We start from the raw sequence: 72,089 nt of genomic DNA, 5'->3' as shown, positions 1-72,089 counted from the left end.
AAAAAAGTACTTATTTAACCATATATGAGGATTTTAACTTCAAATCATAGAGCGAGGTTTCGTATTATTTAGATCCAAAAAAAGACATATGACATTGTATTGTATATGACATTTGTATTGTTTCCAATACAAATGATAAAAAACAATGTGTTTTCATTAGAATTAACTAAAATGTTCCTGATTTTTCGTTTATATTACCGATGGAAGATGCACACGAAAACATCTCTATGCCGGCTGAAACGTCGATATATGCAATAAAAACAGAACTTCTCCCCTTTCAATATCTTACTCAGTATTTTAACGAGAAACAAATAATTGATTGAAAATGAAGAATTTAAGGTTAATTTCTAATCACTTATGTGTTTGCATCATTTTTAACGTATATATAATAAATTAATAACAATAAACTGAAAATTCACAAAAACGTGGAAAAACGGCAAAATATTGCCTAATTCAATGATATTGTTTTTAAATCACATAAAGGAACAGGGGATGATAAACGTCAAAATATTGGTAAATTCGATGATTTTTCGTACGAAACAAAATGCAAGAAAAAATGCTTAAAATACAATATTATGCGAAATTATGAGATTTGAAGGCCAAATCACATATCGTGATACTACATGAAATAGTATCGAAATATTGGTAAAAATGAATATATTTACGTAATATCAAACTACATGAAAAACGTGAAAAAAGTCACTATTTTACCATATTTGAGGATTTTAACTTCAAATCATAGAGCGAGGTTTCGTATTATTTATATCCAAGAAAAGACATATGACAATGTTGTTTCCAATACAAATGATAAAAATCAATGTGTTTTCATTATAATTAACTAAAATGTTCTTGATTTTCCGTTTATATTACCGATGGAAGATGTACACGTAAAACCGCTCTAATCCGGCTGAAACGTCGATATATGCAATAAAAACCGAACTTCTCCCCTTTTCAATATCTTACTCAGTATTTTAACGAGAAACAAATAGATGATTAAAAATGAAGTATTTAAGGGTAATTTTTAACCAATTATGGGTTTGCATCATTTTTATCGTATATTTAATGAATTAATAACAATAAACTGAAAATTCACAAAAACGTGGAAAAACAGCAAAATATTGCCTAATTCGATGATATTTTGTTTATATCACATAAAGGAAAAGGGGATGATAAACGTCAAAATATTGCTAAATTCGATGATTTTTAGTACAAAAGAAAATGAAAGAAAGCTTGCTTATAAATGCAAAATTTGCGAAATTCTGAGATTTAAAGGCCAAATCACATATCGTCAGAAAACATGAAGTAGTATCGAGATATTGGGAAAAACGAATATATTTACGTAAATCACCCTACAATAAAAAACGTGAAAAAAGTCATTATTCTACCAAATATGAGGATTTTTAACTTCGAATCATAGAGCGACGTTTCGTATTTTTTAGACCCTAAAAAAGACGTATAAGATATTGTTTCTAATACAAATGATTAAAATCAATGTGTTTTCATTAAAATTAACTAAAATGTTCCAGATTTTCGGTTTATATTACCGATGGAAGATGTACACGTAATACTGTTCTAATCCGGCTTAAACGTCGATATATGCAATAAAAACAGAACTTCTCCCCTTTTCAAAATCTTACTCAGTATTTTAAGGAAAAAACAAATATATGATTGAAAATTACGTATTTAAGGTTATTTTCTGATCAATTATGTGTTTGCATCATTTTTATCGTATATTTAATGAATTAATAACAATAAACTGAAAATTCACAAAAACGTGGAAAAACAGCAAAATATTGCCTAATTCGATGATATTTTGTTTATATCACAAAAAGGAAAAGGGGATGATAAACGTCAAAATAATGCTGAATTCGATGGTTTTTAGTACGGAAGAAAATGCAAGAAATCTTGCTTGAAATGCAATATTAAGCGAAAATCTGAGATTAAAAGACCAAATCACATATCGTGATACTACATGAAATAGTATCGAAATATTGGTAAATATGATTATATTTACGTAATATCAAACTACATGTAAAACGTGAAAAAGTCATTATTATACCAAATTTGAGGATTTTAACTTCGAATCATAGAGCGACGTTTTTTATTTTTTAGACCCCAGAAAAGACGTAAAAAGAGGTTGCTTCTAATACAAATAATAAAAATTAATGTGTTTTCATTAAAATTAACTAAAATGTTCCTGATTTTCGGTTTATATTACCGATGGAAGATGTACACGTAAAACCGTTCTAATCCGGTTGAAACGTCGATATATGCAATAAAAACAGAACTTCTCCCCTTTTTAATATCTTACTCAGTATTTTAACGAGAAACAAATAGATGATTGAAAATGAAGTATTTAAGGTTATTTTCTGATGAATTATGTGTTTGCATCATTTTTATCGTATATTTAATGAATTAATAACAATAAACTGAAAATTCTCAAAAACGTGGAAAAACGGCAAAACATTGCCTTATTCGATGATATTTTGTTTAAATCACATAAAGAAAAAGGGGATGATAAAGGTCAAAATATTGCTAAATTCGATGATTTTTAGTACAAAATAAAATAAAAGAAAACTTGCATATAAATGCAAAATTTGCGAAATTCTGAGATTTAAAGGCCAAATCACATATCGTGAGAAAACATGAAGTAGTATCGAGATATTGGTAAAAACGAATATATTTACGTAAAATCACCCTACATGAATAACGTGAAAAAAGTCATTATTCTACCAAATATGAGGATTTTAACTTCGAATCATAGAGCGACGTTTCGTATTTTTTAGACCCTAGAAAAGACGTATAAGATATTGTTTCTAATACAAATGATTAAAATCAATGTGTTTTCATTAAAATTAACTAAAATGTTCCTGATTTTCGGTTTATATTACCGATGGAAGATGAACACGTAAAACTGTTCTAATCCGGCTGAAACGTCGATATATGCAATAAAAACAGAACTTCTCCCTTTTTCAATATCTTACTCAGTATTTTAATGAAAAAACAAATAGGTGATTGAAAATTACGTATTTAAGGTTATTTTCTGATCAATTATGTGTTTGCATCATTTTTATCGTATATTTAATGAATTAATAACAACAAACTGAAAATTCACAAAAACGTGGAAAAACAGCAAAATATTGCCTAATTCGATGATATTTTGTTTATATCACATAAAGGAAAAGGGGATGATAAACGTCAAAATATTGATAAATTCGATGATTTTTCCTACGAAACAAAATGCAAGAAAACTTGCTTAAAATGCAATATTATGCGAAATTCTTAGATTTGAAGGCCAAATCACATATCGTGATACTACATGAAATGGTATCGAAATATTGGTAAAAATGAATATATTTACGTAATATCAAACTACATGAAAAACGTGAAAAAAGTCACTATTTTACCATATTTGAGGATTTTAACTTCAAATCATAGAGCGAGGTTTCGTATTATTTAGATCCAAGAAAAGACATATGACAATGTTGTTTCCAATACAAATGATAAAAATCAATGTGTTTTCATTAGAATTAACTAAAATGTTCTTGATTTCCCTTTTATATTACCGATGGAAGATGTACACGTAAAACCGCTCTAATCCGGCTGAAACGTCGATATATGCAATAAAAACCGAACTTCTCCCCCTTTTCAATATCTTACTCAGTATTTTAACTAGAAACAAATAGATGATTAAAAATGAAGTATTTAAGGTTATTATCTAATCAATTATGTGTTTGCATCATTTGTATCGTATATTTAATGAATTAATAACTATAAACATAAAATTCACGAAAACGTGGAAAAAACGCCAAATATTGCCTTATTCGATGGTATTTTGTTTATATCACATAAAGGAAAAGGGAATGATAAACGTCAAAATATTGCTAAATTCGATGATTTTTAGTACAAAAAAAAAATGAAAGAAAACTTGCTTAAAAATGCAAAATTGGCGAAATTCTGAGATTTAAAGGCCAAATCACATATCGTGAGAAAACATGAAGTAGTATCGAGATATTGGTAAAAACGAATATATTTACGTAAAATCACCCTACATGAATAACGTGAAAAAAGTCATTATTCTACCAAATATGAGGATTTTAACTTCGAATGATAGAGCGACGTTTCGTATTTTTTAGACCCTAGAAAAGACGTATAAGATATTGTTTCTAATACAAATGATTAAAATCAATTTGTTTTCATTAAAATTAACTAAAATGTTCCTGATTTTCGGTTTATATTACCGATGGAAGATGAACACGTAAAACTGTTCTAATCCGGCTGAAACGTCGATATATGCAATAAAAACAGAACTTCTCCCCTTTTCAATATCTTACTCAGTATTTTAACGAGAAACAAAAAGATGATTGAAAATGAAGTATTTAAGGTTATTGTCTAATCAATTATGTGTGTGCATCATTTTTATCGTATATATAATGAACTAATACCCATAGACTGAAAATTCACAGAAACGTGGATAAACGGCAAAATATTGCCTAATTCGATGATATTTTGTTTAAATCACATAAAGGAAAAGGAGATGATAAACGTCAAAATATTGCTAAATTCGATGATTTTTCGACGAAACAAAATCCAAGAAAACTTGCTTAAAATGCAATATTATTCGAAATTCTCAGATTTGAAAGCCAAATCACATATCGTGATACTACACGAAATAGTATCGAAATATTGGTAAAAATGAATATATTTACGTAATATCAAACTACATGAAAAACGTGAAAAAAGTACCTATTTAACCATATATGAGGATTTTAACTTCAAATCATAGAGCGAGGTTTCGTATTATTTAGATCCAAAAAAAGACATATGACATTGTATTGTATATGACATTTGTATTGTTTCCAATACAAATGATAAAAAACAATGTGTTTTCATTAGAATTAACTAAAATGTTCCTGATTTTCCGTTTATATTACCGATGGAAGATGCACACGAAAACATCTCTATGCCGGCTGAAACGTCGATATATGCAATAAAAACAGAACTTCTCCCCTTTCAATATCTTACTCAGTATTTTAACGAGAAACAAATAATTGATTGAAAATGAAGTATTTAAGGTTAATTTCTAATCACTTATGTGTTTGCATCATTTTTATCGTATATATAATAAATTAATAACAATAAACTGAAAATTCACAAAAACGTGGAAAAACGGCAAAATATTGCCTAATTCAATGATATTGTTTTTAAATCACATAAAGGAACAGGGGATGATAAACGTCAAAATATTGGTAAATTCGATGATTTTTCGTACGAAACAAAATGCAAGAAAAAATGCTTAAAATACAATATTATGCGAAATTATGAGATTTGAAGGCCAAATCACATATCGTGATACTACATGAAATAGTATCGAAATATTGGTAAAAATGAATATATTTACGTAATATCAAACTACATGAAAAACGTGAAAAAAGTCACTATTTTACCATATTTGAGGATTTTAACTTCAAATCATAGAGCGAGGTTTCGTATTATTTATATCCAAGAAAAGACATATGACAATGTTGTTTCCAATACAAATGATAAAAATCAATGTGTTTTCATTAGAATTAACTAAAATGTTCTTGATTTTCCGTTTATATTACCGATGGAAGATGTACACGTAAAACCGCTCTAATCCGGCTGAAACGTCGATATATGCAATAAAAACCGAACTTCTCCCCTTTTCAATATCTTACTCAGTATTTTAACGAGAAACAAATAGATGATTAAAAATGAAGTATTTAAGGGTAATTTTTAACCAATTATGGGTTTGCATCATTTTTATCGTATATTTAATTAATTAATTACAATAAACATAAAATTCACGAAAACGTGGAAAAAACGCAAAATATTGCCTAATTCGATGGTATTTTGTTTATATCACATAAAGAAAAAGGGGATGATAAACGTCAAAATATTGCTAAATTCGATGATTTTTAGTACAAAAGAAAATGAAAGAAAACTTGCTTAAAAATGCAAAATTTGCGAAATTCTGAGATTTAAAGGCCAAATCACATATCGTGAGAAAACATGAAGTAGTATCGAGATATTGGTGAAAACGAATATATTTACGTAAAATCACCCTAAATGAATAACGTGAAAAAAGTCATTATTCTACCAAATATGAGGATTTTAACTTCGAATCATAGAGCGACGTTTCGTATTTTTTGGACCCTAGAAAAGACGTATAAGATATTGTTTCTAATACAAATGATTAAAATCAATGTGTTTTCATTAAAATTAACTAAAATGTTCCTGATTTTCTGTTTATATTACCGATGGAAGATGTACACGTAAAACTATTCTAATCCGGCTGAAACGTTGATATATGCAATAAAAACAGAACTTCTCCCCTTTTCAATATCTTACTCAGTATTTTAATGAAAAAACAAATAGATGATTGAAAATTACGTATTTAAGGTTATTTTCTGATCAATTATGTGTTTGCATCATTTTTATCGTATATTTAATGAATTAATAACAATAAACTGAAAATTCACAAAAACGTGGAAAAACAGCAAAATATTGCCTAATTCGATGATATTTTGTTTATATCACATAAAGGAAAAGGGGATGATAAACGTCAAAATATTGCTAAATTCGATGATTTTTAGTACAAAAGAAAATGAAAGAAAGCTTGCTTATAAATGCAAAATTTGCGAAATTCTGAGATTTAAAGGCCAAATCACATATCGTCAGAAAACATGAAGTAGTATCGAGATATTGGTAAAAACGAATATATTTACGTAAATCACCCTACAATAAAAAACGTGAAAAAAGTCATTATTCTACCAAATATGAGGATTTTTAACTTCGAATCATAGAGCGACGTTTCGTATTTTTTAGACCCTAGAAAAGACGTATAAGATATTGTTTCTAATACAAATGATTAAAATCAATGTGTTTTCATTAAAATTAACTAAAATGTTCCAGATTTTCGGTTTATATTACCGATGGAAGATGTACACGTAATACTGTTCTAATCCGGCTTAAACGTCGATATATGCAATAAAAACAGAACTTCTCCCCTTTTCAAAATCTTACTCAGTATTTTAAGGAAAAAACAAATAGATGATTGAAAATTACGTATTTAAGGTTATTTTCTGATCAATTATGTGTTTGCATCATTTTTATCGTATATTTAATGAATTAATAACAATAAACTGAAAATTCACAAAAACGTGGAAAAACAGCAAAATATTGCCTAATTCGATGATATTTTGTTTATATCACAAAAAGGAAAAGGGGATGATAAACGTCAAAATAATGCTGAATTCGATGGTTTTTAGTACGGAAGAAAATGCAAGAAATCTTGCTTGAAATGCAATATTAAGCGAAAATCTGAGATTAAAAGACCAAATCACATATCGTGATACTACATGAAATAGTATCGAAATATTGGTAAAAATGAATATATTTACGTAATATCAAACTACATGAAAAACGTGAAAAAGTCATTATTATACCAAATTTGAGGATTTTAACTTCGAATCATAGAGCGACGTTTTTTATTTTTTAGACCCCAGAAAAGACGTAAAAAGAGGTTGCTTCTAATACAAATAATAAAAATTATTGTGTTTTCATTAAAATTAACTAAAATGTTCCTGATTTTCGGTTTATATTACCGATGGAAGATGTACACGTAAAACCGTTCTAATCCGGTTGAAACGTCGATATATGCAATAAAAACAGAACTTCTCCCCTTTTTAATATCTTACTCAGTATTTTAACAAGAAACAAATAGATGATTGAAAATGAAGTATTTAAGGTTATTTTCTGATGAATTATGTGTTTGCATCATTTTTATCGTATATTTAATGAATTAATAACAATAAACTGAAAATTCACAAAAACGTGGAAAAACGGCAAAACATTGCCTTATTCGATGATATTTTGTTTAAATCACATAAAGAAAAAGGGGATGATAAAGGTCAAAATATTGCTAAATTCGATGATTTTTAGTACAAAAGAAAATAAAAGAAAACTTGCATAAAAATGCAAAATTTGCGAAATTCTGAGATTTAAAGGCCAAATCACATATCGTGAGAAAACATGAAGTAGTATCGAGATATTGGTAAAAACGAATATATTTACGTAAAATCACCCTACATGAATAACGTGAAAAAAGTCATTATTCTACCAAATATGAGGATTTTAACTTCGAATCATAGATCGACGTTTCGTATTTTTTAGACCCTAGAAAAGACGGATGAGGTATTGTTTCTAATACAAATGATTAAAATCAATGTGTTTTCATTAAAATTAACTAAAATGTTCCTGATTTTCGGTTTATATTACCGATGGAAGATGTACACGTAAAACTGTTCTAATCCTGCTGAAACGTCGATATATGCAATAAAAACAGAACTTCTCCCCTTTTCAATATCTTACTCAGTATTTTAATGAAAAAAACAAATAGATGATTGAAAATTACGTATTTAAGGTTATTTTCTGATCAATTATGTGTTTGCATCATTTTTATCGTATATTTAATGAATTAATAACAATAAACTAAAAATTCACAAAAACGTGGAAAAGCAGCAAAATATTGCCTAATTCGATGATATTTTGTTTATATCACATAAAGGAAAAGGGGATGATAAACGTCAAAATATTGCTGAATTCGATGATTTTTAGTACGGAACAAAATGCAAGAAATCTTGCTTAAAATGCAATATTATGCGAAAATCTGAGATTAAAAGATCAAATCACATATCGTGATACTACATGAAATAGTATCGAAATATTGGTAAAAATGATTATATTTACGTAATATCAAACTACATGAAAACGTGAAAAAGTCATTATTATATCAAGTTTGAGGATTTTAACTTCGAATCATAGAGCGACGTTTTTTATTTTTTAGACCCCAGAAAAGACGTATAAAGATGTTGCTTCTAATACAAATAATAAAAATCAATATGTTTTTATTAAAATTAACTAAAATGTTCCTGATTTTCGGTTTATATTACAGATGGAAGATGTCCACGTAAAACCGTCCTAATCCGGTTGAAACGTCGATATATGCAATAAAAACAGAACTTCTTCCCTTTTTAATATCTTACTCAGTATTTTAACGAGAAACAAATAGATGATTGAAAATGAAGTATTTAAGGTTATTTTCTGATCAATTATGTGTTTGCATCATTTTTATTGTATATTTAATGAATTAATAACAATAAACTGAAAATTCACAAAAACGTGGAAAAACGGCAAAACATTGCCTTATTCGATGATATTTTGTTTAAATCACATAAAGGAAAAGGGGATGATAAAGGTCAAAATATTGCTAAATTCGATGATTTTTAGTACAAAATAAAATAAAAGAAAACTTGCTTAAAAATGCAAAATTTGCGAAATTCTGAGATTTAAAGGCCAAATCACATATCGTGAGAAAACATGACGTATCGAGATATTGGTAAAAACGAATATATTTACGTAAAATCACCCTACATGAATAACGTGAAAAAAGTCATTATTCTACCAAAGATGAGGATTTTAACTACGAATCATAGATCGACGTTTCGTATTTTTTAGACGCTAGAAAAGACGTATAAGATATTGTTTCTAATACAAATGATTAAAATCAATTTGTTTTCATTAAAATTAACTAAAATGTTCCTGATTTTCGGTTTATATTACCGATGGAAGATGTACACGTAAAACTGTTCTAATCCAGCTGAAACGTCGATATATGCAATAAAAACAGAACTTCTCCCCTTTTCAATATCTTACTCAGTATTTTAATGAAAAAAACAAATAGATGATTGAAAATTACAAATTTAAGGTTATTTTCTGATCAATTATGTGTTTGCATCATTTTTATCGTATATTTAATGAATTAATAACAATAAACTGAAAAATCACAAAAACGTGGAAAAACATCAAAATATTGCCTAATTCGATGATATTTTGTTTATATCACATAAAGGAAAAGGGGATGATAAACGTCAAAATATTGCTGAATTCGATGATTTTTAGTACGGAACAAAATGCAAGAAATTTTGCTTAAAATGCAATATTATGCGAAAATCTGAGATTAAAAGACCAAATCACATATCGTGATACAACATGAAATAGTATCGAAATATTGGTAAAATTATTATATTTACGTAATATCAAACTACATGAAAAACGTGAAAAAAGTCATTATTATACCAAATTTGAGGATTTTAACTTCGAATCATAGAGCGACGTTTTTCATTTTTTAGACCCCAGAAAAGACGTATAAGGATGTTGCTTCTAATATAAATAATAAAAGTCAATTTTTTTCATTAAAATTAACTAAAATGTTCCTGATTTTCAGTTTATATTATCGATGGAAGAAGTACATGTAAAACCGTTCTAATCCGGTTGAAACGTCGATATATGCAATAAAAACAGAACTTCTCCCCTTTTTAATATCTTACTCAGTATTTTAACGAGAAACAAATAGATGATTGAAAATGAAGTATTTAAGGTTATTTTCTGATCAATTATGTGTTTGCATCATTTTTATCGTATATTTAATGAATTAATAACAATAAACTGAAAATTCACAAAAACGTGGAAAAACAGCAAAATATTGCCTAATTCGATGATATTTTGTATATATCACATAAAGGAAAAGGGGATGATAAACGTCAAAATATTGCTAAATTCGATGAATTTTAGTACAAAAGAAAATGAAAGAAAACTTTCTTAAAAATGCAAAATTTGCGAAATTCTGAGATTTAAAGGCCAAATCACATATCGTGAAAAAACATGAAGTAGTATCGAGATATTGGTAAAAACGAATATATTTACGTAAAATCACCCTACATGAATAACGTGAAAAAAGTCATTATTCTACCAAATATGATGATTTTAACTTCGAATCATAGAGCGACGTTTCGTATTTTTTAGACCCTAGAAAAGACGTATAAGATATTGTTTCTAATACAAATGATTAAAATCAATGTGTTTTCATTAAAATTAACTAAAATGTTCCTGATTTTCGGTTTATATTACCGATGGAAGATGTACACGTAAAACTGTTCTAATCCGGCTGAAACGTCGATATATGCAATAAAAACAGAACTTCTCCCATTTTCAATATCTTACTCAGTATTTTAATGAAAAAAACAAATAGATGATTGAAAATTACGTATTTAAGGTTATTTTCTGATCAATTATGTGTTTGCATCATTTTCAGCGTATATTTAATGAATTAATAACAATAAACTGAAAATTCACAAAAACGTGGAAAAGCAGCAAAATATTGCCTAATTCGATGATATTTTGTTTATATCACATAAAGGAAAAGGGGATGATAAACGTCAAAATATTGCTGAATTCGATGATTTTTAGTACGGAACAAAATGCAAGAAATCTTGCTTAAAATGCAATATTATGCGAAAATCTGAGATTAAAAGACCAAATCACATATCGTGATACTACATGAAATAGTATCGAAATATTGGTAAAAATGATTATATTTACGTAATATGAAACTACATGAAAACGTGAAAAAAGTCATTATTATACCAAGTTTGAGGATTTTAACTTCGAATCATAGAGCGACGTTTTTTATTTTTTAGACCCCAGAAAAGACGTATAATGATGTTGCTTCTAATACAAATAATATAAATCAATATGTTTTCATTAAAATTAACTAAAATGTTCCTGATTTTCGGTTTATATTACCGATGGAAGATGTACACGTAAAACCGTCCTAATCCGGTTGAAACGTTGATATATGCAATAAAAACAGAACTTCTCCCCTTTTTAATATCTTACTCAGTATTTTAACGAGAAACAAATAGATGATTGAAAATGAAGTATTTAAGGTTATTTTCTGATCAATTATGTGTTTGCATCATTTTTATCGTATATTTAATGAATTAATAACAATAAACTGAAAATTCACAAAAACGTGGAAAAACGGCAAAACATTGCCTTATTCGATGATATTTTGTTTAAATCACATAAAGGAAAAGGGGATGATAAAGGTCAAAATATTGCTAAATTCGATGATTTTTAGTACGAAAGAAAATAAAAGAAAACTTGCTTATAAATGCAAAATTTGCGAAATTCTGAGATTTAAAGGCCAAATCACATATCGTGAGAAAAAATGAAGTAGTATCGAGATATTGGTAAAAACGAATATATTTACGTAAAATCACCCTACATGAATAACGTGAAAAAAGTCATTATTCTACCAAATATGAGGATTTTAACGTCGAATCATAGATCGACGTTTCGTATTTTTTAGACCCCTGGAAAAGACGGATAAGGTATTGTTTCTAATACAAATGATTAAAATCAATGTGTTTTCATTAAAATTAACTAAAATGTTCCTGATTTTCGGTTTATATTACCGATGGAAGATGTACACGTAAAACTGTTCTAATCCGGCTGAAACGTCGATATATGCAATAAAAACAGAACTTCTCCCCTTTTCAATATCTTACTCAGTATTTTAATGAAAAAAACAAATAGATGATTGAAAATTACGTATTTAAGGTTATTTTCTGATCAATTATGTGTTTGCATCATTTTTATCGTATATTTAATGAATTAATAACAATAAACTAAAAATTCACAAAAACGTGGAAAAGCAGCAAAATATTGCCTAATTCGATGATATTTTGTTTATATCACATAAAGGAAAAGGGGATGATAAACGTCAAAATATTGCTGAATTAGATGATTTTTAGTACGGAACAAAATGCAAGAAATCTTGCTTAAAATGCAATATTATTCGAAAATCTGAGATTAAAAGATCAAATCACATATCGTGATACTACATGAAATAGTATCGAAATATTGGTAAAAATGATTATATTTCCGTAATATCAAACTACATGAAAACGTGAAAAAGTCATTAATATACCAAGTTTGAGGATTTTAACTTCGAATCATAGAGCGACGTTTTTTATTTTTTAGACCCCAGAAAAGACGTATAAAGATGTTGCTTCTAATACAAATAATAAAAATCAATATGTTTTCATTAAAATTAACTCAAATGTTCCTGATTTTGGGTTTATATTACCGATGGAAGATGTCCACGTAAAACCGTCCTAATCCGGTTGAAACGTCGATATATGCAATAAAAACAGAACTTCTCCCCTTTTTAATATCTTACTCAGTATTTTAATGAGAAACAAATAGATGATTGAAAATGAAGTATTTAAGGTTATTTTCTGATCAATTATGTGTTTGCATCATTTTTATTGTATATTTAATGAATTAATAACAATAAACTGAAAATTCACAAAAACGTGGAAAAACGGCAAAACATTGCCTTATTCGATGATATTTTGTTTAAATCACATAAAGGAAAAGGGGATGATAAAGGTCAAAATATTGCTAAATTCGATGATTTTTAGTACAAAATAAAATAAAAGAAAACTTGCTTAAAAATGCAAAATTTGCGAAATTCTGAGATTTAAAGGCCAAATCACATATCGTGAGAAAACATGACGTAGTATCGAGATATTGGTAAAAACTAATATATTTACGTAAAATCACCCTACATGAATAACGTGAAAAAAGTCATTATTCTACCAAAGATGAGGATTTTAACTACGAATCATAGATCGACGTTTCGTATTTTTTAGACGCTAGAAAAGACGTATAAGATATTGTTTCTAATACAAATGATTAAAATCAATGTGTTTTCATTAAAATTAACTAAAATGTTCCTGATTTTCGGTTTATATTACCGATGGAAGATGTACACGTAAAACTGTTCTAATCCAGCTGAAACGTCGATATATGCAATAAAAACAGAACTTCTCCCCTTTTCAATATCTTACTCAGTATTTTAATGAAAAAAACAAATAGATGATTGAAAATTACAAATTTAAGGTTATTTTCTGATCAATTATGTGTTTGCATCATTTTTATCGTATATTTAATGAATTAATAACAATAAACTGAAAATTCACAAAAACGTGGAAAAACAGCAAAATATTGCCTAATTCGATGATATTTTGTTTATATCACATAAAGGAAAAGGGGATGATAAACGTCAAAATATTGCTGAATTCGATGATTTTTAGTACGGAACAAAATGCAAGAAATTTTGCTTAAAATGCAATATTATGCGAAAATCTGAGATTAAAAGACCAAATCACATATCGTGATACAACATGAAATAGTATCGAAATATTGGTAAAAATGATTATATTTACGTAATATCAAACTACATGAAAAACGTGAAAAAAGTCATTATTATACCAAATTTGAGGATTTTAACTTCGAATCATAGAGCGACGTTTTTCATTTTTTAGACCCAAGAAAAGACGTATAAAGATGTTGCTTCTAATACAAATAATAAAAGTCAATTTTTTTCATTAAAATTAACTAAAATGTTCCTGATTTTCAGTTTATATTACCGATGGAAGAAGTACACGTAAAACCGTTCTAATCCGGTTGAAACGTCGATATATGCAATAAAAACAGAACTTCTCCCCTTTTTAATATCTTACTCAGTATTTTAACGAGAAACAAATAGATGATTGAAAATGAAGTATTTAAGGTTATTTTCTGATCAATTATGTGTTTGCATCATTTTTATCGTATATTTAATGAATTAATAACAATAAACTGAAAATTCATAAAAACGTGGAAAAACAGCAAAATATTGCCTAATTCGATGATATTTTGTATATATCACATAAAGGAAAAGGGGATGATAAACGTCAAAATATTGCTAAATTCGATGATTTTTAGTACAAAAGAAAATGAAAGAAAACTTTCTTAAAAATGCAAAATTTGCGAAATTCTGAGATTTAAAGGCCAAATCACATATCGTGAAAAAACATGAAGTAGTATCGAGATATTGGTAAAAACGAATATATTTACGTAAAATCACCCTACATGAATAACGTGAAAAAAGTCATTATTCTACCAAATATGATGATTTTAACTTCGAATCATAGAGCGACGTTTCGTATTTTTTAGACCCTAGAAAAGACGTATAAGATATTGTTTCTAATATAAATGATTAAAATCAATGTGTTTTCATTAAAATTAACTAAAATGTTCCTGATTTTCGGTTTATATTACCGATGGAAGATGTACACGTAAAACTGTTCTAATCCGGCTGAAACGTCGATATATGCAATAAAAATAGAACTTCTCCCCTTTTCAATATCTTACTCAGTATTTTAATGAAAAAAACAAATAGATGATTGAAAATTACGTATTTAAGGTTATTTTCTGATCAATTATGTGTTTGCATCATTTTCAGCGTATATTTAATGAATTAATAACAATAAACTGAAAATTCACAAAAACGTGGAAAAGCAGCAAAATATTGCCTAATTCGATGATATTTTGTTTATATCACATAAAGGAAAAGGGGATGATAAACGTCAAAATATTGCTGAATTCGATGATTTTTAGTACGGAACAAAATGCAAGAAATCTTGCTTAAAATGCAATATTATGCGAAAATCTGAGATTAAAAGACCAAATCACATATCGTGATACTACATGAAATAGTATCGAAATATTGGTAAAAATGATTATATTTACGTAATATGAAACTACATGAAAACGTGAAAAAAGTCATTATTATACCAAGTTTGAGGATTTTAACTTCGAATCATAGAGCGACGTTTTTTATTTTTTAGACCCCAAAAAAGACGTATAAAGATGTTGCTTCTAATACAAATAATATAAATCAATATGTTTTCATTAAAATTAACTAAAATGTTCCTGATTTTCGGTTTATATTACCGATGGAAGATGTACACGTAAAACCGTCCTAATCCGGTTGAAACGTTGATATATGCAATAAAAACAGAACTTCTCCCCTTTTTAATATCTTACTCAGTATTTTAACGAGAAACAAATAGATGATTGAAAATGAAGTATTTAAGGTTATTTTCTGATCAATTATGTGTTTGCATCATTTTTATCGTATATTTAATGAATTAATAACAATAAACTGAAAATTCACAAAAACGTGGAAAAGCAGCAAAATATTGCCTAATTCGATGATATTTTGTTTATATCACATAAAGGAAAAGGGGATGATAAACGTCAAAATATTGCTGAATTCGATAATTTTTAGTACGGAACAAAATGCAAGAAATCTTGCTTAAAATGCAATATTATGCGAAAATCTGAGATTAAAAGACCAAATCACATATCGTGATACTACATGAAATAGAATCGAAATATTGGTAAAAATGATTATATTTACGTAATATCAAACTACATGAAAACGTGAAAAATTCATTATTATATCAAGTTTGAGGATTTTAACTTCGAATCATAGAGCGACGTTTTTTTATTTTTTAGACCCCAAAAAAGACGTATAAAGATGTTGCTTCTAATACAAATAATAAAAATCAATATGTTTTCATTAAAATTAACTAAAATGTTCCTGATTTTCGGTTTATATTACCGATGGAAGATGTCCACGTAAAACCGTCCTAATCCGGTTGAAACGTCGATATATGCAATAAAAACAGAACTTCTCCCCTTTTTAATATCTTACTCAGTATTTTAACGAGAAACAAATAGATGATTGAAAATGAAGTATTTAAGGTTATTTTCTGATCAATTACGTGTTTGCATCATTTTTATTGTATATTTAATGAATTAATAACAATAAACTGAAAATTCACAAAAACGTGGAAAAACGGCAAAACATTGCCTTATTCGATGATATTTTGTTTAAATCACATAAAGGAAAAGGGGATGATAAAGGTCAAAATATTGCTAAATTCGATGATTTTTAGTACAAAATATAATAAAAGAAAACTTGCTTAAAAATGCAAAATTTGCGAAATTCTGAGATTTAAAGGCCAAATCACATATCGTGAGAAAACATGACGTAGTATCGAGATATTGGTAAAAACGAATATATTTACGTAAAATCACCCTACATGAATAACGTGAAAAAAGTCATTATTCTACCAAAGATGAGGATTTTAACTACGAATCATAGATCGACGTTTCGTATTTTTTAGACGCTAGAAAAGACGTATAAGATATTGTTTCTAATACAAATGATTAAAATCAATGTGTTTTCATTAAAATTAACTAAAATGTTCCTGATTTTCGGTTTATATTACCGATGGAAGATGTACACGTAAAACTGTTCTAATCCAGCTGAAACGTCGATATATGCAATAAAAACAGAACTTCTCCCCTTTTCAATATCTTACTCAGTATTTTAATGAAAAAAACAAATAGATGATTGAAAATTACAAATTTAAGGTTATTTTCTGATCAATTATGTGTTTGCATCATTTTTATCGTATATTTAATGAATTAATAACAATAAACTGAAAATTCACAAAAACGTGGAAAAACAGCAAAATATTGCCTAATTCGATGATATTTTGTTTATATCACATAAAGGAAAAGGGGATGATAAACGTCAAAATATTGCTGAATTCGATGATTTTTAGTACGGAACAAAATGCAAGAAATTTTGCTTAAAATGCAATATTATGCGAAAATCTGAGATTAAAAGACCAAATCACATATCGTGAAACAACATGAAATAGTATCGAAATATTGGTAAAAATGATTATATTTACGTAATATCAAACTACATGAAAAACGTGAAAAAAGTCATTATTATACCAAATTTGAGGATTTTAACTTCGAATCATAGAGCGACGTTTTTCATTTTTTAGACCCCAGAAAAGACGTATAAGGATGTTGCTTCTAATACAAATAATAAAAGTCAATTTTTTTCATTAAAATTAACTAAAATGTTCCTGATTTTCAGTTTATATTACCGATGGAAGAAGTACACGTAAAACCGTTCTAATCCGGTTGAAACGTCGATATATGCAATAAAAACAGAACTTCTCCCCTTTTTAATATCTTACTCAGTATTTTAACGAGAAACAAATCGATGATTGAAAATGAAGTATTTAAGGTTATTTTCTGATCAATTATGTGTTTGCATCATTTTCAGCGTATATTTAATGAATTAATAACAATAAACTGAAAATTCACAAAAACGTGGAAAAACAGCAAAATATTGCCTAATTCGATGATATTTTGTATATATCACATAAAGGAAAAGGGGATGATAAACGTCAAAATATTGCTAAATTCGATGATTTTTAGTACAAAAGAAAATGAAAGAAAACTTTCTTAAAAATGCAAAATTTGCGAAATTCTGAGATTTAAAGGCCAAATCACATATCGTGAAAAAACATGAAGTAGTATCGAGATATTGGTAAAAACGGATATATTTACGTAAAATCACCCTACATGAATAACGTGAAAAAAGTCATTATTCTACCAAATATGATGATTTTAACTTCGAATCATAGAGCGACGTTTCGTATTTTTTAGACCCTAGAAAAGACGTATAAGATATTGTTTCTAATACAAATGATTAAAATCAATGTGTTTTCATTAAAATTAACTAAAATGTTCCTGATTTTCGGTTTATATTACCGATGGAAGATGTACACGTAAAACTGTTCTAATCCGGCTGAAACGTCGATATATGCAATAAAAACAGAACTTCTCCCCTTTTCAATATCTTACTCAGTATTTTAATGAAAAAAACAAATAGATGATTGAAAATTACGTATTTAAGGTTATTTTCTGATCAATTATGTGTTTGCATCATTTTCAGCGTATATTTAATGAACTAATAACAATAAACTGAAAATTCACAAAAACGTGGAAAAGCAGCAAAATATTACCTAATTCGATGATATTTTGTTTATATCACATAAAGGAAAAGGGGATGATAAACGTCAAAATATTGCTGAATTCGATGATTTTTAGTACGGAACAAAATGCAAGAAATCTTGCTTAAAATGCAATATTATGCGAAAATCTGAGATTAAAAGACCAAATCACATATCGTGATACTACATGAAATAGTATCGAAATATTGGTAAAAATGATTATATTTACGTAATATGAAACTACATGAAAACGTGAAAAAAGTCATTATTATACCAAGTTTGAGGATTTTAACTTCGAATCATAGAGCGACATTTTTTATTTTTTAGACCCCAGAAAAGACGTATAAAGATGTTGCTTCTAATACAAATAATATAAATCAATATGTTTTCATTAAAATTAACTAAAATGTTCCTGATTTTCGGTTTATATTACCGATGGAAGATGTACACGTAAAACCGTCCTAATCCGGTTGAAACGTTGATATATGCAATAAAAACAGAACTTCTCCCCTTTTTAATATCTTACTCAGTATTTTAACGAGAAACAAATAGATGATTGAAAATGAAGTATTTAAGGTTATTTTCTGATCAATTATGTGTTTGCATAATTTTTATCGTATATTTAATGAATTAATAACAATAACCTGAAAATTCACAAAAACGTGGAAAAACGGCAAAACATTGCCTTATTCGATGATATTTTGTTTAAATCACATAAAGGAAAAGGGGATGATAAAGGTCAAAATATTGCTAAATTCGATGATTTTTAGTACAAAAGAAAATAAAAGAAAACTTGCTTAAAAATGCAAAATTTGCGAAATTCTGAGATTTAAAGGCCAAATCACATATCGTGAGAAAACATGAAGTAGTATCGAGATATTGGTAAAAACGAGTATATTTACGTAAAATCACACTACATGAATAACGTGAAAAAAGTCATTATTCTACCAAATATGAGGATTTTAACTTCGAATCATAGATCGACGTTTCGTATTTTTTAGACGCCTGGAAAAGACGGATAAGGTATTGTTTCTAATACAAATGATTAAAATCAATGTGTTTTCATTAAAATTAACTAAAATGTTCCTGATTTTCGGTTTATATTACCGATGGAAGATGTACACGTAAAACTGTTCTAATCCGGCTGAAACGTCGATATATGGAATAAAAACAGAACTTCTCCCCTTTTCAATATCTTACTCAGTATTTTAATGAAAAAAACAAATAGATGATTGAAAATTACGTATTTAAGGTTATTTTCTGATCAATTATGTGTTTGCATCATTTTTATCGTATATTTAATGAATTAATAACAATAAACTGAAAATTCACAAAAACGTGGAAAAGCAGCAAAATATTGCCTAATTCGATGATATTTTGTTTATATCACATAAAGGAATAGGGGATGATAAACGTCAAAATATTGCTGAATTCGATGATTTTTAGTACGGAACAAAATGCAAGAAATCTTGCTTAAAATGCAATATTATGCGAAAATCTGAGATTAAAAGACCAAATCACATATCGTGATACTACATGAAATAGTATCGAAACATTGGTAAAAATGATTATATTTACGTAATATGAAACTACATGAAAACGTGAAAAAAGTCATTATTATACCAAGTTTGAGGATTTTAACTTCGAATCATAGAGCGACGTTTTTTATTTTTTAGACCCCAGAAAAGACGTATAAAGATGTTGCTTCTAATACAAATAATATAAATCAATATGTTTTCATTAAAATTAACTAAAATGTTCCTGATTTTCGGTTTATATTACCGATGGAAGATGTACACGTAAAACCGTCCTAATCCGGTTGAAACGTTGATATATGCACTAAAAACAGAACTTCTCCCCTTTTTAATATCTTACTCAGTATTTTAACGAGAAACAAATAGATGATTGAAAATGAAGTATTCAGGGTTATTTTCTGATCAATTATGTGTTTGCATCATTTTTATCGTATATTTAATGAATTAATAACAATAAACCGAAAATTCACAAAAACGTGGAAAAACAGCAAAATATTGCCTAATTCGATGATATTTTGTTTATATCACATAATGGAAAAGGGGATGATAAAGGTCAAAATATTGCTAAATTCGATGATTTTTAGTACAAAAGAAAATGAAAGAAAGCTTGCTTATAAATGCAAAATTTGCGAAATTCTGAGAATTAAAGGCCAAATCACATATCGTCAGAAAACATGAAGTAGTATCGAGATATTGGTAAAAACGAATATATTTACGTAAATCACCCTACATGAATAACGTGAAAAAAGTCATTATTCTACCAAATATGAGGATTTTAACTTCGAATCATAGAGCGACGTTTCGTATTTTTTAGACCCTAGAAAAGACGTATAAGATATTGTTTCTAATACAAATGATTAAAATCAATGTGTTTTCATTAAAATTAACTAAAATGTTCCGGATTTTCAGTTTATATTACCGATGGAAGATGTACACGTAATACTGTTCTAATCCGGCTTAAACGTCGATATATGCAATAAAAACAGAACTTCTCCCCTTTTCAATATCTTACTCAGTATTTTAATGAAAAAAACAAATAGATGATTGAAAATTACGTATTTAAGGTTTTTTTCTGATCAATTATGTGTTTGCATCATTTTTATCGTATATTTAATGAATTAATAACAATAAACTGAAAATTCACAAAAACGTGGAAAAGCAGCAAAATATTGCCTAATTCGATGATATTTTGTTTATATCACATAAAGGAAAAGGGGATGATAAACGTCAAAATATTGCTGAATTCGATGATTTTTAGTATGGAACAAAATGCAAGAAATCTTGCTTAAAATGCAATATTATGCGAAAATCTGAGATTAAAAGACCAAATCACATATCGTGATACTACATGAAATAGTATCAAAATATTGGTAAAAATGATTATATTTACGTAATATCAAACTACATGAAAACGTGAAAAAAGTCATTATTATACCAAGTTTGAGGATTTTAACTTCGAATCATAGAGCGACGTTTTTTATTTTTTAGACCCCAGAAAAGACGTATAAAGATGTTGCTTCTAATACAAATAATAAAAATCAATATGTTTTCATTAAAATTAACTAAAATGTTCCTGATTTTCGGTTTATATTACCGATGGAAGATGTACACGTAAAACCGTCCTAATCCGGTTGAAACGTCGATATATGCAATAAAAACAGAACTTCTCCCCTTTTTAATATCTTACTTAGTATTTTAACGAGAAACAAATAGATGATTGAAAATTAAGAATTTAAGGTTATTTTCTGATCAATTATGTGTTTGCATCATTTTTATTGTATATTTAATGAATTAATAACAATAAACTGAAAATTCACAAAAACGTGGAAAAACGGCAAAACATTGCCTTATTCGATGATATTTTGTTTAAATCACATAAAGGAAAAGGGGATGATAAAGGTCAAAATATTGCTAAATTCGATGATTTTTAGTACAAAAGAAAATAAAAGAAAATTTGCTTAAATATGCAAAATTTGCGAAATTCTGAGATTTAAAGGCCAAATCACATATCGTGAGAAAACATGACGTAGTATCGAGATATTGGTAAAAACGAATATATTTACGTAAAATCACCCTACATGAATAACGTGAAAAAAGTCATTATTCTACCAAATATAAGGATTTTAACTTCGAATCATAGAGCGACGTTTCGTATTTTTTAGACCCTAGAAAAGACGGATAAGGTATTGTTTCTAATACAAATGATTAAAATCAATGTGTTTTCATTAAAATTAACTAAAATGTTCCTGATTTTCGGTTTATATTACCGATGGAAGATGTACACGTAAAACTGTTCTAATCCGGCTGAAACGTCGATATATGCAATAAAAACAGAACTTCTCCCCTTTTCAATATCTTACTCAGTATTTTAATGAAAAAAACAAATAGATGATTGAAAATTACGTATTTAAGGTTATTTTCTGATCAATTATGTGTTTGCATCATTTTTATCGTATATTTAATGAATTAATAACAATAAACTGAAAATTCACAAAAACGTGGAAAAGCAGCAAAATATTGCCTAATTCGATGATATTTTGTTTATTTTAGGATTTTAACTTCGAATCATAGAGCGACGTTTCGTATTTTTTAGACCCTAGAAAAGACGGATAAGGTATTGTTTCTAATACAAATGATTAAAATCAATGTGTTTTCATTAAAATTAACTAAAATGTTCCTGATTTTCGGTTTATATTACCGATGGAAGATGTACACGTAAAACTGTTCTAATCCGGCTGAAACGTCGATATATGCAATAAAAACAGAACTTCTCCCCTTTTCAATATCTTACTCAGTATTTTAATGAAAAAAACAAATAGATGATTGAAAATTACGTATTTAAGGTTATTTTCTGATCAATTATGTGTTTGCATCATTTTTATCGTATATTTAATGAATTAATAACAATAAACTGAAAATTCACAAAAACGTGGAAAAGCAGCAAAATATTGCCTAATTCGATGATATTTTGTTTATATCACATAAAGGAAAAGGGGATGATAAACGTCAAAATATTGCTGAATTCGATGATTTTTAGTACGGAACAAAATGCAAGAAATTTTGCTTAAAATGCAATATTATGCGAAAATCTGAGATTAAAAGACCAAATCACATATCGTGAAACAACATGAAATAGTATCGAAATATTGGTAAAAATGATTATATTTACGTAATATCAAACTACATGAAAAACGTGAAAAAAGTCATTATTATACCAAATTTGAGGATTTTAACTTCGAATCATAGAGCGACGTTTTTCATTTTTTAGACCCCAGAAAAGACGTATAAGGATGTTGCTTCTAATACAAATAATAAAAGTCAATTTTTTTCATTAAAATTAACTAAAATGTTCCTGATTTTCAGTTTATATTACCGATGGAAGAAGTACACGTAAAACCGTTCTAATCCGGTTGAAACGTCGATATATGCAATAAAAACAGAACTTCTCCCCTTTTTAATATCTTACTCAGTATTTTAACGAGAAACAAATCGATGATTGAAAATGAAGTATTTAAGGTTATTTTCTGATCAATTATGTGTTTGCATCATTTTCAGCGTATATTTAATGAATTAATAACAATAAACTGAAAATTCACAAAAACGTGGAAAAACAGCAAAATATTGCCTAATTCGATGATATTTTGTATATATCACATAAAGGAAAAGGGGATGATAAACGTCAAAATATTGCTAAATTCGATGATTTTTAGTACAAAAGAAAATGAAAGAAAACTTTCTTAAAAATGCAAAATTTGCGAAATTCTGAGATTTAAAGGCCAAATCACATATCGTGAAAAAACATGAAGTAGTATCGAGATATTGGTAAAAACGGATATATTTACGTAAAATCACCCTACATGAATAACGTGAAAAAAGTCATTATTCTACCAAATATGATGATTTTAACTTCGAATCATAGAGCGACGTTTCGTATTTTTTAGACCCTAGAAAAGACGTATAAGATATTGTTTCTAATACAAATGATTAAAATCAATGTGTTTTCATTAAAATTAACTAAAATGTTCCTGATTTTCGGTTTATATTACCGATGGAAGATGTACACGTAAAACTGTTCTAATCCGGCTGAAACGTCGATATATGCAATAAAAACAGAACTTCTCCCCTTTTCAATATCTTACTCAGTATTTTAATGAAAAAAACAAATAGATGATTGAAAATTACGTATTTAAGGTTATTTTCTGATCAATTATGTGTTTGCATCATTTTCAGCGTATATTTAATGAACTAATAACAATAAACTGAAAATTCACAAAAACGTGGAAAAGCAGCAAAATATTACCTAATTCGATGATATTTTGTTTATATCACATAAAGGAAAAGGGGATGATAAACGTCAAAATATTGCTGAATTCGATGATTTTTAGTACGGAACAAAATGCAAGAAATCTTGCTTAAAATGCAATATTATGCGAAAATCTGAGATTAAAAGACCAAATCACATATCGTGATACTACATGAAATAGTATCGAAATATTGGTAAAAATGATTATATTTACGTAATATGAAACTACATGAAAACGTGAAAAAAGTCATTATTATACCAAGTTTGAGGATTTTAACTTCGAATCATAGAGCGACATTTTTTATTTTTTAGACCCCAGAAAAGACGTATAAAGATGTTGCTTCTAATACAAATAATATAAATCAATATGTTTTCATTAAAATTAACTAAAATGTTCCTGATTTTCGGTTTATATTACCGATGGAAGATGTACACGTAAAACCGTCCTAATCCGGTTGAAACGTTGATATATGCAATAAAAACAGAACTTCTCCCCTTTTTAATATCTTACTCAGTATTTTAACGAGAAACAAATAGATGATTGAAAATGAAGTATTTAAGGTTATTTTCTGATCAATTATGTGTTTGCATAATTTTTATCGTATATTTAATGAATTAATAACAATAACCTGAAAATTCACAAAAACGTGGAAAAACGGCAAAACATTGCCTTATTCGATGATATTTTGTTTAAATCACATAAAGGAAAAGGGGATGATAAAGGTCAAAATATTGCTAAATTCGATGATTTTTAGTACAAAAGAAAATAAAAGAAAACTTGCTTAAAAATGCAAAATTTGAGAAATTCTGAGATTTAAAGGCCAAATCACATATCGTGAGAAAACATGAAGTAGTATCGAGATATTGGTAAAAACGAGTATATTTACGTAAAATCACACTACATGAATAACGTGAAAAAAGTCATTATTCTACCAAATATGAGGATTTTAACTTCGAATCATAGATCGACGTTTCGTATTTTTTAGACGCCTGGAAAAGACGGATAAGGTATTGTTTCTAATACAAATGATTAAAATCAATGTGTTTTCATTAAAATTAACTAAAATGTTCCTGATTTTCGGTTTATATTACCGATGGAAGATGTACACGTAAAACTGTTCTAATCCGGCTGAAACGTCGATATATGGAATAAAAACAGAACTTCTCCCCTTTTCAATATCTTACTCAGTATTTTAATGAAAAAAACAAATAGATGATTGAAAATTACGTATTTAAGGTTATTTTCTGATCAATTATGTGTTTGCATCATTTTTATCGTATATTTAATGAATTAATAACAATAAACTGAAAATTCACAAAAACGTGGAAAAGCAGCAAAATATTGCCTAATTCGATGATATTTTGTTTATATCACATAAAGGAATAGGGGATGATAAACGTCAAAATATTGCTGAATTCGATGATTTTTAGTACGGAACAAAATGCAAGAAATCTTGCTTAAAATGCAATATTATGCGAAAATCTGAGATTAAAAGACCAAATCACATATCGTGATACTACATGAAATAGTATCGAAACATTGGTAAAAATGATTATATTTACGTAATATGAAACTACATGAAAACGTGAAAAAAGTCATTATTATACCAAGTTTGAGGATTTTAACTTCGAATCATAGAGCGACGTTTTTTATTTTTTAGACCCCAGAAAAGACGTATAAAGATGTTGCTTCTAATACAAATAATATAAATCAATATGTTTTCATTAAAATTAACTAAAATGTTCCTGATTTTCGGTTTATATTACCGATGGAAGATGAACACGTAAAACCGTCCTAATCCGGTTGAAACGTTGATATATGCACTAAAAACAGAACTTCTCCCCTTTTTAATATCTTACTCAGTATTTTAACGAGAAACAAATAGATGATTGAAAATGAAGTATTCAGGGTTATTTTCTGATCAATTATGTGTTTGCATCATTTTTATCGTATATTTAATGAATTAATAACAATAAACCGAAAATTCACAAAAACGTGGAAAAACAGCAAAATATTGCCTAATTCGATGATATTTTGTTTATATCACATAATGGAAAAGGGGATGATAAAGGTCAAAATATTGCTAAATTCGATGATTTTTAGTACAAAAGAAAATGAAAGAAAGCTTGCTTATAAATGCAAAATTTGCGAAATTCTGAGAATTAAAGGCCAAATCACATATCGTCAGAAAACATGAAGTAGTATCGAGATATTGGTAAAAACGAATATATTTACGTAAATCACCCTACATGAATAACGTGAAAAAAGTCATTATTCTACCAAATATGAGGATTTTAACTTCGAATCATAGAGCGACGTTTCGTATTTTTTAGACCCTAGAAAAGACGTATAAGATATTGTTTCTAATACAAATGATTAAAATCAATGTGTTTTCATTAAAATTAACTAAAATGTTCCGGATTTTCAGTTTATATTACCGATGGAAGATGTACACGTAATACTGTTCTAATCCGGCTTAAACGTCGATATATGCAATAAAAACAGAACTTCTCCCCTTTTCAATATCTTACTCAGTATTTTAATGAAAAAAACAAATAGATGATTGAAAATTACGTATTTAAGGTTTTTTTCTGATCAATTATGTGTTTGCATCATTTTTATCGTATATTTAATGAATTAATAACAATAAACTGAAAATTCACAAAAACGTGGAAAAGCAGCAAAATATTGCCTAATTCGATGATATTTTGTTTATATCACATAAAGGAAAAGGGGATGATAAACGTCAAAATATTGCTGAATTCGATGATTTTTAGTATGGAACAAAATGCAAGAAATCTTGCTTAAAATGCAATATTATGCGAAAATCTGAGATTAAAAGACCAAATCACATATCGTGATACTACATGAAATAGTATCAAAATATTGGTAAAAATGATTATATTTACGTAATATCAAACTACATGAAAACGTGAAAAAAGTCATTATTATACCAAGTTTGAGGATTTTAACTTCGAATCATAGAGCGACGTTTTTTATTTTTTAGACCCCAGAAAAGACGTATAAAGATGTTGCTTCTAATACAAATAATAAAAATCAATATGTTTTCATTAAAATTAACTAAAATGTTCCTGATTTTCGGTTTATATTACCGATGGAAGATGTACACGTAAAACCGTCCTAATCCGGTTGAAACGTCGATATATGCAATAAAAACAGAACTTCTCCCCTTTTTAATATCTTACTTAGTATTTTAACGAGAAACAAATAGATGATTGAAAATTAAGAATTTAAGGTTATTTTCTGATCAATTATGTGTTTGCATCATTTTTATTGTATATTTAATGAATTAATAACAATAAACTGAAAATTCACAAAAACGTGGAAAAACGGCAAAACATTGCCTTATTCGATGATATTTTGTTTAAATCACATAAAGGAAAAGGGGATGATAAAGGTCAAAATATTGCTAAATTCGATGATTTTTAGTACAAAAGAAAATAAAAGAAAATTTGCTTAAATATGCAAAATTTGCGAAATTCTGAGATTTAAAGGCCAAATCACATATCGTGAGAAAACATGACGTAGTATCGAGATATTGGTAAAAACGAATATATTTACGTAAAATCACCCTACATGAATAACGTGAAAAAAGTCATTATTCTACCAAATATAAGGATTTTAACTTCGAATCATAGAGCGACGTTTCGTATTTTTTAGACCCTAGAAAAGACGGATAAGGTATTGTTTCTAATACAAATGATTAAAATCAATGTGTTTTCATTAAAATTAACTAAAATGTTCCTGATTTTCGGTTTATATTACCGATGGAAGATGTACACGTAAAACTGTTCTAATCCGGCTGAAACGTCGATATATGCAATAAAAACAGAACTTCTCCCCTTTTCAATATCTTACTCAGTATTTTAATGAAAAAAACAAATAGATGATTGAAAATTACGTATTTAAGGTTATTTTCTGATCAATTATGTGTTTGCATCATTTTTATCGTATATTTAATGAATTAATAACAATAAACTGAAAATTCACAAAAACGTGGAAAAGCAGCAAAATATTGCCTAATTCGATGATATTTTGTTTATTTTAGGATTTTAACTTCGAATCATAGAGCGACGTTTCGTATTTTTTAGACCCTAGAAAAGACGGATAAGGTATTGTTTCTAATACAAATGATTAAAATCAATGTGTTTTCATTAAAATTAACTAAAATGTTCCTGATTTTCGGTTTATATTACCGATGGAAGATGTACACGTAAAACTGTTCTAATCCGGCTGAAACGTCGATATATGCAATAAAAACAGAACTTCTCCCCTTTTCAATATCTTACTCAGTATTTTAATGAAAAAAACAAATAGATGATTGAAAATTACGTATTTAAGGTTATTTTCTGATCAATTATGTGTTTGCATCATTTTTATCGTATATTTAATGAATTAATAACAATAAACTGAAAATTCACAAAAACGTGGAAAAGCAGCAAAATATTGCCTAATTCGATGATATTTTGTTTATATCACATAAAGGAAAAGGGGATGATAAACGTCAAAATATTGCTGAATTCGATGATTTTTAGTACGGAACAAAATGCAAGAAATCTTGCTTAAAATGCAATATTATGCGAAAATCTGAGATTAAAAGACCAAATCACATATCGTGATACTACATGAAATAGTATCGAAATATTGGTAAAAATGATTATATTTACGTAATATCAAACTACATGAAAACGTGAAAAAAGTCATTATTAAACCAAGTTTGAGGATTTTAACTTCGAATCATAGAGCGACGTTTTTTATTTTTTAGTCCCCAGAAAAGACGTATAAAGATGTTGCTTCTAATACAAATAATAAAAATCAATATGTTTTCATTAAAATTAACTAAAATGTTCCTGATTTTCGGTTTATATTACCGATGGAAGATGTACACGTAAAACCGTCCTAATCCGGTTGAAACGTCGATATATGCAATAAAAACAGAACTTCTCCCCTTTTTAATATCTTACTCAGTATTTTAACGAGAAACAAATAGATGATTGAAAATGAAGTATTTAAGGTTATTTTCTGGTCAATTATGTGTTTGCATCATTTTTATTGTATATTTAATGAATTAATAACAATAAACAGAAAATTCACAAAAACGTGGAAAAACGGCAAAACATTGCCTTATTCGATGATATTTTGTTTAAATCACATAAAGGAAAAGGGTATGATAAAGGTTAAAAATATTGCTAAATTCGATGATTTTTAGTACAAAAGAAAATAAAAGAAAACTTGCTTAAATATGCAAAATTTACGAAATTCTGAGATTTAAAGGCCAAATCACATATCGTGAGAAAACATGACGTAGTATCGAGATATTGGTAAAAACGAATATATTTACGTAAAATCACCCTACATGAATAACGTGAAAAAAGTCATTATTCTACCAAATATGAGGATTTTAACTTCGAATCATAGAGCGACGTTTCGTATTTTTTAGACGCTAGAAAAGACGTATAAGATATTGTTTCTAATACAAATGATTAAAATCAATGTGTTTTCATTAAAATTAACTAAAATGTTCCTGATTTTCGGTTTATATTACCGATGGAAGATGTACACGGAAAACTGTTCTAATCCGGCTGAAACGTCGATATATGCAATAAAAACAGAACTTCTCCCCTTTTCAATATCTTACTCAGTATTTTAATGAAAAAAAACAAATAGATGATTGAAAATTACGTATTTAAGGTTATTTTCTGATCAATTATGTGTTTGCATCATTTTTATCGTATATTTAATGAATTAATAAAAATAAACTGAAAATTCACAAAAACGTGGAAAAACAGCAAAATATTGCCTAATTCGATGATATTTTGTATATATCACATAAAGGAAAAGTGGATGATAAACGTCAAAATATTGGTAAATTCGATGATTTTTCGTACATAACAAAATGCAAGAAAAATTGCTTAAAATGCAATATTATGCGAAATTCTTAGATTTGAAGGCCAAATCACATATCGTGATACTACATGAAATAGTATCGAAATATTGGTAAAAATGAATATATTTACGTAATATCAAACTACATGAAAAACGTGAAAAAAGTCACTATTTTACCATATTTGAGGATTTTAACTTCAAATCATAGAGCGAGGTTTCGTATTATTTATATCCTAGAAAAGACATATGACAATGTTGTTTCCAATACAAATGATAAAAATCAATGTGTTTTCATTAGAATTAACTAAAATGTTCTTGATTTTCCATTTATATTACCGATGGAAGATGTACACGTAAAACCGCTCTGATCCGGCTGAAACGGCGATATATGCAATAAAAACCGAACTTCTCCCCTTTTCAATATATTACTCAGTATTTTAACGAGAAACAAATAGATGATTAAAAATGAAGTATTTAAGGTTATTATCTAATCAATTATGTGTTTGCATCATTTTTATCGTATATATAATGAATTAATACCCATAGACTAAAAATTCACAAAAACGTGGAAAAACGGCAAAATATTGCCTAATTCGATGATATTTTGTTTAAATCACATAAAGGAAAAGGAGATGATAAACGTCAAAATATTTCTAAATTCGATGATTTTTCGTACGAAACAAAATGCAAGAAAACTTTCTTAAAATGCAATATTATTCGAAATTCTGAGATTTGAAGACCAAATCACATATCGTGATACTACACGAAATTGTATCGAAATATTGGTAAAAATGAATATATTTACGTAATATCAAACTACATGAAAAACGTGAAAAAAGTTCCTATTTAACCATATTTGTGGATTTTAACATCAAATCATAGAGCGAGGTTTCGTATTATTTGGATCCAAAAAAAGACATATGACATTGTATTGTATATGACATTTGTATTGTTTCCAATACAAATGATAAAAATCAATGTGTTTTCATTAGAATTAACTAAAATATTCCTGATTTTCCGTTTATTTTACCGATGGAAGATGTACACGAAAACATCTCTAATCCGGCTGAAACGTCGATATATGCAATAAAAACAGAACTTCTCCCCTTTCAATATCTTACTCAGTATTTTAACGAGAAACAAATAGTTGATTGAAAATGAAGTATTTAAGGTTAATTTCTAATCAATTATGTGTTTGCATCATTTTTATCGTATATATAATAAATTAATAACAATAAACTGAAAATTCACAAAAACGTGGAAAAACGGCAAAATATTGCCTAATTCGATGATATTTTGTTTAAATCACATAAAGGAAAAGGGGATGATAAACGTCAAAATATTGGTAAATTCGAAAAATTTTCCTACGAAACAAAATGCAAGAAAACTTGCTTAAAATTCAATATTATGCGAAATTCTTAGATTTGAAGGCCAAATCACATATCGTGATACTACATGAAATAGTATCGAAATATTGGTAAAAATGAATATGTTTATGTAAAATCAAACTACATGAAAAACGTGACAAAGTCATTATTTTACCATATTTGAGGATTTTAACTTCAAATCATAGAGCGAGGTTTCGTATTATTTAGATCCAAGAAAAGACATATGACAATCTTGTTTCCAATACAAATGATAAAAAACAATGTGTTTTCATTAGAATTAACTAAAATGTTCTTGATTTTCCGTTTATATTACCGATGGAAGATGTACACGTAAAACCGCTCTAATCCGGCTGAAACGTCGATATATGCAATAAAAACCGAACTTCTCCTCTTTTCAATATCTTACTCAGTGTTTTTACGAGAAACAAAAAGATGATTGAAAATGAAGTATTTAAGGTTATTGTCTAATCAATTATGTGTGTGCATCATTTTTATCGTTTATATAATGAACTAATACCCATAGACTGAAAATTCACAGAAACGTGGATAAACGGCAAAATATTGCCTAATTCGATGATATTTAGTTTAAATCACATAAAGGAAAAGGAGATGATAAACGTCAAAATATTGCTAAATTCGATGATTTCTCCTACGAAACAAAATGCAAGAAAACTTGCTTAAAATTCAATATTATGCGAAATTCTTAGATTTGAAGGCCAAATCGCATATCGTGATACTACACGAAATAGTATCGAAATATTGGTAAAAATTAATATATTTACGTAATATCAAACTACATGAAAAACGTGAAAAAAAAGTACCTATTTAACCATATTTGAGGATTTTAACTTCAAATCATAGAGCGAGGTTTCGTATTATTTAGATCCAAAAAAAGACTTATGACATTGTATTGTATATGACATTTGTATTGTTTCCAATACAAATGATAAAAATCAATGTGTTTTCATTAGAATTAACTAAAATGTTCCTGATTTTCCGTTTATATTACCGATGGAAGATGTACAAATAAAACCGCTCTAATCCGGCTGAAACGTCGATATATGCAATAAAAACCGAACTTCTCCCCTTTTCAATATCTTACTCAGTATTTTAACGAGAAACAAATAGATGATTAAAAATGAAGTATTTAAGGGTAATTTTTAACCAATTATGTGTTTGCATAATTTTATCGTATATTTAATGAATTAATAACAATAAACATAAAATTCACGAAAACGTGGAAAAAACGCAAAATATTGCCTAATTCGATGGTATTTTGTTTATATCACATAAAAGAAAAGGGGATGATAAACGTCAAAATATTGCTAAATTCGATGATTTTTAGTACAAAAGAATATGAAAGAAAACTTGCTTAAAAATGCAAAATTTGCGAAACTCTGAAATTTAAAGGCCAAATCACATATCGTGAGAAAACATGAAGTAGTATCGAGATATTGGTAAAAACGAATATATTTACGTAAAATCACCCTACATGAATAACGTGAAAAAAGTCATTATTCTACCAAATATGAGGATTTTAACTTCGAATCATAGAGCGACGTTTCGTATTTTTTAGACCCTAGAAAAGACGTATAAGATATTGTTTCTAATACAAATGATAAAAATCAATGTGTTTTCATTAAAATTAACTAAAATGTTCCTGATTTTCGGTTAATATTACCGATGGAAGATGTACACGTAAAACTGTTCTAATCCGGCTGAAACGTCGATATATGCAATAAAAACAGAATTTCTCCCCTTTTCAATATCTTACTCAGTATTTTAATGAGAAAACAAATAGATGATTGAAAATTACGTATTTAGGTTATTTTCTCATCAATTATGTGTTTGCATTATTTTTATCGTATATTTAATGAATTAATAACAATAAACTGAAAATTCACAAAAACAGTGGAAAAACAGCAAAATATTGTCTAATTCGATGATATTTTGTATATATCACATAAAGGAAAAGGGGATGATAAACGTCAAAATATTGCTAAATTCGATGATTTTTAGTACAAAAGAAAATGAAAGAAACCTTTCTTACAAATGCAAAATATGCGAAATTCTGAGATTTAAAGGCCAAATCACATATCGTGAAAAAACATGAAGTAGTATCGAGATATTGGTAAAATCGAATATATTTACGTAAAATCACCCTACATGAATAACGTGAAAAAAGTCATTATTCTACCAAATATGATGATTTTAACTTCGAATCATAGAGCGACGTTTCGTATTTTTTAGACCCTTAGAAAAGACGTATAAGATATTGTTTCTAATACAAATGATTAAAATCAATGTGTTTTCATTAAAATTAACTAAAATGTTCCTGATTTTCGGTTTATATTACCGATGGAAGATGTACACGTAAAACCTGTTCCTAATCCGGCTTGAAACGTCGATATATGCAATAAAAACAGAACTTCTCCCCTTTTTAATATCTTACTCAGTATTTTAACGAGAAAACAAATAGATGATTGAAATGACGTATTTAAGGTTATTTTCTGATCAATTATGTGTTTGCATCATTTTTATTGTATATTTAATGAATTAATAACAATAAACTGAAAATTCACAAAAACGTGGAAAAACAGGCAAAACATTGCCTTATTCGATGATATTTTGTTTATATCACATAAAGGAAAAGGGGATGATAAACGTCAAAATATTGCTAAATTCGATGATTTTTAGTACGAAAAGAAAATAAAAGAAAATCTTGCTTAAATATTCAAAATTATGCGAAATTCTGAGATTTAAAGGCCAAATCACATATCGTGAGACAACATGACGTAGTATCGAGATATTGGTAAAAACGAATATATTTACGTAATATCACCCTACATGAATAACGTGAAAAAAGTCATTATTCTACCAAATATGAGGATTTTAACTTCGAATAATAGAGCGACGTTTCGTATTTTTTAGACGCTAGAAAAGACGTATAAGATATTGTTCCTAATACAAATGATTAAAATCAATGTGTTTTCATTAAAATTAACTAAAATGTTCCCGATTTTCGGTTTATATTACCGATGGAAGATGTACACGTAAAACTGTTCTAATCCGGCTGAAACGTCGATATATGCAATAAAAACAGAACTTCTCCCCTTTTCAATATCTTACACAGTATTTTAATGAAAAACAAATAGATGATTGAAAATTACGTATTTAGGTTATTTTCTGATCAATTATGTGTTTGCATTATTTTTATCGTATATTTAATGAATTAATAACAATAAACTGAAAATTCACAAAAACGTGGAAAAACAGCAAAATATTGTCTAATTCGATGATATTTTGTATATATCACATAAAGGAAAAGGGGATGATAAACGTCAAAATATTGCTAAATTCGATGATTTTTAGTACAAAAGAAAATGAAAGAAAACTTTCTTAAAAATGCAAATATTGCGAAATTCTGAGATTTAAAGGCCAAATCACATATCGTGAAAAAACATGAAGTAGTATCGAGATATTGGTAAAATCGAATATATTTACGTAAAATCACCCTACATGAATAACGTGAAAAAAGTCATTATTCTACCAAATATGATGATTTTAACTTCGAATCATAGAGCGACGTTTCGTATTTTTTAGACCCTAGAAAAGACGTATAGGATATTGTTTCTAATACAAATGATTAAAATCAATGTGTTTTCATTAAAATTAACTAAAATGTTCCTGATTTTCGGTTTATATTAACGATGGAAGATGTACACGTAAAACTGTTCTAATCCGGCTGAAACGTCGATATATGCAATAAAAGCAGAACTTCTCCCCTTTTCAATATCTTACTCAGTATTTTAATGAATAAAACAAATAGATGATTGAAAATTACGTATTTAAGGTTATTTTCTGATCAATTATGTGTTTGCATCATTTTTATCGTATATTTAATGAATTAATAACAATAAACTGAAAATTCACAAAAACGTGGAAAAACAGCAAAATATTGCCTAATTCGATGATATTTTGTTTATATCACATAAAGGAAAAGGGGATGATAAACGTCAAAATATTGCTGGATTCGATGATTTTTAGTACGGAACAAAATGCAAGAAATCTTGCTTAAAATGCAATATTATGCGAAAATCTGAGATTAAAACACCAAATCACATATCGTGATACAACATGAAATAGTATCGAAATATTGGTAAAAATGATTATATTTACGTAATATCAAACTACATGAAACACGTGAAAAAAGTCATTATTATACCAAATTTGAGGATTTTAACTTCGAATCATAGAGCGACGTTTTTTATTTTTTAGACCCCAGAAAAGACGTATAAAGATGTTGCTTCTAATACAAATAATAAAAATCAATTTTTTTTCATTAAAATTAACTAAAATGTTCCTGATTTTCGGTTTATATTACCGATGGAAGATGTACACGTAAAACCGTCCTAATCCGGTTGAAACGTCGATATATGCAATAAAAACAGAACTTCTCCCCTTTTTAATATCTTACTCAGTATTTTAACGAGAAACAAATAGATGATTGAAAATGAAGTATTTAAGGTTATTTTCTGATCAATTATGTGTTTGCATCATTTTTATCGTATATTTAATGAATTAATAACAATAAACCTGAAAATTCACAAAAACGTGGAAAAACAGCAAAATATTGCCTAATTCGATGATATTTTGTATATATCACATAATGGAAAAGGGGATGATAAAGGTCAAAATATTGCTAAATTCGATGATTTTTAGTACAAAAGAAAATGAAAGAAAGCTTGCTTATAAATACAAATTTTGCGAAATTCTGAGAATTAAAGGCCAAATCACATATCGTCAGAAAACATGAAGTAGTATCGAGATATTGGTAAAAACGAATATATTTACGTAAATCACCCTACATGAATAACGTGAAAAAAGTCATTATTCTACCAAATATGAGGATTTTAACTTCGAATCATAGAGCGACGTTTCGTATTTTTTAGACCCTAGAAAAGACGTATAAGATATTGTTTCTAATACAAATGATTAAAATCAATGTGTTTTCATTAAAATTAACTAAAATGTTCCAGATTTTCGGTTTATATTACCGATGGAAGATGTACACGTAATACTGTTCTAATCCGGCTTAAACGTCGATATATGCAATAAAAACAGAACTTCTCCCCTTTTCAATATCTTACTCAGTATTTTAATGAAAAAAACAAATAGATGATTGAAAATTACGTATTTAAGGTTTTTTCTGATCAATTATGTGTTTGCATCATTTTTATCGTATATTTAATGAATTAATAACAATAAACTGAAAATTCACAAAAACGTGGAAAAGCAGCAAAATATTGCCTAATTCGATGATATTTTGTTTACATCACATAAAGGAAAAGGGGATGATAAACGTCAAAATATTGCTGAATTCGATGATTTTTAGTATGGAACAAAATGCAAGAAATCTTGCTTAAAATGCAATATTATGCGAAAATCTGAGATTAAAAGACCAAATCACATATCGTGATACTACATGAAATAGTATCAAAATATTGGTAAAAATGATTATATTTACGTAATATCAAACTACATGAAAACGTGAAAAAAGACATTATTATACCAAGTTTGAGGATTTTAACTTCGAATCATAGAGCGACGTTTTTTATTTTTTAGACCCCAGAAAAGACGTATAAAGATGTTGCTTCTAATACAAATAATAAAAATCAATATGTTTTCATTAAAATTAACTAAAATGTTCCTGATTTTCGGTTTATATTACCGATGGAAGATGTACACGTAAAACCGTTCTAATCCGGTTGAAACGTCGATATATGCAATAAAAACAGAACTTCTCCCCTATTTAATATCTTACTCAGTATTTTAACGAGAAACAAATAGATGATTGAAAATGAAGTATTTAAGGTTATTTTCTGAACAATTATGTGTTTGCATAATTTTTATCGTATATTTAATGAATTAATAACAATAAACTGAAAATTCACAAAAACGTAAAAAAACAGCAAAATATTGCTTAATTCGATGATATTTTGTATATATCACATAAAGGAAAAGTGGATGATAAACGTCAAAATATTGGTAAATTCGATGATTTTTCGTACAAAACAAAATGCAAGAAAAATTGCTTAAAATGCAATATTATGCGAAATTCTTAGATTTGAAGGCCAAATCACATATCGTGATACTACATGAAATAGTATCGAAATATTGGTAAAAATAAATATATTTACGTAATATCAAACTACATGAAAAACGTGAAAAAAGTCACTATTTTACCATATTTGAGGATTTTAACTTCAAATCATAGAGCGAGGTTTCGTATTATTTATATCCTAGAAAAGACATATGACAATGTTGTTTTCAATACAAATGATAAAAATCAATGTGTTTTCATTAGAATTAACTAAAATGTTCTTGATTTTCCGTTTATATTACCGATGGAAGATGTACACGTAAAACCGCTCTGATCCGGCTGAAACGGCGATATATGCAATAAAAACCGAACTTCTCCCCTTTTCAATATATTACTCAGTATTTTAACGAGAAACAAATAGATGATTAAAATGAAGTATTTAAGGTTATTATCTAATCAATTATGTGTTTGCATCATTTTTATCGTATATATAATGAATTAATACCCATAGACTGAAAATTCACAAAAACGTGGAAAAACGGCAAAATATTGCCTAATTCGATGATATTTTGTTTAAATCACATAAAGGAAAAGGAGATGATAAACGTCAAAATTTTTCTAAATTCGATGATTTTTCGTACGAAACAAAATGCAAGAAAACTTTCTTAAAATGCAATATTATTCGAAATTCTGAGATTTGAAGACCAAATCACATATCGTGATACTACACGAAATTGTATCGAAATATTGATAAAAATGAATATATTTACGTAATATCAAACTACATGAAAAACGTGAAAAAAGTTCCTATTTAACCATATTTGAGGATTTTAACATCAAATCATAGAGCGAGGTTTCGTATTATTTGGATCCAAAAAAAGACATATGACAGTGTATTGTATATGACATTTGTATTGTTTCCAATACAAATGATAAAAATCAATGTGTTTTCATTAGAATTAACTAAAATATTCCTGATTTTCCGTTTATTTTACCGATGGAAGATGTACACGAAAACATCTCTATTCCGGCTGAAACGTCGATATGTGCAATAAAAACAGAACTTCTCCCCTTTCAATATCTTACTCAGTATTTTAACGAGAAACAAATAGTTGATTGAAAATGAAGTATTTAAGGTTAATTTCTAATCAATTATGTGTTTGCATCATTTTTATCGTATATATAATAAATTAATAACAATAAACTGAAAATTCACAAAAACGTGGAAAAACGGCAAAATATTGCCTAATTCGATGATATTTTGTTTAAATCACATAAAGGAAAAGGGGATGATAAACGTCAAAATATTGGTAAATTCGAAAATTTTTCCTACGAAACAAAATGCAAGAAAACTTGCTTAAAATTCAATATTATGCGAAATTCTTAGATTTGAAGGCCAAATCACATATCGTGATACTACATGAAATAGTATCGAAATATTGGTAAAAATGAATATGTTTATGTAAAATCAAACTACATGAAAAACATGACAAAGTCATTATTTTACCATATTTGAGGATTTTAACTTCAAATCATAGAGCGAGGTTTCGTATTATTTAGATCCAAGAAAAGACATATGACAATCTTGTTTCCAATACAAATGATAAAAAAAATGTGTTTTCATTAGAATTAACTAAAATGTTCTTGATTTTCCGTTTATATTACCGATGGAAGATGTACACGTAAAACCGCTCTAATCCGGCTGAAACGTCGATATATGCAATAAAAACCGAACTTCTCCTCTTTTCAATATCTTACTCAGTGTTTTTACGAGAAACAAAAAGATGATTGAAAATGAAGTATTTAAGGTTATTGTCTAATCAATTATGTGTGTGCATCATTTTTATCGTTTATATAATGAACTAATACCCATAGACTGAAAATTCACAGAAACGTGGATAAACGGCAAAATATTGCCTAATTCGATGATATTTAGTTTAAATCACATAAAGGAAAAGGAGATGATAAACGTCAAAATATTGCTAAATTCGATGATTTCTCCTACGAAACAAAATGCAAGAAAACTTGCTTAAAATTCAATATTATGCGAAATTCTTAGATTTGAAGGCCAAATCGCAGATCGTGATACTACACGAAATAGTATCGAAATATTGGTAAAAATTAATATATTTACGTAATATCAAACTACATGAAAAACGTGAAAAAAGGTACCTATTTAACCATATTTGAGGATTTTAACTTCAAATCATAGAGCGAGGTTTCGTATTATTTAGATCCAAAAAAAGACTTATGACATTGTATTGTATATGACATTTGTATTGTTTCCAATACAAATGATAAAAATCAATGTGTTTTCATTAGAATTAACTAAAATGTTCCTGATTTTCCGTTTATATTACCGATGGAAGATGTACAAATAAAACCGCTCTAATCCGGCTGAAACGTCGATATATGCAATAAAAACCGAACTTCTCCCCTTTTCAATATCTTACTCAGTATTTTAACGAGAAACAAATAGTTGATTAAAAATGAAGTATTTAAGGGTAATTTTTAACCAATTATGTGTTTGCATCATTTTTATCGTATATTTAATGAATTAATAACAATAAACATAAAATTCACGAAAACGTGGAAAAAACGCAAAATATTGCCTAATTCGATGGTATTTTGTTTATATCACATAAAGGAAAAGGGGATGATAAACGTCAAAATATTGCTAAATTCGATGATTTTTAGTACAAAAGAATATGAAAGAAAACTTGCTTAAAAATGCAAAATTTGCGAAACTCTGAAATTTAAAGGCCAAATCACATATCGTGAGAAAACATGAAGTAGTATCGAGATATTGGTAAAAACGAATATATTTACGTAAAATCACCCTACATGAATAACGTGAAAAAAGTCATTATTCTACCAAATATGAGGATTTTAACTTCGAATCATAGAGCGACGTTTCGTATTTTTTAGACCCTAGAAAAGACGTATAAGATATTGTTTCTAATACAAATGATAAAATCAATGTGTTTTCATTAAAATTAACTAAAATGTTCCTGATTTTCGGTTTATATTACCGATGGAAGATGTACACGTAAAACTGTTCTAATCCGGCTGAAACGTCGATATATGCAATAAAAACAGAACTTCTCCCCTTTTTAATATCTTACTCAGTATTTTAACGAGAAACAAATAGATGATTGAAAATGAAGTATTTAAGGTTATTTTCTGATCAATTATGTGTTTGCATCATTTTTATCGTATATTTAATGAATTAATAACAATAAACTGAAAATTCACAAAAACATGGAAAAACAGCAAAATATTGCCTAATTCGATGATATTTTGTATATATCACATAAAGGAAAAGGGGATGATAAACGTCAAAATATTGCTAAATTCGATGATTTTTAGTACAAAAGAAAATGAAAGAAACCTTTCTTACAAATGCAAAATATGCGAAATTCTGAGATTTAAAGGCCAAATCACATATCGTGAAAAAACATGAAGTAGTATCGAGATATTGGTAAAAACGAATATATTTACGTAAAATCACCCTACATGAATAACGTGAAAAAAATCATTATTCTACCAAATATGATGATTTTAACTTCGAATCATAGAGCGACGTTTCGTATTTTTTAGACCCTAGAAAAGACGTATAAGATATTGTTTCTAATACAAATGATTAAAATCAATGTGTTTTCATTAAAATTAACTAAAATGTTCCTGATTTTCAGTTTATATTAACGATGGAAGATGTACACGTAAAACTGTTCTAATCCGGCTGAAACGTCGATATATGCAATAAAAACAGAACTTCTCCCCTTTTCAATATCTTACTCAGTATTTTAATGAAAAAACAAATAGATGATTGAAAATTACGTATTTAAGGTTATTTTCTGATCAATTATGTGTTTGCATCATTTTTATCGTATATTTAATGAATTAATAACAATAAACTGAAAATTCACAAAAACGTGGAAAAACAGCAAAATATTGCCTAATTCGATGATATTTTGTTTATATCACATGAAGGAAAAGGGGATTATAAACGTCAAAATATTGCTGAATTCGATGATTTTTAGTACGGAACAAAATGCAAGAAATCTTGCTTAAAATGCAATATTATGCGAAAATCTGAGATTAAAAGACCAAATCACATATCGTGATACAACATGAAATAGTATCGAAATATTGGTAAAAATGATTATATTTACGTAATATCAAACTACATGAAAAACGTGAAAAAAGTCATTATTATACCAAATTTGAGGATTTTAACTTCGAATCATAGAGCGACGTTTTTAATTTTTAGACCCCAGAAAAGACGTATAAAGATGTTGTTTCTAATACAAATAATAAAAATCAATATGTTTTCATTAAAATTAACTAAAATGTTCCTGATTTTCGGTTTATATTACCGATGGAAGATGTACACGTAAAACCGTTCTAATCCGGTTGAAACGTCGATATATGCAATAAAAACAGAACTTCTCCCCTATTTAATATCTTACTCAGTATTTTAACGAGAAACAAATAGATGATTGAAAATGAAGTATTTAAGGTTATTTTCTGAACAATTATGTGTTTGCATCATTTTTATCGTATATTTAATGAATTAATAACAATAAACTGAAAATTCACAAAAACGTGGAAAAACAGCAAAATATTGCTTAATTCGATGATATTTTGTATATATCACATAAAGGAAAAGTGGATGATAAACGTCAAAATATTGGTAAATTCGATGATTTTTCGTACAAAACAAAATGCAAGAAAAATTGCTTAAAATGCAATATTATGCGAAATTCTTAGATTTGAAGGCCAAATCACATATCGTGATACTACATGAAATAGTATCGAAATATTGGTAAAAATAAATATATTTACGTAATATCAAACTACATGAAAAACGTGAAAAAAGTCACTATTTTACCATATTTGAGGATTTTAACTTCAAATCATAGAGCGAGGTTTCGTATTATTTATATCCTAGAAAAGACATATGACAATGTTGTTATCAATACAAATGATAAAAATCAATGTGTTTTCATTAGAATTAACTAAAATGTTCTTGATTTTCCGTTTATATTACCGATGGAAGATGTACACGTAAAACCGCTCTGATCCGGCTGAAACGGCGATATATGCAATAAAAACCGAACTTCTCCCCTTTTCAATATATTACTCAGTATTTTAACGATAAACAAATAGATGATTAAAAATGAAGTATTTAAGGTTATTATCTAATCAATTATGTGTTTGCATCATTTTTATCGTATACATAATGAATTAATACCCATAGACTGAAAATTCACAAAAACGTGGAAAAACGGCAAAATATTGCCTAATTCGATGATATTTTGTTTAAATCACATAAAGGAAAAGGAGATGATAAACGTCAAAATTTTTCTAAATTCGATGATTTTTCGTACGAAACAAAATGCAAGAAAACTTTCTTAAAATGCAATATTATTCGAAATTCTGAGATTTGAAGACCAAATCACATATCGTGATACTACACGAAATTGTATCGAAATATTGATAAAAATGAATATATTTACGTAATATCAAACTACATGAAAAACGTGAAAAAAGTTCCTATTTAACCATATTTGAGGATTTTAACATCAAATCATAGAGCGAGGTTTCGTATTATTTGGATCCAAAAAAAGACATATGACAGTGTATTGTATATGACATTTGTATTGTTTCCAATACAAATGATAAAAATCAATGTGTTTTCATTAGAATTAACTAAAATATTCCTGATTTTCCGTTTATTTTACCGATGGAAGATGTACACGAAAACATCTCTATTCCGGCTGAAACGTCGATATGTGCAATAAAAACAGAACTTCTCCCCTTTCAATATCTTACTCAGTATTTTAACGAGAAACAAATAGTTGATTGAAAATGAAGTATTTAAGGTTAATTTCTAATCAATTATGTGTTTGCATCATTTTTATCGTATATATAATAAATTAATAACAATAAACTGAAAATTCACAAAAACGTGGAAAAACGGCAAAATATTGCCTAATTCGATGATATTTTGTTTAAATCACATAAAGGAAAAGGGGATGATAAACGTCAAAATATTGGTAAATTCGAAAATTTTTCCTACGAAACAAAATGCAAGAAAACTTGCTTAAAATTCAATATTATGCGAAATTCTTAGATTTGAAGGCCAAATCACATATCGTGATACTACATGAAATAGTATCGAAATATTGGTAAAAATGAATATGTTTATGTAAAATCAAACTACATGAAAAACATGACAAAGTCATTATTTTACCATATTTGAGGATTTTAACTTCAAATCATAGAGCGAGGTTTCGTATTATTTAGATCCAAGAAAAGACATATGACAATCTTGTTTCCAATACAAATGATAAAAAACAATGTGTTTTCATTAGAATTAACTAAAATGTTCTTGATTTTCCGTTTATATTACCGATGGAAGATGTACACGTAAAACCGCTCTAATCCGGCTGAAACGTCGATATATGCAATAAAAACCGAACTTCTCCTCTTTTCAATATCTTACTCAGTATTTTTACGAGAAACAAAAAGATGATTGAAAATGAAGTATTTAAGGTTATTGTCTAATCAATTATGTGTGTGCATCATTTTTATCGTTTATATAATGAACTAATACCCATAGACTGAAAATTCACAGAAACGTGGATAAACGGCAAAATATTGCCTAATTCGATGATATTTAGTTTAAATCACATCAAGGAAAAGGAGATGATAAACGTCAAAATATTGCTAAATTCGATGATTTCTCCTACGAAACAAAATGCAAGAAAACTTGCTTAAAATTCAATATTATGCGAAATTCTTAGATTTGAAGGCCAAATCGCAGATCGTGATACTACACGAAATAGTATCGAAATATTGGTAAAAATTAATATATTTACGTAATATCAAACTACATGAAAAACGTGAAAAAAGGTACCTATTTAACCATATTTGAGGATTTTAACTTCAAATCATAGAGCGAGGTTTCGTATTATTTAGATCCAAAAAAAGACTTATGACATTGTATTGTATATGACATTTGTATTGTTTCCAATACAAATGATAAAAATCAATGTGTTTTCATTAGAATTAACTAAAATGTTCCTGATTTTCCGTTTATATTACCGATGGAAGATGTACAAATAAAACCGCTCTAATCCGGCTGAAACGTCGATATATGCAATAAAAACCGAACTTCTCCCCTTTTCAATATCTTACTCAGTATTTTAACGAGAAACAAATAGTTGATTAAAAATGAAGTATTTAAGGGTAATTTTTAACCAATTATGTGTTTGCATCATTTTTATCGTATATTTAATGAATTAATAACAACATAAAATTCACGAAAACGTGGAAAAAACGCAAAATATTGCCTAATTCGATGGTATTTTGTTTATATCACATAAAGGAAAAGGGGATGATAAACGTCAAAATATTGCTAAATTCGATGATTTTTAGTACAAAAGAATATGAAAGAAAACTTGCTTAAAAATGCAAAATTTGCGAAACTCTGAAATTTAAAGGCCAAATCACATATCGTGAGAAAACATGAAGTAGTATCGAGATATTGGTAAAAACGAATATATTTACGTAAAATCACCCTACATGAATAACGTGAAAAAAGTCATTATTCTACCAAATATGAGGATTTTAACTTCGAATCATAGAGCGACGTTTCGTATTTTTTAGACCCTAGAAAAGACGTATAAGATATTGTTTCTAATACAAATGATAAAAATCAATGTGTTTTCATTAAAATTAACTAAAATGTTCCTGATTTTCGGTTTATATTACCGATGGAAGATGTACACGTAAAACTGTTCTAATCCGGCTGAAACGTCGATATATGCAATAAAAACAGAACTTCTCCCCTTTTTAATATCTTACTCAGTATTTTAACGAGAAACAAATAGATGATTGAAAATGAAGTATTTAAGGTTATTTTCTGATTAATTATGTGTTTGCATCATTTTTATCGTATATTTAATGAATTAATAACAATAAACTGAAAATTCACAAAAACATGGAAAAACAGCAAAATATTGCCTAATTCGATGATATTTTGTATATATCACATAAAGGAAAAGGGGATGATAAACGTCAAAATATTGCTAAATTCGATGATTTTTAGTACAAAAGAAAATGAAAGAAACCTTTCTTACAAATGCAAAATATGCGAAATTCTGAGATTTAAAGGCCAAATCACATATCGTGAAAAAACATGAAGTAGTATCGAGATATTGGTAAAAACGAATATATTTACGTAAAATCACCCTACATGAATAACGTGAAAAAAATCATTATTCTACCAAATATGATGATTTTAACTTCGAATCATAGAGCGACGTTTCGTATTTTTTAGACCCTAGAAAAGACGTATAAGATATTGTTTCTAATACAAATGATTAAAATCAATGTGTTTTCATTAAAATTAACTAAAATGTTCCTGATTTTCGGTTTATATTAACGATGGAAGATGTACACGTAAAACTGTTCTAATCCGGCTGAAACGTCGATATATGCAATAAAAACAGAACTTCTCCCCTTTTCAATATCTTACTCAGTATTTTAATGAAAAAACAAATAGATGATTGAAAATTACGTATTTAAGGTTATTTTCTGATCAATTATGTGTTTGCATCATTTTTATCGTATATTTAATGAATTAATAACAATAAACTGAAAATTCACAAAAACGTGGAAAAACAGCAAAATATTGCCTAATTCGATGATATTTTGTTTATATCACATGAAGGAAAAGGGGATTATAAACGTCAAAATATTGCTGAATTCGATGATTTTTAGTACGGAACAAAATGCAAGAAATCTTGCTTAAAATGCAATATTATGCGAAAATCTGAGATTAAAAGACCAAATCACATATCGTGATACAACATGAAATAGTATCGAAATATTGGTAAAAATGATTATATTTACGTAATATCAAACTACATGAAAAACGTGAAAAAAGTCATTATTATACCAAATTTGAGGATTTTAACTTCGAATCATAGAGCGACGTTTTTAATTTTTAGACCCCAGAAAAGACGTATAAAGATGTTGTTTCTAATACAAATAATAAAAATCAATTTTTTTCATTAAAATTAACTAAAATGTTCCTGATTTTCGGTTTATATTACCGATGGAAGATGTACACGTAAAACCGTTCTAATCCGGTTGAAACGTCGATATATGCAATAAAAACAGAACTTCTCCCATTTTTAATATCTTACTCAGTATTTTAACGAGAAACAAATAGATGATTGAAAATTACGTATTTAAGGTTATTTTCTGATCAATTATGTGTTTGCATCATTTTTATCGTATATTTAATGAATTAATAACAATAAACTGAAAATTCACAAAAACATGGAAAAACAGCAAAATATTGCCTAATTCGATGATATTTTGTATATATCACATAAAGGAAAAGGGGATGATAAACGTCAAAATATTGCTAAATTCGATGATTTTTAGTACAAAAGAAAATGAAAGAAAACTTTCTTAAAAATGCAAATTTTGCGAAATTCTGAGATTTAAAGGCCAAATCACATATCGTGAAAAAACATGAAGTAGTATCGAGATATTGGTAAAAACGAATATATTTACGTAAAATCACCCTACATGAATAACGTGAAAAAAGTCATTATTCTACCAAATATGAGGATTTTAACTTCGAATCATAGAGCGACGTTTCGTATTTTTTAGACGCTAGAAAAGACGTATAAGATATTGTTTCTAATACAAATGATTAAAATCAATGTGTATTCATTAAAATTAACTAAAATGTTCCTGATTTTCGGTTTATATTACCGATGGAAGATGTACATGTAAAACTGTTCTAATCCGGCTGAAACGTCGATATTTGCAATAAAAACAGAACTTCTCCCCTTTTCAATATCTTACTCAGTATTTTAATGAAAAAACAAATAGATGATTGAAAATTACGTATTTTAGGTTATTTTCTGATCAATTATGTGTTTGCATTATTTTTATCGTATATTTAATGAATTAATAACAATAAACTGAAAATTCACAAAAACGTGGAAAAACAACAAAATATTGCCTAATTCGATGATATTTTGTTTATATCACATAAAGGAAATGAGGATGATAAACGTCAAAATATTGCTGAATTCGATGATTTTTAGTACGGAACAAAATGAAAGAAATCTTGCTTAAAATGCAATATTATGCGAAAATCTGAGATTAAAAGACCAAATCACATATCGTGATACTACATGAAATAGTATCGAAATATTGGTACAAATGATTATATTTACGTAATATCAAACTACATGAAAAACGTGAAAAAAGTCATTATTATACCAAATTTGAGGATTTTAACTTCGAATCATAGAGCGACGTTTTTCATTTTTTAGACCCCAGAAAAGACGTATAAAGATGTTGCTTCTAATACAAATAATAAAAATCAATTTTTTTCATTAAAATTAACTAAAATGTTCCTGATTTTCGGTTTATATTACCGATGGAAGATGTACACGTAAAACCGTTCTAATCCGGTTGAAACGTCGATATATGCAATAAAAACAGAACTTCTCCCATTTTTAATATCTTACTCAGTATTTTAACGAGAAACAAATAGATGATTGAAAATGAAGTATTTAAGGTTATTTTCTGATCAATTATGTGTTTGCATAATTTTTATCGTATATTTAATGAATTAATAACAATAAACTGAAAATTCACAAAAACGTGGAAAAACAGCAAAATATTGCCTAATTCGATGATATTTTGTATATATCACATAAAGGAAAAGGGGATGATAAACGTCAAAATATTGCTAAATTCGATGATTTTTAGTACAAAAGAAAATGAAAGAAAACTTTCTTAAAAATGCAAATTTTTCGAAATTCTGAGATTTAAAGGCCAAATCACATATCGTGAAAAAACATGAAGTAGTATCGAGATATTGGTAAAAACGAATATATTTACGTAAAATCACCCTACATGAATAACGTGAAAAAAAGTCAATATTCTACCAAATATGAGGATTTTAACTTCGAATCATAGAGCGACGTTTCGTATTTTTTAGACGCTAGAAAAGACGTATAGGATATTGTTTCTAATACAAATGATTAAAATCAATGTGTTTTCATTAAAATTAACTAAAATGTTCCTGATTTTCGGTTTATATTACCGATGGAAGATGTACACGTAAAACTGTTCTAATCCGGCTGAAACGTCGATATTTGCAATAAAAACAGAACTTCTCCCCTTTTCAATATCTTACTCAGTATTTTAATGAAAAAACAAATAGATGATTGAAAATTACGTATTTTAGGTTATTTTCTGATCAATTATGTGTTTGCATTATTTTTATCGTATATTTAATGAATTAATAACAATAAACTGAAAATTCACAAAAACGTGGAAAAACAACAAAATATTGCCTAATTCGATGATATTTTGTTTATATCACATAAAGGAAAAGGGGATGATAAACGTCAAAATATTGCTGAATTCGATGATTTTTAGTACGGAACAAAATGAAAGAAATCTTGCTTAAAATGCAATATTATGCGAAAATCTGAGATTAAAAGACCAAATCACATATCGTGATACTACATGAAATAGTATCGAAATATTGGTACAAATGATTATATTTACGTAATATCAAACTACATGAAAAACGTGAAAAAAGTCATTATTATACCAAATTTGAGGATTTTAACTTCGAATCATAGAGCGACGTTTTTCATTTTTTAGACCCCAGAAAAGACGTATAAAGATGTTGCTTCTAATACAAATAATAAAAATCAATTTTTTTCATTAAAATTAACTAAAATGTTCCTGATTTTCGGTTTATATTACCGATGGAAGATGTACACGTAAAACCGTTCTAATCCGGTTGAAACGTCGATATATGCAATAAAAACAGAACTTCTCCCATTTTTAATATCTTACTCAGTATTTTAACGAGAAACAAATAGATGATTGAAAATGAAGTATTTAAGGTTATTTTCTGATCAATTATGTGTTTGCATAATTTTTATCGTATATTTAATGAATTAATAAAAATAAACTGAAAATTCACAAAAACGTGGAAAAACAGCAAAATATTGCCTAATTCGATGATATTTTGTATATATCACATAAAGGAAAAGGGGATGATAAACGTCAAAATATTGCTAAATTCGATGATTTTTAGTACAAAAGAAAATGAAAGAAAACTTTCTTAAAAATGCAAATTTTTCGAAATTCTGAGATTTAAAGGCCAAATCACATATCGTGAAAAAACATGAAGTAGTATCGAGATATTGGTAAAAACGAATATATTTACGTAAAATCACCCTACATGAATAACGTGAAAAAAAGTCATTATTCTACCAAATATGATGATTTTAACTTCGAATCATAGAGCGACGTTTCGTATTTTTTAGACGCTAGAAAAGACGTATAGGATATTGTTTCTAATACAAATGATTAAAATCAATGTGTTTTCATTAAAATTATCTAAAATGTTCCTGATTTTCGGTTTATATTACCGATGGAAGATGTACACGTAAAACTGTTCTAATCCGGCTGAAACGTCGATATTTGCAATAAAAACAGAACTTCTCCCCTTTTCAATATCTTACTCAGTATTTTAATGAAAAAACAAATAGATGATTGAAAATTACGTATTTTAGGTTATTTTCTGATCAATTATGTGTTTGCATTATTTTTATCGTATATTTAATGAATTAATAACAATAAACTGAAAATTCACAAAAACGTGGAAAAACAACAAAATATTGCCTAATTCGATGATATTTTGTTTATATCACATAAAGGAAAAGGGGATGATAAACGTCAAAATATTGCTGAATTCGATGATTTTTAGTACGGAACAAAATGAAAGAAATCTTGCTTAAAATGCAATATTATGCGAAAATCTAAGATTAAAAGACCAAATCACATATCGTGATACTACATGAAATAGTATCGAAATATTGGTACAAATGATTATATTTACGTAATATCAAACTACATGAAAAACGTGAAAAAAGTCATTATTATACCAAATTTGAGGATTTTAACTTCGAATCATAGAGCGACGTTTTTCATTTTTTAGACCCCAGAAAAGACGTATAAAGATGTTGCTTCTAATACAAATAATAAAAATCAATTTTTTTCATTAAAATTAACTAAAATGTTCCTGATTTTCGGTTTATATTACCGATGGAAGATGTACACGTAAAACCGTTCTAATCCGGTTGAAACGTCGATATATGCAATAAAAACAGAACTTCTCCCATTTTTAATATCTTACTCAGTATTTTAACGAGAAACAAATAGATGATTGAAAATGAAGTATTTAAGGTTATTTTCTGATCAATTATGTGTTTGCATAATTTTTATCGTATATTTAATGAATTAATAACAATAAACTGAAAATTCACAAAAACGTGGAAAAACAGCAAAATATTGCCTAATTCGATGATATTTTGTATATATCACATAAAGGAAAAGGGGATGATAAACGTCAAAATATTGCTAAATTCGATGATTTTTAGTACAAAAGAAAATGAAAGAAAACTTTCTTAAAAATGCAAATTTTTCGAAATTCTGAGATTTAAAGGCCAAATCACATATCGTGAAAAAACATGAAGTAGTATCGAGATATTGGTAAAAACGAATATATTTACGTAAAATCACCCTACATGAATAACGTGAAAAAAAGTCATTATTCTACCAAATATGAGGATTTTAACTTCGAATCATAGAGCGACGTTTCGTATTTTTTAGACGCTAGAAAAGACGTATAAGATATTGTTTCTAATACAAATGATTAAAATCAATGTGTATTCATTAAAATTAACTAAAATGTTCCTGATTTTCGGTTTATATTACCGATGGAAGATGTACACGTAAAACTGTTCTAATCCGGCTGAAACGTCGATATTTGCAATAAAAACAGAACTTCTCCCCTTTTCAATATCTTACTCAGTATTTTAATGAAAAAACAAATAGATGATTGAAAATTACGTATTTTAGGTTATTTTCTGATCAATTATGTGTTTGCATTATTTTTATCGTATATTTAATGAATTAACAACAATAAACTGAAAATTCACAAAAACGTGGAAAAACAACAAAATATTGCCTAATTCGATGATATTTTGTTTATATCACATAAAGGAAAAGGGGATGATAAACGTCAAAATATTGCTGAATTCGATGATTTTTAGTACGGAACAAAATGAAAGAAATCCTGCTTAAAATGCAATATTATGCGAAAATCTGAGATTAAAAGACCAAATCACATATCGTGATACTACATGAAATAGTATCGAAATATTGGTACAAATGATTATATTTACGTAATATCAAACTACATGAAAAACGTGAAAAAAGTCATTATTATACCAAATTTGAGGATTTTAACTTCGAATCATAGAGCGACGTTTTTCATTTTTTAGACCCCAGAAAAGACGTATAAAGATGTTGCTTCTAATACAAATAATAAAAATCAATTTTTTTCATTAAATTAACTAAAATGTTCCTGATTTTCGGTTTATATTACCGATGGAAGATGTACACGTAAAACCGTTCTAATCCGGTTGAAACCTCGATATATGCAATAAAAACAGAACTTCTCCCATTTTTAATATCTTACTCAGTATTTTAACGAGAAACAAATAGATGATTGAAAATGAAGTATTTAAGGTTATTTTCTGATCAATTATGTGTTTGCATAATTTTTATCGTATATTTAATGAATTAATAACAATAAACTGAAAATTCACAAAAACGTGGAAAAACAGCAAAATATTGCCTAATTCGATGATATTTTGTATATATCACATAAAGGAAAAGGGGATGATAAACGTCAAAATATTGCTAAATTCGATGATTTTTAGTACAAAAGAAAATGAAAGAAAACTTTCTTAAAAATGCAAATTTTTCGAAATTCTGAGATTTAAAGGCCAAATCACATATCGTGAAAAAACATGAAGTAGTATCGAGATATTGGTAAAAACGAATATATTTACGTAAAATCACCCTACATGAATAACGTGAAAAAAAGTCATTATTCTACCAAATATGAGGATTTTAACTTCGAATCATAGAGCGACGTTTCGTATTTTTTAGACGCTAGAAAAGACGTATAAGATATTGTTTCTAATACAAATGATTAAAATCAATGTGTATTCATTAAAATTAACTAAAATGTTCCTGATTTTCGGTTTATATTACCGATGGAAGATGTACATGTAAAACTGTTCTAATCCGGCTGAAACGTCGATATTTGCAATAAAAACAGAACTTCTCCCCTTTTCAATATCTTACTCAGTATTTTAATGAAAAAACAAATAGATGATTGAAAATTACGTATTTTAGGTTATTTTCTGATCAATTATGTGTTTGCATTATTTTTATCGTATATTTAATGAATTAATAACAATAAACTGAAAATTCACAAAAACGTGGAAAAACAACAAAATATTGCCTAATTCGATGATATTTTGTTTATATCACATAAAGGAAATGAGGATGATAAACGTCAAAATATTGCTGAATTCGATGATTTTTAGTACGGAACAAAATGAAAGAAATCTTGCTTAAAATGCAATATTATGCGAAAATCTGAGATTAAAAGACCAAATCACATATCGTGATACTACATGAAATAGTATCGAAATATTGGTACAAATGATTATATTTACGTAATATCAAACTACATGAAAAACGTGAAAAAAGTCATTATTATACCAAATTTGAGGATTTTAACTTCGAATCATAGAGCGACGTTTTTCATTTTTTAGACCCCAGAAAAGACGTATAAAGATGTTGCTTCTAATACAAATAATAAAAATCAATTTTTTTCATTAAAATTAACTAAAATGTTCCTGATTTTCGGTTTATATTACCGATGGAAGATGTACACGTAAAACCGTTCTAATCCGGTTGAAACGTCGATATATGCAATAAAAACAGAACTTCTCCCATTTTTAATATCTTACTCAGTATTTTAACGAGAAACAAATAGATGATTGAAAATGAAGTATTTAAGGTTATTTTCTGATCAATTATGTGTTTGCATAATTTTTATCGTATATTTAATGAATTAATAACAATAAACTGAAAATTCACAAAAACGTGGAAAAACAGCAAAATATTGCCTAATTCGATGATATTTTGTATATATCACATAAAGGAAAAGGGGATGATAAACGTCAAAATATTGCTAAATTCGATGATTTTTAGTACAAAAGAAAATGAAAGAAAACTTTCTTAAAAATGCAAATTTTTCGAAATTCTGAGATTTAAAGGCCAAATCACATATCGTGAAAAAACATGAAGTAGTATCGAGATATTGGTAAAAACGAATATATTTACGTAAAATCACCCTACATGAATAACGTGAAAAAAAGTCATTATTCTACCAAATATGAGGATTTTAACTTCGAATCATAGAGCGACGTTTCGTATTTTTTAGACGCTAGAAAAGACGTATAGGATATTGTTTCTAATACAAATGATTAAAATCAATGTGTTTTCATTAAAATTAACTAAAATGTTCCTGATTTTCGGTTTATATTACCGATGGAAGATGTACACGTAAAACTGTTCTAATCCGGCTGAAACGTCGATATTTGCAATAAAAACAGAACTTCTCCCCTTTTCAATATCTTACTCAGTATTTTAATGAAAAAACAAATAGATGATTGAAAATTACGTATTTTAGGTTATTTTCTGATCAATTATGTGTTTGCATTATTTTTATCGTATATTTAATGAATTAATAACAATAAACTGAAAATTCACAAAAACGTGGAAAAACAACAAAATATTGCCTAATTCGATGATATTTTGTTTATATCACATAAAGGAAAAGGGGATGATAAACGTCAAAATATTGCTGAATTCGATGATTTTTAGTACGGAACAAAATGAAAGAAATCTTGCTTAAAATGCAATATTATGCGAAAATCTGAGATTAAAAGACCAAATCACATATCGTGATACTACATGAAATAGTATCGAAATATTGGTACAAATGATTATATTTACGTAATATCAAACTACATGAAAAACGTGAAAAAAGTCATTATTATACCAAATTTGAGGATTTTAACTTCGAATCATAGAGCGACGTTTTTCATTTTTTAGACCCCAGAAAAGACGTATAAAGATGTTGCTTCTAATACAAATAATAAAAATCAATTTTTTTCATTAAAATTAACTAAAATGTTCCTGATTTTCGGTTTATATTACCGATGGAAGATGTACACGTAAAACCGTTCTAATCCGGTTGAAACGTCGATATATGCAATAAAAACAGAACTTCTCCCATTTTTAATATCTTACTCAGTATTTTAACGAGAAACAAATAGATGATTGAAAATGAAGTATTTAAGGTTATTTTCTGATCAATTATGTGTTTGCATAATTTTTATCGTATATTTAATGAATTAATAAAAATAAACTGAAAATTCACAAAAACGTGGAAAAACAGCAAAATATTGCCTAATTCGATGATATTTTGTATATATCACATAAAGGAAAAGGGGATGATAAACGTCAAAATATTGCTAAATTCGATGATTTTTAGTACAAAAGAAAATGAAAGAAAACTTTCTTAAAAATGCAAATTTTTCGAAATTCTGAGATTTAAAGGCCAAATCACATATCGTGAAAAAACATGAAGTAGTATCGAGATATTGGTAAAAACGAATATATTTACGTAAAATCACCCTACATGAATAACGTGAAAAAAAGTCATTATTCTACCAAATATGATGATTTTAACTTCGAATCATAGAGCGACGTTTCGTATTTTTTAGACGCTAGAAAAGACGTATAGGATATTGTTTCTAATACAAATGATTAAAATCAATGTGTTTTCATTAAAATTATCTAAAATGTTCCTGATTTTCGGTTTATATTACCGATGGAAGATGTACACGTAAAACTGTTCTAATCCGGCTGAAACGTCGATATTTGCAATAAAAACAGAACTTCTCCCCTTTTCAATATCTTACTCAGTATTTTAATGAAAAAACAAATAGATGATTGAAAATTACGTATTTTAGGTTATTTTCTGATCAATTATGTGTTTGCATTATTTTTATCGTATATTTAATGAATTAATAACAATAAACTGAAAATTCACAAAAACGTGGAAAAACAACAAAATATTGCCTAATTCGATGATATTTTGTTTATATCACATAAAGGAAAAGGGGATGATAAACGTCAAAATATTGCTGAATTCGATGATTTTTAGTACGGAACAAAATGAAAGAAATCTTGCTTAAAATGCAATATTATGCGAAAATCTAAGATTAAAAGACCAAATCACATATCGTGATACTACATGAAATAGTATCGAAATATTGGTACAAATGATTATATTTACGTAATATCAAACTACATGAAAAACGTGAAAAAAGTCATTATTATACCAAATTTGAGGATTTTAACTTCGAATCATAGAGCGACGTTTTTCATTTTTTAGACCCCAGAAAAGACGTATAAAGATGTTGCTTCTAATACAAATAATAAAAATCAATTTTTTTCATTAAAATTAACTAAAATGTTCCTGATTTTCGGTTTATATTACCGATGGAAGATGTACACGTAAAACCGTTCTAATCCGGTTGAAACGTCGATATATGCAATAAAAACAGAACTTCTCCCATTTTTAATATCTTACTCAGTATTTTAACGAGAAACAAATAGATGATTGAAAATGAAGTATTTAAGGTTATTTTCTGATCAATTATGTGTTTGCATAATTTTTATCGTATATTTAATGAATTAATAACAATAAACTGAAAATTCACAAAAACGTGGAAAAACAGCAAAATATTGCCTAATTCGATGATATTTTGTATATATCACATAAAGGAAAAGGGGATGATAAACGTCAAAATATTGCTAAATTCGATGATTTTTAGTACAAAAGAAAATGAAAGAAAACTTTCTTAAAAATGCAAATTTTTCGAAATTCTGAGATTTAAAGGCCAAATCACATATCGTGAAAAAACATGAAGTAGTATCGAGGTATTGGTAAAAACGAATATATTTACGTAAAATCACCCTACATGAATAACGTGAAAAAAAGTCATTATTCTACCAAATATGAGGATTTTAACTTCGAATCATAGAGCGACGTTTCGTATTTTTTAGACGCTAGAAAAGACGTATAAGATATTGTTTCTAATACAAATGATTAAAATCAATGTGTATTCATTAAAATTAACTAAAATGTTCCTGATTTTCGGTTTATATTACCGATGGAAGATGTACACGTAAAACTGTTCTAATCCGGCTGAAACGTCGATATTTGCAATAAAAACAGAACTTCTCCCCTTTTCAATATCTTACTCAGTATTTTAATGAAAAAACAAATAGATGATTGAAAATTACGTATTTTAGGTTATTTTCTGATCAATTATGTGTTTGCATTATTTTTATCGTATATTTAATGAATTAACAACAATAAACTGAAAATTCACAAAAACGTGGAAAAACAACAAAATATTGCCTAATTCGATGATATTTTGTTTATATCACATAAAGGAAAAGGGGATGATAAACGTCAAAATATTGCTGAATTCGATGATTTTTAGTACGGAACAAAATGAAAGAAATCCTGCTTAAAATGCAATATTATGCGAAAATCTGAGATTAAAAGACCAAATCACATATCGTGATACTACATGAAATAGTATCGAAATATTGGTACAAATGATTATATTTACGTAATATCAAACTACATGAAAAACGTGAAAAAAGTCATTATTATACCAAATTTGAGGATTTTAACTTCGAATCATAGAGCGACGTTTTTCATTTTTTAGACCCCAGAAAAGACGTATAAAGATGTTGCTTCTAATACAAATAATAAAAATCAATTTTTTTCATTAAATTAACTAAAATGTTCCTGATTTTCGGTTTATATTACCGATGGAAGATGTACACGTAAAACCGTTCTAATCCGGTTGAAACCTCGATATATGCAATAAAAACAGAACTTCTCCCATTTTTAATATCTTACTCAGTATTTTAACGAGAAACAAATAGATGATTGAAAATGAAGTATTTAAGGTTATTTTCTGATCAATTATGTGTTTGCATAATTTTTATCGTATATTTAATGAATTAATAACAATAAACTGAAAATTCACAAAAACGTGGAAAAACAGCAAAATATTGCCTAATTCGATGATATTTTGTATATATCACATAAAGGAAAAGGGGATGATAAACGTCAAAATATTGCTAAATTCGATGATTTTTAGTACAAAAGAAAATGAAAGAAAACTTTCTTAAAAATGCAAATTTTTCGAAATTCTGAGATTTAAAGGCCAAATCACATATCGTGAAAAAACATGAAGTAGTATCGAGATATTGGTAAAAACGAATATATTTACGTAAAATCACCCTACATGAATAACGTGAAAAAAAGTCATTATTCTACCAAATATGAGGATTTTAACTTCGAATCATAGAGCGACGTTTCGTATTTTTTAGACGCTAGAAAAGACGTATAAGATATTGTTTCTAATACAAATGATTAAAATCAATGTGTATTCATTAAAATTAACTAAAATGTTCCTGATTTTCGGTTTATATTACCGATGGAAGATGTACACGTAAAACTGTTCTAATCCGGCTGAAACGTCGATATTTGCAATAAAAACAGAACTTCTCCCCTTTTCAATATCTTACTCAGTATTTTAATGAAAAAACAAATAGATGATTGAAAATTACGTATTTTAGGTTATTTTCTGATCAATTATGTGTTTGCATTATTTTTATCGTATATTTAATGAATTAACAACAATAAACTGAAAATTCACAAAAACGTGGAAAAACAACAAAATATTGCCTAATTCGATGATATTTTGTTTATATCACATAAAGGAAAAGGGGATGATAAACGTCAAAATATTGCTGAATTCGATGATTTTTAGTACGGAACAAAATGAAAGAAATCCTGCTTAAAATGCAATATTATGCGAAAATCTGAGATTAAAAGACCAAATCACATATCGTGATACTACATGAAATAGTATCGAAATATTGGTACAAATGATTATATTTACGTAATATCAAACTACATGAAAAACGTGAAAAAAGTCATTATTATACCAAATTTGAGGATTTTAACTTCGAATCATAGAGCGACGTTTTTCATTTTTTAGACCCCAGAAAAGACGTATAAAGATGTTGCTTCTAATACAAATAATAAAAATCAATTTTTTTCATTAAATTAACTAAAATGTTCCTGATTTTCGGTTTATATTACCGATGGAAGATGTACACGTAAAACCGTTCTAATCCGGTTGAAACCTCGATATATGCAATAAAAACAGAACTTCTCCCATTTTTAATATCTTACTCAGTATTTTAACGAGAAACAAATAGATGATTGAAAATGAAGTATTTAAGGTTATTTTCTGATCAATTATGTGTTTGCATAATTTTTATCGTATATTTAATGAATTAATAACAATAAACTGAAAATTCACAAAAACGTGGAAAAACAGCAAAATATTGCCTAATTCGATGATATTTTGTATATATCACATAAAGGAAAAGGGGATGATAAACGTCAAAATATTGCTAAATTCGATGATTTTTAGTACAAAAGAAAATGAAAGAAAACTTTCTTAAAAATGCAAATTTTTCGAAATTCTGAGATTTAAAGGCCAAATCACATATCGTGAAAAAACATGAAGTAGTATCGAGATATTGGTAAAAACGAATATATTTACGTAAAATCACCCTACATGAATAACGTGAAAAAAAGTCATTATTCTACCAAATATGAGGATTTTAACTTCGAATCATAGAGCGACGTTTCGTATTTTTTAGACGCTAGAAAAGACGTATAAGATATTGTTTCTAATACAAATGATTAAAATCAATGTGTATTCATTAAAATTATCTAAAATGTTCCTGATTTTCGGTTTATATTACCGATGGAAGATGTACACGTAAAACTGTTCTAATCCGGCTGAAACGTCGATATTTGCAATAAAAACAGAACTTCTCCCCTTTTCAATATCTTACTCAGTATTTTAATGAAAAAACAAATAGATGATTGAAAATTACGTATTTTAGGTTATTTTCTGATCAATTATGTGTTTGCATTATTTTTATCGTATATTTAATGAATTAATAACAATAAACTGAAAATTCACAAAAACGTGGAAAAACAACAAAATATTGCCTAATTCGATGATATTTTGTTTATATCACATAAAGGAAAAGGGGATGATAAACGTCAAAATATTGCTGAATTCGATGATTTTTAGTACGGAACAAAATGAAAGAAATCCTGCTTAAAATGCAATATTATGCGAAAATCTGAGATTAAAAGACCAAATCACATATCGTGATACTACATGAAATAGTATCGAAATATTGGTACAAATGATTATATTTACGTAATATCAAACTACATGAAAAACGTGAAAAAAGTCATTATTATACCAAATTTGAGGATTTTAACTTCGAATCATAGAGCGACGTTTTTCATTTTTTAGACCCCAGAAAAGACGTATAAAGATGTTGCTTCTAATACAAATAATAAAAATCAATTTTTTTCATTAAATTAACTAAAATGTTCCTGATTTTCGGTTTATATTACCGATGGAAGATGTACACGTAAAACCGTTCTAATCCGGTTGAAACGTCGATATATGCAATAAAAACAGAACTTCTCCCATTTTTAATATCTTACTCAGTATTTTAACGAGAAACAAATAGATGATTGAAAATGAAGTATTTAAGGTTATTTTCTGATCAATTATGTGTTTGCATAATTTTTATCGTATATTTAATGAATTAATAACAATAAACTGAAAATTCACAAAAACGTGGAAAAACAGCAAAATATTGCCTAATTCGATGATATTTTGTATATATCACATAAAGGAAAAGGGGATGATAAACGTCAAAATATTGCTAAATTCGATGATTTTTAGTACAAAAGAAAATGAAAGAAAACTTTCTTAAAAATGCAAATTTTTCGAAATTCTGAGATTTAAAGGCCAAATCACATATCGTGAAAAAACATGAAGTAGTATCGAGATATTGGTAAAAACGAATATATTTACGTAAAATCACCCTACATGAATAACGTGAAAAAAAGTCATTATTCTACCAAATATGATGATTTTAACTTCGAATCATAGAGCGACGTTTCGTATTTTTTAGACGCTAGAAAAGACGTATAAGATATTGTTTCTAATACAAATGATTAAAATCAATGTGTTTTCATTAAAATTATCTAAAATGTTCCTGATTTTCGGTTTATATTACCGATGGAAGATGTACACGTAAAACTGTTCTAATCCGGCTGAAACGTCGATATATGCAATAAAAACAGAACTTCTCCCCTTTTCAATATCTTACTCAGTATTTTAATGAAAAAACAAATAGATGATTGAAAATTACGTATTTTAGGTTATTTTCTGATCAATTATGTGTTTGCATTATTTTTATCGTATATTTAATGAATTAATAACAATAAACTGAAAATTCACAAAAACGTGGAAAAACAACAAAATATTGCCTAATTCGATGATATTTTGTTTATATCACATAAAGGAAAAGGGGATTATAAACGTCAAAATATTGCTGAATTCAATGATTTTTAGTACGGAACAAAATGCAAGAAATCTTGCTTAAAATGCAATATTATGCGAAAATCTGAGATTAAAAGACCAAATCACATATTGTGATACAACATGAAATAGTATCGAAATATTGGTAAAAATGATTATATTTACGTAATATCAAACTACATGAAAAACGTGAAAAAGTCATTATTATACTAAATTTGAGGATTTTAACTTCGAATCATAGAGCGACGTTTTTAATTTTTTAGACCCCAGAAAAGACGTATAAAGATGTTGCTTCTAATACAAATAATAAAAATCAATTTTTTTCATTAAAATTAACTAAAATGTTCCTGATTTTCGGTTTATATTACCGATGGAAGATGTACACGTAAAACCGTTCTAATCCGGTTGAAACGTCGATATATGCAATAAAAACAGAACTTCTCCCATTTTTAATATCTTACTCAGTATTTTAACGAGAAACAAATAGATGATTGAAAATGAAGTATTTAAGGTTATTTTCTGATCAATTATGTGTTTGCATAATTTTTATCGTATATTTAATGAATTAATAACAATAAACTGAAAATTCACAAAAACGTGGAAAAACAGCAAAATATTGCCTAATTCGATGATATTTTGTATATATCACATAAAGGAAAAGGGGATGATAAACGTCAAAATATTGCTAAATTCGATGATTTTTAGTACAAAAGAAAATGAAAGAAAACTTTCTTAAAAATGCAAATTTTTCGAAATTCTGAGATTTAAAGGCCAAATCACATATCGTGAAAAAACATGAAGTAGTATCGAGATATTGGTAAAAACGAATATATTTACGTAAAATCACCCTACATGAATAACGTGAAAAAAAGTCATTATTCTACCAAATATGAGGATTTTAACTTCGAATCATAGAGCGACGTTTCGTATTTTTTAGACGCTAGAAAAGACGTATAAGATATTGTTTCTAATACAAATGATTAAAATCAATGTGTATTCATTAAAATTATCTAAAATGTTCCTGATTTTCGGTTTATATTACCGATGGAAGATGTACACGTAAAACTGTTCTAATCCGGCTGAAACGTCGATATTTGCAATAAAAACAGAACTTCTCCCCTTTTCAATATCTTACTCAGTATTTTAATGAAAAAACAAATAGATGATTGAAAATTACGTATTTTAGGTTATTTTCTGATCAATTATGTGTTTGCATTATTTTTATCGTATATTTAATGAATTAATAACAATAAACTGAAAATTCACAAAAACGTGGAAAAACAACAAAATATTGCCTAATTCGATGATATTTTGTTTATATCACATAAAGGAAAAGGGGATGATAAACGTCAAAATATTGCTGAATTCGATGATTTTTAGTACGGAACAAAATGAAAGAAATCCTGCTTAAAATGCAATATTATGCGAAAATCTGAGATTAAAAGACCAAATCACATATCGTGATACTACATGAAATAGTATCGAAATATTGGTACAAATGATTATATTTACGTAATATCAAACTACATGAAAAACGTGAAAAAAGTCATTATTATACCAAATTTGAGGATTTTAACTTCGAATCATAGAGCGACGTTTTTCATTTTTTAGACCCCAGAAAAGACGTATAAAGATGTTGCTTCTAATACAAATAATAAAAATCAATTTTTTTCATTAAATTAACTAAAATGTTCCTGATTTTCGGTTTATATTACCGATGGAAGATGTACACGTAAAACCGTTCTAATCCGGTTGAAACGTCGATATATGCAATAAAAACAGAACTTCTCCCATTTTTAATATCTTACTCAGTATTTTAACGAGAAACAAATAGATGATTGAAAATGAAGTATTTAAGGTTATTTTCTGATCAATTATGTGTTTGCATAATTTTTATCGTATATTTAATGAATTAATAACAATAAACTGAAAATTCACAAAAACGTGGAAAAACAGCAAAATATTGCCTAATTCGATGATATTTTGTATATATCACATAAAGGAAAAGGGGATGATAAACGTCAAAATATTGCTAAATTCGATGATTTTTAGTACAAAAGAAAATGAAAGAAAACTTTCTTAAAAATGCAAATTTTTCGAAATTCTGAGATTTAAAGGCCAAATCACATATCGTGAAAAAACATGAAGTAGTATCGAGATATTGGTAAAAACGAATATATTTACGTAAAATCACCCTACATGAATAACGTGAAAAAAAGTCATTATTCTACCAAATATGATGATTTTAACTTCGAATCATAGAGCGACGTTTCGTATTTTTTAGACGCTAGAAAAGACGTATAAGATATTGTTTCTAATACAAATGATTAAAATCAATGTGTTTTCATTAAAATTATCTAAAATGTTCCTGATTTTCGGTTTATATTACCGATGGAAGATGTACACGTAAAACTGTTCTAATCCGGCTGAAACGTCGATATATGCAATAAAAACAGAACTTCTCCCCTTTTCAATATCTTACTCAGTATTTTAATGAAAAAACAAATAGATGATTGAAAATTACGTATTTTAGGTTATTTTCTGATCAATTATGTGTTTGCATTATTTTTATCGTATATTTAATGAATTAATAACAATAAACTGAAAATTCACAAAAACGTGGAAAAACAACAAAATATTGCCTAATTCGATGATATTTTGTTTATATCACATAAAGGAAAAGGGGATTATAAACGTCAAAATATTGCTGAATTCAATGATTTTTAGTACGGAACAAAATGCAAGAAATCTTGCTTAAAATGCAATATTATGCGAAAATCTGAGATTAAAAGACCAAATCACATATCGTGATACAACATGAAATAGTATCGAAATATTGGTAAAAATGATTATATTTACGTAATATCAAACTACATGAAAAACGTGAAAAAGTCATTATTATACTAAATTTGAGGATTTTAACTTCGAATCATAGAGCGACGTTTTTAATTTTTTAGACCCCAGAAAAGACGTATAAAGATGTTGCTTCTAATACAAATAATAAAAATCAATTTTTTTCATTAAAATTAACTAAAATGTTCCTGATTTTCGGTTTATATTACCGATGGAAGATGTACACGTAAAACCGTTCTAATCCGGTTGAAACGTCGATATATGCAATAAAAACAGAACTTCTCCCATTTTTAATATCTTACTCAGTATTTTAACGAGAAACAAATAGATGATTGAAAATGAAGTATTTAAGGTTATTTTCTGATCAATTATGTGTTTGCTTAATTTTTATCGTATATTTAATGAATTAATAACAATAAACTGAAAATTCACAAAAACGTGGAAAAACAGCAAAATATTGCCTAATTCGATGATATTTTGTATATAGCACATAAAGGAAAAGGGGATGATAAACGTCAAAATATTGCTAAATTCGATGATTTTTAGTACAAAAGAAAATGAAAGAAAACTTTCTTAAAAATGCAAATTTTGCGAAATTCTGAGATTTAAAGGCCAAATCACATATCGTGAAAAAACATGAAGTAGTATCGAGATATTGGTAAAAACGAATATATTTACGTAAAATCACCCTACATGAATAACGTGAAAAAAAGTCATTATTCTACCAAATATGAGGATTTTAACTTCGAATCATAGAGCGACGTTTCGTATTTTTTAGACGCTAGAAAAGACGTGTAAGATATTGTTTCTAATACAAATGATTAAAATCAATGTGTATTCATTAAAATTAACTAAAATGTTCCTGATTTTCGGTTTATATTACCGATGGAAGATGTACATGTAAAACTGTTCTAATCCGGCTGAAACGTCGATATTTGCAATAAAAACAGAACTTCTCCCCTTTTCAATATCTTACTCAGTATTTTAATGAAAAAACAAATAGATGATTGAAAATTACGTATTTTAGGTTATTTTCTGATCAATTATGTGTTTGCATTATTTTTATCGTATATTTAATGAATTAATAACAATAAACTGAAAATTCACAAAAACGTGGAAAAACAACAAAATATTGCCTAATTCGATGATATTTTGTTTATATCACATAAAGGAAATGAGGATGATAAACGTCAAAATATTGCTGAATTCGATGATTTTTAGTACGGAACAAAATGAAAGAAATCTTGCTTAAAATGCAATATTATGCGAAAATCTGAGATTAAAAGACCAAATCACATATCGTGATACTACATGAAATAGTATCGAAATATTGGTACAAATGATTATATTTACGTAATATCAAACTACATGAAAAACGTGAAAAAAGTCATTATTATACCAAATTTGAGGATTTTAACTTCGAATCATAGAGCGACGTTTTTCATTTTTTAGACCCCAGAAAAGACGTATAAAGATGTTGCTTCTAATACAAATAATAAAAATCAATTTTTTTCATTAAAATTAACTAAAATGTTCCTGATTTTCGGTTTATATTACCGATGGAAGATGTACACGTAAAACCGTTCTAATCCGGTTGAAACGTCGATATATGCAATAAAAACAGAACTTCTCCCATTTTTAATATCTTACTCAGTATTTTAACGAGAAACAAATAGATGATTGAAAATGAAGTATTTAAGGTTATTTTCTGATCAATTATGTGTTTGCATAATTTTTATCGTATATTTAATGAATTAATAACAATAAACTGAAAATTCACAAAAACGTGTAAAAACGGCAAAACATTGCCTTATTCGATGATATTTTGTTTAAATCACATAAAGGAAAAGGGGATGATAAAGGTCAAAATATTGCTAATTTCGATGATTTTTAGTACAAAAGAAAATAAGAGAAAACTTGCTTAAAAATGCAAAATTTGCGAAATTCTCAGATTTAAAGGCCAAATCACGTATCGTGAGAAAACATGAAGTAGTATCGAGATATTGGTAAAAACTAATATATTTACGGAAAATCACCCTACATGAATAACGTGAAAAATGTCATTATTCTACCAAATATGAGGATTTTAACTTCAAATCATAGAGCGACGTTTCGTATTTTTAGACCCTAGAAAAGACGTATAAGATATTGTTTCTAATACAAATGATTAAAATCAATGTGTTTTCATTAAAATTAACTAAAATGTTCCTGATTTTCGGTTTATATTACCGATGGAAGATGTACACGTACAACTGTTCTAATCCGGTTGAAACGTCGATATATGCAATAAAAACAGAACTTCTCCCCTTTTCAATATCTTACTCAGTATTTTAATGAAAAAACAAATAGATGATTGAAAAAACGTATTTAAGGTTATTTTCTGATCAATTGTGTGTTTGCATCATTTTTATCGTATATTTAATGAATTAATAACAATAAACTGAAAATTCACAAAAATGTGGAAAAACAGCAAAATATTGCCTAATTCGATGATATTTTGTTTATATCACATAAAGGAAAAGGGGATGATAAACGTCAAAATATTGCTGAATTCGATGATTTTTAGTACGGAACAAAATGCAAGAAATCTTGCTTAAAATGCAATATTATGCAAAAATCTGAGATTAAAAGACCAAATCACATATCGTGATACTACATGAAATAGTATCGAAATATTGGTAAAAATGAATATATTTACGTAATATCAAACTACATGAAAAACGTGAAAAAAGTCATTATTATACCAAATTTGAGGATTTTAACTTCGAATCATAGGGCGACGTTTTTTATTTTTAGACATCAGAAAAGACGTATAAAGACGTTGCTTCAAATACAAATAATAAAAATCAATGTGTTTTCATTAAAATTAACTAAAATGTTCCTGATTTTCGGTTTATATTACCGATGGAAGATGTACACGTAAAACCGTTCTAATCCGGTTGAAACGTCGATATATGCAATAAAAACAGAACTTCTCCCCTTTTTAATATCTTACTCAGTATTTTAACGAGAAACAAATAGATGATTGAAAATGAAGTATTTAAGGTAATTTTCTGAACAATTATGTGTTTGCATCATTTTTATCGTATATTTAATGAATTAATAACAATAAACTGAAAATTTACAAAAACGTGGAAAAACAGCAAAATATTGCCTAATTCGATGATATTTTGTTTATATCACATAAAGGAAAAGGGGATGATAAACGTCAAAATATTGCTGAATTCGATGATTTTTAGTACGGAACAAAATGCAAGAAATCTTGCTTAAAATGCAATATTATGCGAAAATCTGAGATTAAAAGACAAAATCACATATCGTGATACTACATGAAATAGTTTCGGAATATTGGTAAAAATGATTATATTTACGTAATATCAAACTACATGAAAAACGTGAAAAAAGTAATTATTATACCAAATTTGAGGATTTTAACTTCGAATCATTGAGCGACGTTTTTTATTTTTTAGACCCCAGAAAAGACGTATAAAGATGATGCTTCTAATACAAATAATAAAAATCAATGTGTTTTCATTAAAATTAACTAAAATGTTCCTGATTTTCGGTTTATATTACCGATGGAAGATGTACACGTAAAACCGTTCTAATCCGGTTGAAACGTCGATATATGCAATAAAAACAGAACTTCTCCCCTTTTTAATATCTTACTCAGTATTTTAACGAGAAACAAATAGATGATTGAAAATGAAGTATTTAAGGTAATTTTCTGAACAATTATGTGTTTGCATCATTTTTATCGTATATTTAATGAATTAATAACAATAAACTGAAAATTTACAAAAACGTGGAAAAACAGCAAAATATTGCCTAATTCGATGATATTTTGTTTATATCACAAAAAGGAAAAGGGGATGATAAACGTCAAAATATTGCTAAATTCGATGATTTTTACTACAAAAGAAAATGAAAGAAAATTTGCTTAAAAATGCAAAATATGCGAAATTCTGAGATTTAAAGGCCAAATCACATATCGTGAGAAAACATGAAGTAGTATCGAGATATTGGTAAAAACGAATATATTTACGTAAAATCACCCTACATGAATAACGTGAAAAAAGTCATTATTCTACCAAATATGAGGATTTTAACTTCGAATCATAGAGCGACGTTTCGTATTTTTTAGACCCTAGAAAAGACGTATAAGATATTGTTTCTAATACAAATGATTAAAATCAATGTGTTTTCAATAAAATTAACTAAAATGTTCCTGATTTTCGGTTTATATTACCGATGGAAGATGTACACGTAAAACTGTTCTAATCCGGCTGAAACGTCGATATATGCAATAAAAACAGAACTTCTCCCCTTTTCAATATCTTACTCAGTATTTTAACGAGAAACAAATAGATGATTGAAAATTACGTATTTAAGGTTATTTTCTGATCAATTATGTGTTTGCATCATTTTTATCGTATATTTAATGAATTAATAACAATAAACTGAAAATTCACAAAAACGTGGAAAAACAGCAGAATATTGCCTAATTCGATGATATTTTGTTTATATCACATAAAGGAAAAGGGGATGATAAACGTCAAAATATTGCTGAATTCGATGATTTTTAGTACGGAACAAAATGCAAGAAATCTTGCTTAAAATGCAATATTATGCGAAAATCTGAGATTAAAAGACCAAATCACATATCGTGATACAAAATGAAATAGTATCCAAATATTGGTAAAAATGATTATATATACGTAATATCAAACTACATGAAAAACGTGAAAAAATCATTATTTTACCAAATTTGAGGATTTTAACTTCGAATCATAGAGCGACGTTTTTTATTTTTTAGACCTCAGAAAAGACGTATAAAGATGTTGCTTCTAATACAAATAATAAAAATCATTTTTTTTCAATAAAATTAACTAAAATGTTCCTGATTTTCGGTTTATATTACCGATGGAAGATGTACACGTAAAACCGTTCTAATCCGGTTGAAACGTCGATATATGCAATAAAAACAGAACTTCTCCCCTTTTTAATATCTTACTCAGTATTTTAACGAGAAACAAATAGATGATTGAAAATGAAGTATTTAAGGTTATTTTCTGATCAATTATGTGTTTGCATAATTTTTATCGTATATTTAATGAATTAATAACAATAAACTGAAAATTCACAAAAACGTGGAAAAACGGCAAAATATTGCCTAATTCGATGATATTTTGTTTATATCACAAAAAGGAAAAGGGGATGATAAACGTCAAAATATTGCTAAATTCGATGATTTTTACTACAAAAGAAAATGAAAGAAAATTTGCTTAAAAATGCAAAATATGCGAAATTCTGAGATATAAAGGCCAAATCACATATCGTGAGAAAACATGAAGTAGTATCGAGATATTGGTAAAAACGAATATATTTACGTAAAATCACCCTACATGAATAACGTGAAAAAAGTCATTATTCTACCAAATATGAGGATTTTAACTTCGAATCATAGAGCGACGTTTCGTATTTTTTAGACCCTACAAAAGACGTATAAGATATTGTTTCTAATACAAATGATTAAAATCAATATGTTTTCATTAAAATTAACTAAAATGTTCCTGATTTTCGGTTTATATTACCGATGGAAGATGTACACGTAAAACTGTTCTAATCCGGCTGAAACGTCGATATATGCAATAAAAACAGAACTTCTCCCCTTTTCAATATCTTACTCAGTATTTTAATGAAAAAAACAAATAGATGATTGAAAAAACGTATTTAAGGTTATTTTCTGATCAATTATGTGTTTGCATCATTTTTATCGTATATTTAATGAATTAATACCAATAAACTGAAAATTCACAAAAACGTGGAAAAACAGCAAAATATTGCCTAATTCGATGATATTTTGTTTATATCACATAAAGGAAAAGGGGATGATAAACGTCAAAATATTGCTGAATTCGATGATTTTTAGTACGGAACAAAATGCAAGAAATCTTGCTTAAAATGCAATATTATGCGAAAATCTGAGATTAAAAGACCAAATCACATATTGTAATACTACATGAAATAGTATCGAAATATTGGTAAAAAAGATTATATATACGTAATATCAAACTACATGAAAAACGTGAAAAAAGTCATTAATATACCAAATTTGAGGATTCTAACTTTGAATCATAGAGCGACGTTTTTTATTTTTAAGACCCCAGAAAAGACGTATAAAGATGTTGCTTCTAATACAAATAATAAAAATCAATGTGTTTTCATTAAAATTAACTAAAATGTTCCTGATTTTCGGTTTATATTACCGATGGAAGATGTACACGTAAAACTGTTCTAATCCGGCTGAATTGTTGATATATGCAATAAAAACAGAACTTCTCCCCTTTTCAATATCTTACTCAGTATTTTAATGAAAAAAACAAATAGATGATTGAAAATTACGTATTTAAGGTTATTTTCTGATCAATTATGTGTTTGCATCATATTTATCGTATATTTAATGAATTAATAACAATAAACTGAAAATTCAAAAAAACGTGGAAAAAGAGCAAAATATTGCCTAATTCGATGATATTTTGTTTATATCACATAAAGAAAAAGGGGATGATAAACGTCAAAATATTGCTGAATTCGATGATTTTTAGTACGGAACAAAATGCAAGAAATCTTGCTTAAAATGCAATATTATGCGAAAATCTGAGATTAAAAGACCAAATCACATATCGTGATACTACATGAAATAGTTTCGAAATATTGGTAAAAATGATTATATTTACGTAATATCATGAAAAACGTGAAAAAAAGTAATTATTATACCAAATTTGAGGATTTTAACTTCGAATCATAGAGCGACGTTTTTTATTTTTTAGACCCCAGAAAAGACGTATAAAGATGTTGCTTCTAATACAAATAATATAAATCAATGTGTTTTCATTAAAATTAACTAAAATGTTGCTGATTTTCGGTTTATATTACCGATGGAAGATGTACACGTAAAACCGTTCTAATCCGGTTGAAACGTCGATATATGCAATAAAAACAGAACTTCTCCCCTTTTTAATATCTTACTCAGTATTTTAACAAGAAACAAATAGATGATTGAAAATGAAGTATTTAAGGTTGTTTTTTGATCAATTATGTGTTTGCATCATTTTTATCGTATATTTAATGAATTAATAGCAATAAACTGAAAATTCACGAAAAACGTGGAAAAACAGCAAAATATTGCCTAATTCGATGATATTTTGTTTATATCACATAAAGGAAAAGGGGATGATAAACGTCAAAATATTGCTAAATTCGATGATTTTTACTACAAAAGAAAATGAAAGAAAATTTGCTTAAAAATGCAAAATATGCGAAATTCTGAAATTTAAAGGCCAAATCACATATCGTGAGAAAACATGAAGTAGTATCGAGATATTGGTAAAAACGAATATATTTACGTAAAATCACCCTACATGAATAACGTGAAAAAAGTCATTATTCTACCAAATATGAGGATTTTAACTTCGAATCATAGAGCGACGTTTCGTATTTTTTAGACCCTAGAAAAGACGTATAAGATATTGTTTCTAATACAAATGATTAAAATCAATGTGTTTTCATTAAAATTAACTAAAATGTTCCTGATTTTCGATTTATATTACCGATGGAAGATGAACACGTAAAACTGTTCTAATCCGGCTGAATTGTTGATATATGCAATAAAAACAGAACTTCTCCCCTTTTCAATATCTTACTCAGTGTTTTAATGAAAAAACAAATAGATGATTGAAAATTACGTATTTAAGGTTATTTTCTGAT

Source organism: Procambarus clarkii, chromosome 90 (genome assembly GCF_040958095.1).
Source record: "Procambarus clarkii isolate CNS0578487 chromosome 90, FALCON_Pclarkii_2.0, whole genome shotgun sequence".
NCBI classification, from domain to species: Eukaryota; Metazoa; Arthropoda; class Malacostraca; order Decapoda; family Cambaridae; genus Procambarus; species Procambarus clarkii.
This window is presented reverse-complemented; position numbering follows the sequence as displayed.